Here is a 67,263-nt window from a genome sequence, read left to right on the forward strand (position 1 = left end):
GTTCTTTCCTCTTCATTTTCCCATCCAGAAGGCCAGCTTCATCCTAAGGCTGATTCTTACTGAATATGATCATAGGGTGTTGCATGGTGGGAATATGGGCTACATGTTTCCTCACTAACATATTCTAAGGAGAAATGTTTCCCCAGAAGCCCCAGAAACCTTTATCTCATGGTATCATTGACCTGAACTAAGCCACATGACATTCCTAAACTAACCCCTTATGCTGACTGGTCTTAGTGTAGTTCTAGTCACTAGCAAGGAGTATGGGACTACCATGATTGGTTTAGACTGCTCAGGGCACACCCCTAGAGTGAAGTCAGATATGTGGGGGATGGAAAAAAGAGAAACTGAGAATAATTCCTAAGTTTTTGCCTCAAGTAAATGGGTAGACACTGAAGTCATTTGGGAAATCTTGGAGGAAAAACAGGTTGGAGGTGGAGGTGAGAATCAAGAGCATTGCTCTGAATATGCTAGTTCTGAAACGCCTGTTACATCTCCAAACGAAGAGGCCATGTAAGCCATGGGATATACGAATTTGGCGCTCAAGGAAGGGGTCAGGGCCAGAATTATCATTTCGAGAATCATCAGCTTATACCTAGAACTTAAAACCATGGAATGGATGAAATCAACTAAAGAAAGAATATATAGAGAAAAAGAGGTGAGGATCCAAAGCCAAGGGCTGGGCACTCCAACATCTAAAGATAGAGCAGAGAAGCAGCCAGCAAGCAGGACCAAGAAGCAACAATTAGTAAGACAGGAAGAAAACCAAAATTACGTACTATCCTAGAAACCAAGTGTTTCTTGATATACAGAGAAATCAATTATGCCTAATGTCGGGAGGCTTCCTAAGAGAGGGACAAGAGGTGAGCACTGTATTAGCAACATGGAATCACTGGTGACTCAGACAAGTGCAGCTTCAGTGGAGTGATGGGGACACAGAAATCTATCAGAGTGGGTTGAGGAAAAAAGTGGGGAAGTGAAAACATGTACAACTCTTTTGAGAAGTTTTTCTGTGAAGGTCCCAGAGAAATGAGCAGTAACTAAAGGGGGAAATGGGGCCAAAGCAGGAGTTTTTAAAGAAGAAAGATCCTCGAACATATCTTTATGTTAATGGGAATGACCTAACAAGAGAAAGATGGAGGAGACAGAAAATAATTGCAAGAGCAAAGACCTTGAGAAGTCAAAAGGAGATAGGATTCAGTGAACAGGTGGAGGGGTTGGCCCTTTATAGTAGCAGGCCTATTTCATTCAGGAGGAAAGGCAGAGAATGGGCATAGAGGCAAGTCACATGGTTGACATGGTAAAGGAAAGATAAGGAATCCCCACCTGATCGTTTCTATTTCTGCCATGAAGTAGGTGGCAAGGTGATCAGTGAGAAATCAAAGGAGGGGCTTTAAAGAGAAATGAAGACGTGAAACGAAGAAATGAGAACAGCAATTTCAGGGAGTGGGAAATTAGACAAGAAAAGTATATGAGGGTTGCTCAGCAGTTAGAGGTGATGAAAAGATCTAAGATATGACCAAGGGAATGCATGACTAAGGTGGAGGGAAGTGTAAATTAAGCCTCAGAAAGGCTAGGAAATTGGCCACTGGTCACACAACTAATGAGCAGAAGAGCCAGGATTCACAGTGAGGCCTGAGTAACTCCACACCCTGTGCTCTTTCTGCTCTGCCAAGTCTTCAGGTACAATCACGCAACCTGGTACAAAGAAAAAGCTACAGGTAAAGGGCTTCTACCAAGAAAGGTTCATTCAGCTCCACAAACATGTGACAGCTTTGGGACCCTGATTTCCTCATGACCTACACAGAATCTGGGAGAATGCTTCAGTATTTCATCCATCCAGATGGCCAGTGATAGTGTTCAAGCTCTCCCTTTGGATTACCACTGACTTGTCTGGCCTATCTCTACTCCCTCCAAGCAACCTTCCAGACCGCTGAAAATTATCTTTGTGAAATTCATACTACGCCTTCCACTGCGTTAACACCCTAGCACCGTGCACAAGGCTTCTCTTCGTGACTCAGTCCTATTCCCCTGGGCACCCCACACATCTTGTGCTGTAGCCATTAGATTATTCACCATTTCACAACCGCGACAGCCCTACTGATGCTTCCATGCCATTGCACATGCTGGATCTCTCCTTGAAATGTCCTCTGCCCTGGTTCACATGACAGATTCCCATTTACCCAGTTTCAGTGTCCCTTCCCCAGTATAGCCTTCCTTCTCTGCCTCTCCTTCAGCCCCCTCCACTGTTCCCAGATACACTATTGGGGCTTTCACCATTTTGCATTATAATTCTATTTGCCTATTTCTCTCCTCACCCTCAACATCTTGGCACAGCATCTACCTGACACACAGTACGTGCTCAAATCTTATGTTGAATGCTGAATGAGAATTAATTTAGCTGTTCGAAGTTGAAGATGATGAAATAAGCTGAACTGTTTTTGGTGGGGCTCAGCATCTCATATCACGTTTATTATGTTCCCAAGGGAAGTCAGTACCTAGACGGTAGAGGGATATAGGATCCAGCTGTCTGCATCCACGGCTCCTTCCCCAGCCTGCTCTGAAACCCAACATTTCAAAGCTACCTTCAAAGTCAGAGGCTACTAAACAAGCTTACTACATAAGTGGTGGGCACAGTATGAATATGAAACATAAACATCCTGACAAGCCCTGTGGAGGAGGCTAGCTGAGAAAGTGACAGAAGGATGCTGGCTGGTGGCTGGCAGGTGTTTGTAGGAGGGCAGTGATGGCTCAGCCATCCAGGAACAACCCGTCTGATCTCTTTAGGGACACCTGGAGCTTGCCAGCTCCCACTACCCAAATTACAGTAAGTGCTGCACAGTGTTTGTTTCTGCTGTGGCAGTGAGAACCGCTCATTCTTCCACCTGCACACGCAGATGGTGCAGATGGGAGCGTGCTTCCACACGAGGATGTGCAATTATGCCCAGTTCCTCCAGCTGTAACAATTACCAGAACACCCGAGGGAAGGAAACAATCCCGGCAGATAGCTGTCTTCCATGCTGGCACACACCACTTAGTCCTCCCAAGAGCAGCTGCTGGATCTATGGCCTCTAGTCCCTTTCACAGTCCTTCCTGGAACCCATGTATTTGAAAAACATTTGGTGAGATCAGAACATAAGGCAGTCATTAAACAGGATATATTTAAGTAAGAAAATACCAAGGCTTTATTTTTTTTTTCTTATAAAGACAGCCCTGCTGTTGGCTAAGTGGAAAGATGTACACAATTCCCATGAGTAAACAAGATTTACCTGCTTCAGGCTGCATACCATAATGCCAAAGAAGTGACATGAAGGAGGCAGAGGTGTAATGCTCTCATCTTCATAGCAATAAAATGCAAAATAAAACAAAACTTAAATGGACTTAATTAATGCTGGGCATTCCCACAGGGAAAAGGCAAGAGGACTTTAAGTCGATCGGTAGTTGTACTGTGTACGACAAAAAAATTCCGTCAGGCTGAGCCACCTGGCTCTCCCCATCTGAGGTATACAGTCTGGAACCGACAAGGCTGAGAATCAGGAGCTTCCGCTTTACAGTCCACTGAGATATGAAGGGGGCAGAGTCTTGGAAGACCAGATGACCCGCTCTGGTGAGGCACCTACGTGCAGCAGTGTCGCATATGGAAGTTGACAACATACTCAGCGTTAGTCCTCTGCACAGAGATAGCAAAAGGCTCGAAAGGGTGGAAGGTGAAGGCAACAAGGCGTCGCACCGTGTGGTTGATGGGGCGGCCCAGTAAGCCTGCCTGAATCTCAAACTTGAGCAGACCAGAGTCCCGGGCATAGAACCTAAACAGAACAAGAGAGAAGGAGAGGATGGGACAGATACTGACCACCGTCTTGAAACCTGAACAGCAGGAAAATGTGCCAACTTGTTATTTAACCTCACTGATGACATCTCCTCTAACAGCAGCCCCAGGTTATTGGAACTGCAAAATCACCTTTGTCTGATCAGCTCATTTTACGGGCAGGGTGATTATGAACTTCCCTGTGCTGTCCTGAGTCACTGGGTCATTTCTCTTTCCCAAGATGACCCTTAGTTACAGCCTTAACTACAGCCTCCCCTTTTCCAGTAGCTACCTGCCCAAGATTGCCTAGGCCAGGACTGGAAATGAAATGTGAGCCACGTACATAATTTTAAATTTTCAGGTAGCCACATTAAACAAAGTAAAAGGTGAAAGGTGAAATTAATTTTAATAATATTTTATTTAACCCAATATTGGTATCTAAAATATCATCATTTTAACCTATAATCAATATAAAAGATACTAAAAAGATTTTTTTTTTGTACTAAGCCTTTGAAATCTGATGTGTGTTGACACTTGAGCACATCTCAACTTGGACTAGTCACATGTTAGTGATGTCAGTGCTCAACAGCTACATGAGGCTAGTAGCTACTATAGAACAGTACAGATCTAGGCCTATATTTGAGTTTTTCACTTTTAAGAATAAATTCCTTTAGAAGGTTCTTCTTTTTCACACACAAATACAAAATACTAAGTAGTTTTTACTTTTTCATCTAACACAGTAAGACTAAAGATGCTTCCATCCATCCCAGTACTTAAATGCCTTTTTCCCACATGCAAAATAAGTACCCTGTGAACTTGGGAACTAGAGATGATCAGCAGGGCTGGGGCTGAATTGGGGGAAGTTCTAGAAAATAAAGAGCTCTGAAATAAAGAGCTCTATAATTTCCCTTTTGGGAAGCAAATATATACTAGACGTAAAGATATTCATACCCCTTGACTCAACAATCCCATTTCTAAGAACTTATATCCTCAGAATTTAATTTAAATGCAGTAAATAGTGACCTGAATAAAGATGCCTACTACGGCATTAGCTCTAATGTAAAAATGCAGAGAGAATAATGCTCACTAATAGGCGAATAGTTAAATCAATTACGCTACACCTACTTGATGGAATAATATGCCACCATTAGGACTGTAACCGTGAGGACTATGTAACAACATGGAAAGATGTTTATTAAATAAAAGCCGGCTACAAAGTATTATGCCAACCATGACTACAACTGTGTAAACGTAAACATGCATACTGGCAAAGACTAGAATGGAATATACAGTAAGTGTTAGAGTAATGGCATTACCTCTTCAAATGACTTTTATATCCTTACATTTCTCATTTTAAATTAAAAATAAAGAACTACAAGAAAAATCTTTTAAGTCAGGGTCAATGGTATTTCCAGATTTGTTTAATCTTTTCAAATCAGAAAGGCAGGGAAGTAAAAAAGGAGAGTAATGTATCTCGTGCTTCGTGACAATATCAAATGAGGCCAATTATCTGCTTTTATGTGTGAAAAACATATTCACCTTACCCACATAGTCCCCAGCACACAAAGGGCTTATAATTTAAAGTGAGCTGTTTGAGCTCCTAAATCTAACTACCAGTTTACAGGAAATATGGGGGAATGAGAAAGACAGTAAATACGCCAGGGATGCAATGAGCAAAATCTAGAATGTGGTGAATACTACCAGATGAACAATCTGGTTTCTTCAACAATTTCACTGCAAAGAAAGTAAGAGGGAAGCAGAGCTCATAGAATAAAAAAGACTTAAGAGGATAGCAACCAAATACAACATACACACCTTGTTTAGATACTGATTGGAACAAGTTGTAAAAAGACTATGCACAAGACAATAGGGAAATGTGAAAACTCACCAGATATCGGTGATCTTAATATATTTTTGTTAATTTTCATAAGATGGAATAATGGTATTAAGGTTGTATGTTTTTAAGCCCTTACCTTTTAGAAATTCATACTGAAATATTTACAAGTGAAATGCTATGACACCTGGGAGGTGATGGTCCAGGGTGGCAGCTGGGAGGGGAGGAGTGGTGGTGGAAAGAGATGAAACGACACTGACCATGAGGTGATAACTGTTGAAGCAGGGTGATGGGTACAGGGAGGTTCATTATATTCCTCTATTTTAATATGTTTAAAAATTTCCATAATAAAAAAAAATTTTTAACTGGCTTTTGGAACCTGATTGCAATTTCTCAAAGGAAGTATTACAAATGGTGATTAAGTGTTCAGAGTATGTTACACAAGCCTATTTAATACACAATGAAGCTGGATTACGAAATACTATCTACCACTATTTCTATGCGAAAAAGACCTTCCACAATCCAGCTCAGGGCTCCAGGAACACACCTCCCTTGAAATAACTCCACTAATGGCAGTGGCGCCAGTTCCTCTCCCTAGTATCTATTACAGCACACAGAACCACCCAAGCTCCCGGCACAGACAAGCGGGTCTGTGAATTGGACATCCGTGAGGAAGGCATTGCTTACAGGAGGTTAGTTTCAAGGTTCTAGCAATAATACAGTAATCTGCATTCCAAAATTCTTCCAAGTGAGGAAGCATGCGTTTCTCCAAAACCTGCCTGTTCCCCAAACCGTCTCTGCTATCGTTTCTATTAGGTAACATGAGAGGATAAAATAATTTGAGCTGGCTAAAATTTAAGTCTCAATTATAAACACTATTAAGAAATGGTATTAGATTATTAAATTGCAAAGTATGGTTTCCTTCCCTGGATACCCTGAAAAGGGAACAACACTTATCTGAACTGGATGTTTTGATGAGAAGCAAAGAGCAGAACTAATTAATTTATGAGATTAGTGCCTGAATGATCAAAGTACCCACCACATTATAGAAATAGCCTACCCTCTGAATTCAACCCATGAGTACAAGTGGACAGAGTCACAGTGAAATGATGTTTAAGAAGAAGAGAAAGAGAAAGCAGGCCACCTCCTCAGGCAGTGTGCAGCTGAAGCAGGGATGGTGTACCTGATAGGGTGATCTCCACAAGTCTTGGGCCGCTCCATGACTGACACCCACTTGTCGTCGTAGCTGAAGAGAGACAAATCAAGGTAAGGGCTACCACTGTAAGACTGGGCGCTGATGGGGAGCTGACCCAGCAGCCGGCGTACTGCCTCCGTGTGCCCTCCATACTTGGCGTTTACAATAGTGTCTTTAAACCTAAAATAAAGCACCAGTGAGGAAGGCTGTGTTAGCGGCACACAAACTGCACTGGGTTTTAAATTGACAAACATATATCTAAGAACAACTCATTCTGAAAACAAAATCTAGATATTGAATTCTGACACATCACAAATCTGCCTAGCTACAAATATCCTCAAAAAGCAAAAAACAGAATGAGAAATTGGGAACATTAATTTACTTTAGAAAAGTTAGCAAATATTCTACAAAAGTTAAAAACAGTTTGACTAATCTATGACAACTATTTCTACTCAAACTTATTTCCCCCAAATAGCAGCCTTAGAGTGCATTAAAGAGGAGTTACACAGAGCAGAGAGTCCTGAACAGACACAGCCTCTGACTCTTCTTGGGATCAGTTATAAGCCAACTTACATCAAACCTTTTGATAAATTACTCATTCTTTGTTTAAATAAAGTTTGAGAGCTAGCTACCTATACTTCTGCCGAAACACCAGTATCTAGAAGAACAGTAACATGGATACAGAATCACCTATCTGACTTACCATTAATAATAACAATAGAGCAGTTATTTCTCACAATTATAATGAATACTAAATTTAATACCCTTTGACCAAGTATTTCTATTCTTCTGGAAATTTGCCCTAAGGAAGAAAAATCCCTGTGCATGTTCAATATAGCACTGTTTATGACAATGAAAAATTGAGAGAAAAATTTAAAACCTAATAGAAAACCATAATTTTCAAAGATTATATTGTAAAAGAGGAAATGTTTATCATAATGGTAAGTTGAAGAAGTAGGCTACAATCTGTATATATAGTATGATCAAAAACACACACACACAAATTTATGCCTTAAAAAAACAACTGGTGAAAAAAAAAAAAAAAAAACAACTGGTGGAAATACATCAAAATGGTAATACTTGTGTTTGCGTAATGACATTTTAGATTATTTTTTAACCTTCTTTTTCACTTTCCTATAGTTCCTTAGAAAATATGTCACCTGTTTATCAGCTTGACTTTTTTTTAATTTTCTATATTGAAGCATATCATATAGTTTAACAAACAAGGGAAAAATAATTTTTTTAGTCCAGGGGAGAAAATACGATATAACATCTCATCCCTGAAAACTAATGGAATAAAAAACTTGAATGTTCAGGACTTCCCTGGTGGCGCAGTGGTTAAGAATCCACCTGCCAATTCAGGGGACACGGGTTTGAGCCCTGGTCCGGGAAGATCCCGCATGCCGCAGAGCAACTAAGCCCACGTGCCACAACTACTGAGCCTGCACTCTAGAGCCACGAGCCACAACTACTGAACCCACATGCCACAACTACTGAAGCCCGCGTGCCTAAAGCCCGTGCTCCGCAACAAGAGAAGCCACTGCAATGAGAAGCCCATGCACTGCAACGAAGAGTAGCCCCTGTTCGCCGCAACTAGAGAAAGCCCACGTGCAGCAATGAAGACCCAACGCAGCAATAGATAAATAAATAAACAAACAAACAAACTTGAATGTTCGTAACTTTGATGAGACCAGAAAGACTGATTAGATGGGTTTTGATTTTTGTTTTCACTGCTAATCTGCAGTGCTGGATGGACATTAACACTTCTCAGTTCCCCCAGAAGAAAGCCTAGTGTCAACACTGCTCTTCCATTATTTCTCTTGACAGTAATTTTCACAGCCTCAGTGTAAATCATAAAATTAAGCCCTGGGCCACAAAGAACTTATTTCTTTCCCTTTCATTTGAGCTGATATCAAAGATCCTGGGCTCTTTGGTTTTCAGCCCTTTGTCAGTGAAGATCTAGTACTCCAACCCTGCCTGACTCACTGGCTTCAAAAGGTGGCTTTGAATGATGGGGCTGGCCCACAGCTTCATGATGACCATAAATCAAAGCCTCCGTGACAATCCACGGGCTGAAGCAGCTCTTATTCCCCGGCAGTGCCCATCACCTTTACTCTCCAGGCTCCCCAATGACTAAAAGATGAAGCAGTCATCCCTCTGATGTCTTCACCTGATTAACTCCTAGCTCACTGTCACTCTGTCCAACTACGCCTCTCTTAATTCACGATTTCAAAATTCTCAGAGATGATCCTTCCAACACCACGGCTTCCTAGTTCCTGGACTTCCTTTCTGCCTCAGCCACTCGTTCCAATGGTCATATCCTCAATCTCACTATAACCAATGACTGCACCCCCCTGTAATAGGGTGCAGCACCACAGACTCCAACTATCTTCTCTCCTACTTTTCCAGCTAACTCTCTCTACTCATCCCAGCTTCAACAGCCTTCAGCCCCAATGGGACCTAAATTCCATTGATTCTACCAACTTTTTGCCATCCTATTTCTTCATCATGACCTCTTTTACTTCCTTAGCCAGCTTAAATTTCACAATCATTAAAATCACAAAATTTATATCCATGAACTCACGTGGGCCCTTAATGCTGCAGGACACTCATGCTGCATTCCCACAGTCCAGCGAGTCTCCTACTCTCTTAGACGACTATTTCATCCCCCTCCTCCATGTTCATCCTCACGTAATGGCACTGCCTTCTTTGTAACTGACAAATAGAAGAAACGAGAATAAAACTTTTTAAAGCTCCCATCAGCACATCTGTACCTATTTAACCGTATGTGCTGCCCTAGAAGGCTAATCTATCCACCTGGGCACTAGGTTCTATCCTCTGACCTCATATACTTAACCAATTCTGCCCCCACCCCAACTTTTCCTAACCCATCAGTTTCCTCCTATGTACAGATCAGTCCCATTTGCAAACAAACATGCCATTTCCCCCTCCCATTTAAAAAATAATATCAATAAAAGAAAGTTAACACCACTTGCCCCTCCAGCTAACGCACCATTTTTCAGCTCTCCTTTACAGTAAAACTCCTCAAAACACTTTTTCCTACGGTCTCTTCTCCTCCCATTCTTTCTTAAACCCACCCCAAAGAGGCTTTCATGCCCACCATCTCACTGAAACGACTTTCATCAAGGTCTCCAGTGATCTCCACGTTGATGACTCTAATCGCTGATTATCAGTCCTTACTGTATTTGACCTGTCAGGAGGATGTGACACTCCTTCCTTGGAGAAACTACCAGACCTCTCCACTTACAGAACTTCTGATCTTCCCCCATAAACCTGCTCCACCCAAAAGCTTCACCATCAGAGTTTAACGGTAACACTCTCTTAGCAAGTTGACTGAGCCAAAAATGTTAGAATCATCTTTGACTTTGCTCTTTCACAGCCCATATCCCACCCTCTGCTAATCTTTTGGGCTCTATCTTCAAAATACACTGACAATACAATTACTTACCACCCCCAACGTTATCACCCTGATCCAAGCCACCATTATTCAACCAACAAATTATTACTGATAGCCTAGAATGGGCAAGGCACTCTTCTAGGTGCTTAGGATACTATAAATGAACACAAAAGAACTTAAATCCTAGCGTCAGGAAACAAAAGGTAGCAATTTTATTTATTGGATCATTGCAATGGTCTACTAACTTCTACCCTATCCCCCTATGGTCTATTCTTAAAACAGCACCCAGAGTGATCCTGTTAAAACACATGTGAGACCACATCACTCCTCTGCTCAAACACTACAAAATCTCATCTACAGTTAAAGTCAAAGCCTTAGAATGACCTTATGTGTCTGGTCCTGTCTCAGACAACATCTCTAACTACTCTGCCTCTTGCTTACTCCAGCCCGGTCACCCTGACCTCCCTGGTGTTCCTCAAATGCATGAGATAAACCTCTGGACCTTTAGATTTAATATTCCCTTTGCTTGATATATTCTTCCCCCTGCTATCCACATGGCTTGCTCCCTGACCTCCTTCAAAAGCTTTACTCAAATATCACCTTCTCGGTGAGGCTATGTTAACAACCCCACTAGAACAGAACTGACAATCTCTTCCTAATACCCTCAAACCCAACAGATATTCTAATAATTTTAACGTTTTATTGGATACATCCCTCTTGGAAACCTCCCTGCTCCTGCTTCCACCTAGTCCAACTGGTGGCCTGTCATCCTGGAACTTCCCTTTACCATCATCCTCAGAATTCTCTGTGCTTCTCTCCACTGTTAGACTCTATTCCCTGTACCATTCTTTCGTGGTTTACTGGGAAAAATACATATTCCAGAGGCTTCCAGAAAAGGAACATGCAAGGTAATTTTTTGAGACCTTACGTGTCTGAAAATATCTTTGTTACATCCTATTATTTGGATGTAGAATTGTAGTTTGGAAATCATTTTTTTCACAGAATTCTGAGGATATATAATTGTATTGGCTTCAAGCTTTCAGTATTAAGACTGATACCATTAATGACTTAATTTTTTATATATAAAATGTATGTGTTCTTTCTGAAAGTTTTTACAATTTTCTCTTTATCCCCAGTGTTCTAAAATTTCATGATGATATGCCTCAGTATGGATTTTTTATTTATTGACTGTACTGGGTACTTGATGGAGCCGTGATGTGCTAATAAGTTTAATAATTATTTCTCTGAAGGGAAAAAAGCCATGATTTGCAGCGGCTGCCGATTTCTGTGGTGTAAATCCTCCTGCTGTGGTCAATTTCAAGGTACCAAAGTGACATCACTGAATGCAGAGTTGTCAAGAGATGAGCAGTAGCACATCACTATATAATATTTTTACCAGATAAAATAGATACAAATAACCTCAAGAGTACGACAGTAAAATAATTATGAATTAATAATTAGAAAATAATTAATTTTTAATAATGGCTGTGATTAACAGCTTGCAGAAACTCCTGAAAGTTTAACAGTTGGCTTTCACAAGCCAGAATGAGCCAGCTCCAGCACACCACTGGATGGTCCTTGCCAATCTCGGGAGAGAGAGAGAGAGAGAGAGAGAGAGAAAGAGAGACAGTGTGTGTGTGTATGTGTGTGTATTCGCACGTCTTGCGGGATCTCAGTTCTCCAACTAGGGATTGAACCTGGGCCACGGCAGTGAAAGCCCAGAATCCTAACCACTAGGCCACCAGGGAACGCCCATGGAAATGTATATTTTTCAGTACTAGAAAACTGTTTAGGGTCTTCCCTGGTGGCGCAGTGGTTAAGAATCTGCCTGCCAATGCAGGGGACATGGGTTCAATCCCTGGTCCGGGAAGATCCCACATGCCGCGAACCAACTAAGCCCGTGCGCCACAGCTACTGAGCCTGCGCTCTAGAGCCTGCAAGCCACAATTACTGAGCCCGCCCGACTGGAGCCTGTGCTCTGCAACGAGAAGCCACCGCAACGAGAAGCCCTCGCACCACAATGAAGAGTAGCCCCCGCTCGCCGCAACTAGAGAAAGCCCACGCACAGCAGAGAAGACCCAACACAGCCAAAAATTAAAATATATAGATTTTTTTAAAAAAAGGAAAAAGAAAACTGTTTACATTATTTCTTCCCCTTCATTTTTCTACTGCTCCTTCTGAAATTAGCCAGATATTGGACTTCCTGGGAAAATCCTCTATATTTTTTTTAATCACTTCTCTCCAATTTTCCTACTCTTATCTTTTTATTCTACTTTCTTGGAGAGTTCCTAAACTATATCTAACAAAGTTCAAATTTCTAAAGCATCTCACTTAGCATTACTGTTCTAGGAATGTTCCTGTTTTTATAGTTTAAATTATTTCAGTGAATACCATGTTGTTTCTTTATTTTTTATACTGTTTGTTTTATTTGGTCTCTATCTTTTAAGATAAAGGCTTTGTTTAAGTGACTCATGATCCCTGATGTCCATTTTTTTCTTAAACATTTATTCTAACCTATAATAGAATCCATTTTGTTCTTGTAGCTTTATACCTCTTCTTTTTTTTTAAGATTTATTTATTATTTATTTATTTATTTTATTTATTTTTGGCTGCGTCGGGTCTTAGCTGCAGCATGTGGGATCTTTGTTGAGGCATGCGGGATCTTTAGTTGCAGTGCGCAGGCTTCTCTCTAGTTGTGGCATGCGGGTTTTCTCTTCTCTAGTTGTGCAGCGCAGGCTCCAGGGCACATAGGCTCTGTACTTGTGACGCATGGGTTCCAGAGCACATGGGCTCTGTAGTTTTGTGGCACGCGGGCTCTAGTTGAGGCGTGTGAGCTCAGTAGTTGTGGCACATGGGCTTAGCTGCCCTGTGGCATGTGGGATCTTAGTTCTCCGACCAGGGATCGACCCTGCATCCCCTGCATTGCAAGGCGGATTCTTTACCACTGGACCACCGGGGAAGTCCCTCTTCTTCCTTTACTGTCATTTTAGCGGGGTTTTGGGATGGAACAGAGATAAATGCACGTGTTCAACACACGTTTAACCAAAGTTATAAAAATTATGTCCTTAGTCATTCATTCAAAAAATATTTAAGTGCTTGACAGTGCACCACTGAAGATATAGCAATGAACTAAACAAAGACACAGTTTCTATCTTTCTGCAGCTAACATACAGTCTAGGAGGAATCATGGACAACACACAAGTAATTCCTCAGGTGCTAAGAAAGAGAAAAGAGAAGTTTAGGATGACACAATGAGTTACGACAGGCAGACTGACCCAAGGTTGGGTGGGCAGAAAGAATATGAGGTTTCCTGAAGTAAATGACTGTTGGCTTCACACCAACAAATTTTCTGAAGAAAAATTAAGCTTGTTAAGCCTAGTGGAACAGCTTACCGGCGCTGGATCTGCCTTGCAAAATTGTTGCTGGAAGCTGAGCAGGGAAACTGGACTTCACTATGCAGGGTAGCGTTACGGAAGAGATCACAGAAGTTCTCAAACAGCTCCAAAAGCTCATCTGATGTATTCTCAAACACAGCGATCACCTCTGTTGTCACCATATTGTACACCACAAAGAAAGATGCCTGCGGAAGAACAGACAGACCTAAGGAATAGCTGAGTATAATGCCTTGCCTAGCAAATATCATTTTGGTTGAAAAATCAAGCTGCCCAAGTAAAACAGGCAAACACCTCGACTCCGGCACTATGGCGGAAACATGGTGCCAAGAGGTCCTGGAAAAGGAGGAAGCCTCAGTGGACTTGATCAATCAAGGGCCTCAGTGTTGCCTGATTTCCCACTGTACCTGTGCTGCTGGAATTACTGTTGTTCAGCATATATGTATAAAAAGGCTTTCAATCTTTCATTTTAAGCTGTGTGCCTTCCAAGTGTTTATTCCCTACTTACTCCCCAACCCACTTTTTTTAAATGCTAGATTTAATTTTCCTTCCTGCTGAGAAAGTGATTTGTAGCCAGGAGCTGCCTGTTGGCAAATTATTTTCTCTTGTATACGTACAGTTGAAAGTTCAATTTAGGGGCATTTCTTTTTCTCTCTTAATATTTCTAACATGCAGAAAGACATCTTAAGTACACTGTGTCCACCTAGGCAAGTTGTAACCAAGCAGGGGACTGCTGCTGAACAAATGAAAAATCAGAGAAGTATTTTCCATTTCTTTCTTCATAAATGTTCTTTCAGCCAAGAGCATTTGTAACATACATTTGAGATTTGTAACAATTAATTTCAGAGGCGGAACCTGAAAACCATTCAAATGCCATAGGTGGCAGAGTTACTGCTTTCTCTGAATGAGCCCCTGGGTGACTGGCCCTCTTCTTTAAACCTCCAGTGTTCTGCTCAGCCTAACAAGGAAGCGCCGGGTACCTCTAGTTTTTATCACAGTGAATGTGGCAGTGTGAGTCAATCTGCAAGCTTCCAACAGGACTCTAGAAGTTTTCAGAACACTAGGATTAGTATTCCGCCTCTTATGATTGAATTTAAATCTCCATTACCAATTTCTGGAGACATCTGGCCCACCTGTTTTAATAGTAATTAGTCCTTCCCAAAGCTTATATTACATGACTTTTGCAGTCACCTGGAAATTAAATTTGGCTGTAAATTAAAGAGGCTGGAGAGTAACCTGAGAATAATACCCATAATATTAGCAAGGCTTTGTGTTTAGGTGCACTTTTTACTCATTAACCTTATTGGAACCTATCAAATTAAACTGGGAAAGGAGGGGGGAGGACAACTAGGGCAGAGAGATTGGGTTTAAAGTTACAAATTCTGTAAGCAAGGCATAGAGCCCTTGTAATGTTTCTGGCTACAACCTACTGTAGCTACCGGATATAAGTAGGTCATGTTTTAGCAAAGGAAAAAAGGATAATCTCAAATGCAGCAGTCACACAACATATTCCCTCCAAAATAAAAAGGTAATTATAGCTCAAACCTAAATACAAGATTGATTCATGTCCTTTCTATAAACCTGGACGCTTTGATCATATTAGGGCTTCACCAGGATCCATCATAATTAGTGAATATAGAATTACACAAACATTTACTAGCCTTCCCACCAGGCCAGACTGGGAAATACAGGACAGGAGGGTACAGAAGTCAAGGGCTTCACGGACAACCTCCCACGACTCATAACATGAACTAGATGTGCTCACCCATGATGGCTCAATGGGTGACTTCATCATTAATAGAGAAGAGAAAGAATTCAGAAAAAAATGATCTCTAACCATTTTACTCACCCCCCCCCCTTATTTTTTAGAATACACAAGGTATGATTCAGAAGAAAAATATCAGAAAACATTTTACCATGGATGGCTGGTAAGGTCTTAGGAGACAATTCCTTATACAGTCTCTGTTACGGGCAGAATCAGCTGCAGGTCAATGAGAGAAACCAGACTCAGCTGACTTCGTGGTTTACTGGTTTGTTCTGTTCTAAATTTCCAGACTAGTATCTAAAGAGACACTCTGGAAACAGGAGAATGGGGGGGACAAACATACAGAAAGGTAGGTCTCTCCCTTGGTCAACACTAAAGTAGGGAGCTTCTCAAAGGGAAATGCCCAAATTACCCTGAATTTCAGCATGGTATTTCAACCCAAAAGTCTTAGAGGTTTCCATGCTCTTAACACCACGTTATTCCTATTTGTGAAATGCCTCTCTCCCCTACCAACATCTTTCACCCAAACTGAAAAACCCTCAGAACCTGCAGTCTTGATGATTCACTTGGTAGATCAAAAATTTTGGCTTCCTTTTGATCTTTTCACTGCTCCACAACCTATGTTCCAGCACATGGGCAAGGTCAGAGTACAGTCGTAAAGCTTAATTCCGTCAAATGAACTTACCTATTACATTCTAAAGAAGATTTGGTGAGGAAGTATACTGACATCATTTAAGTAGGAAAGAAAGACTAGATTTTTAGAAGATTTTCTTTTTTGTATGGTGGGTTCATTCTCATTGCCAGAACTAAGCAGACCAATAAGTAAAATCTTATACAAAATCAAGGCAGTATCCATAGGGAGTCAAACCTTGACCTTGTAGCATCTGGGCTTCCATCTCAAGGGTACTGAAAATGCTCTGCAGAAGAATTAGGGTAATAATCACAGAGTTGACTACCTACATGTCAATGGCTTACGACATAGCTTCCATTTGTCCAAATGAGAAAAGTCATTTTGAGAAATGATTAGAAAAATCGAGCTGTTTTAAGTTTGAGCCCTAAGATAGCAAAAATTCAAGATTACAAAAAATGTGTTATTTCTGAGAGGCTGGCTATAGGCAAAGAGAGAAACCTTCCCATTGTGCCAAGGAGACTGGAGGGGTAAAGGGCAGCAGAGCACCTTATACCTGTGATGGATCTGTGACCCGCAGGGTTACGACATCCTCACTAGTATACTTGATAAACAGATGGTTTTCATCCAGAAGCTGCATTTTCCACATGCGCAGCTGCCGTAGTTGGTCAAAATACTGGAAGAAGCGCCTCTTCGCCATTGCACTACCATCCTGCTCTGCCCGGCGCCAAAGGTACACGAGCAGCCGGTGTTTCAGGGAGTTGATGAAGGGATCCCTGAAAGGATTGGCCATGCCTGTCTGACTGTCCCGCTGCACCTCAGGAAAAACAGCTGACACAGTGAGCAGGTCATCCTCATAGCAGAAGCGGCCAATGGTCCTCACATCAATGAAAGTGCCTTCAGGAGTCACCTGGAAGACATGGATGGTCTGCTGCTGCACTGACAAGATGGCCAGGATGTTCTTATACAAGTACAACCCTTGGTTGTGTGACAGGACCACTTTGTCACACTTGAAGGTACGTGTATCACATAAGCGGCCAGTATGAAGGTCAATGATATGGAGGGAGTAGTCCTCCAGGGGGGACCGGGGGTTGGGGGTCACAGACTCACTGTTCCGATATACCTCATAAAAAGGAGGGTGAGGCTCGTCTGGGAGATAGGCAGCTGAACCCACGATGACACAGCGGCAGTCATCAGTGAAGAGGCTGCACTCCCGGTTCAGGTGCTCGCCATTGGCCGCCACATTGGTAATGTGCAGCAGGACGAAAAAGCGTTCGAAGAGCCGGCCACGGATGTTGACTGACCGCTGGTCATTGCCATTGGACAGGATCTCCCCCTCATAGCCCTGCAGTAGGTCCTCGGCTGCCTGGCAGCCCTGGTACTCATAGATTTCGAGAGATGTCTGGTCTGAAGAGAAAGCAATGAAGTAGCGTCCATCAGGTGAGAATTTACGCAAGAAACAAGGCGGCTTTTCAACATTGACGACCGTGAAGTTGGGGAAGACATTCTGGTGGAACACTCGGACCTGGTGCCAGTGGGTGCCTGCCTTGCCTGAACTGATCCGCCGGCGTTCCAGGCGGTGAATGACATTTTGGTTTTGGATTCTTCGAGGTTTGATGGTGGAAACATGATGATCCATTATCACATCTCTGCATGGAAAAGTAAAGAAGTCAAGAAAATAAAACAAAATTTACCAAAACATAAACACACTTGACCTTTGAACAACGCAAGGGTTAGGCACAACAATCCCCTGCAGCTGAAAATCCAAGTATAACTTATAGTCAGCTCAGTATACATGGTTCCTTCCTATCCATGGTTCCTCCACATCCACGGATTCAACCAACCGGGGATGCCTAGTACTGCAGTATTCACTGATGAAAAACATCCATGTGTAAGTGGACCTGCACAATTCAAATCTATGTTGTTCAAGGGCCAACTGTGTATATACAAGTCAAATAGATTTCCTTCCATATATCCTGGACCTAGGAGCTCCCAAGATGACAGTGATCAGCATTTCTCCTTCCCAAGTTATAGTTAGAAAGTGGTCAGGACATTTTTGAGTCTAGAAACAGGTTTATGGGAAGGACCTATTCTATTCCCTAGGAATACCTTCAAAGCATGCTTAGCTGTTGGGAATGTTCAACAGAACAAACCTTAGAACTACATCAAATTTGTTCAGTGTAAACACCACATTCAATGTACATTCATTTAAAAAATATATTTATTGGGCTGTTAAGATGTCCATACTACCCAAAGCAATCTATAAACTCAATGCAAAATCCCAAAATCCCTATCAAAACCCCAAAATCATTTCTGGCAAAAACAGAAAAATTCATCCTAAACATTACATGTAATCTCAAGGGACTATGAAGAGCCAAAACAATTTTGTAAAAGAACAAAGTTAGAAGACTCAGACTCCCTGATTTCAAAAACTGTTACAAAGCCACAGTAATCAAAAAAGTGTGGTACTGGCATAAGACAGAAAAATATACCCAATGAACAGAATTAAGACCTGAGAAATAAACCCTCACATATATAAACCCGAGATTAGAAGTTCAGAGAACCCCAAACATGATAAACCCAAAGAAATCCATGCCCAGGGACTTCCCTGGTGGCGCAGTGGTTAAGAACCCACCTGCCAAAGCGGGGGCACGGGTTTGATCCCTGGTCCGGGAAGATCCCACATGCCACGGAGCAACTAAGCCCGTGCGCCACAGCTACTGAGCCTGCGCTCTAGAGCCCGCGAGCTACAACTACTGAAGCTGGTGCACCTAGAGCCCGTACTCCGCAACAAGAGAAGCCACCACAATGAGAAGCTCACGCACCGCAATGATGAGTAGCCCCCGCTCGCCGCAACTAGTGAAAGCCCATGCACAGCAATGAAGACCCAACACAGCCAAAAATAAATAATAAATAATTTATTTTTTTAAAAAATAAAGAAATCCATGCCCAGGCATACCATAGTCAAATTGTGAAAAACTAAAACACAAAGTAAAAATCTTGAAAGCAACCACGTAGATAACACATTACCTATAAGGGAACAACAATTCATTTATCTGTGGATGTCTCATGAGAAACTATGGAGACCAAACAGAAGCAAAGCAACATTTTTAAAGTGCTGAAACAGCTGTCTGTTTCATCATTCAAATCTCAGCCAAAATAGCAACTCTTCAGAGTTTTTGCCTGACTACCTTACCTAAAGTCATGACTTTTTCCATCCACATCAACCTACTGTTTTACTTTATTTTCTTCAGCCCTTATCACCTTCTGAAACCATTTGTTTACCTTTTTAGTATCTTTTTCCCCCATACAGGATAGCAGGGGCCTTGACTAATTCCTTGCTGAATCTCCAGCACCTAGGACAGTGCCTGAGGCACAGTAAATGCTAACAAACATGTTAAATGAATGAATGGAACAACATTTGACAAAGGTCTTAAAGGATAAAGAACTCACTAGGTAAAATAAAGGAGGAACATTTCAGAAAGAAGGTAGCTTAAAAAATATACTTAAAAAGAGTGTAGCATGGCACATTTGGGAAACACAATACCAAGTGGTTAGAACACAGGAAACACAGAGTGATAAGAGAAGCCTAGAAAAGTAGATTGGAGCCAGATTGGAAAATTCTTTGTATGCCATGTCATGCAAGTTATTACAGGTTTTAAGCAGAGGAGTGACTCTATCCAATCTATATTTTAGAAATAAAAACATACAGACAATGGGGAATTTGTTTATATTCTGTCTCCTAAAAGACATCTGAAATGCCTTATGTAAATATATATACTACCTAGTCAAGTTAAAAATGTGCATACCTTATGATTGAGCAAATCAAGTTTCTCAAACTGCTAGTCACAACTCACTGATGGAGGCCTGAAATCAATTTAGTGGATATACTAATTGACATTTCAAAATATGGAATAAAACAGAAAATACCAAACTGTATCACATTATTTTCAATACATACGTGAGTTACATGCACTGGGTGAGGATATAAAATATATTTCCTACTGATCTAGACTAGAGCAAAAGACTGCAAACAACTAACCTCAGACCAATCTAGCCTGCCTGCCTATTTTTATAAATAAAGTTTTATTGGAACACAGTCATACACACTCATTTACATCTTGCCTATGGCTGCTTTTGCCCTACAAAGGCCCAGTTCATTTATTAAAACCAAAGACCACACAGCCCACAAGCCTGAAATATTTACTACCTGGTCTTTTGCAGAAAAAGTCTGTCAACCCCTGATCTTGAGCACTGGTTCCCAACTGGGGCAATTTTGTAATATATGAAGATATTTTTGGTTGTCATAACTTGGGAGGGAGGAAGGGGTGCTTTGGGTGTCCATCAAACAGAAGACAGGGATGATGCCAAACATCCTACAGTAAACAGGACAGTCCCTCACAACCAGCCCAAAATGTCAACAGTGCTAAGGTGGAGAAATCCTGATGTAGAGAAATGTCTGCACATACGTAACAGGAGACATACACAAGGATGTCTGTAGCAGGACTGTTAGCAACAGCAAAAACTGACAACACTCCAAATGTCCATCAACAGTAGACTAGATAAATTCATCCAAGCATATTCATGCAGCAGAATCTTTTTTTTTTTTTAATGTTTTTGTTTGTTTGTTTTTTGGCCATGCCACGTGGCTTGCAGGATCTTAGTCCCCGCACCAGCGATAGAACCAAGGGATCAAACCCGGGCCCCAGCAGTGAAAGCGCTGAGTCCTAACCACTGGACTGCCAGGCAATTCCCCAAGCAGTGTAACCTTATGAAGTAATGAATTAATGTACTACAGTTATATGTAACAACACAGATGAATCTCACAGTGTTGAATGAAGAAAGCAAGCTACAGAATACATACAATGTGATTTCCTTTATATAAGCTTCAGACAATTTCTACTTTAAGAATACAAATATATATGGTATACAATTACAAAAAGCAAAGGAATCATAAACATAAAATTCAAAATAGTGGTTACCTCTGAGGAAGTAAGAAATGGGATGGGAGTTAGGGACACATTGGCACTTTTAAGTATGTATTTTTTTCCTTCAATCAGCATTCATTGTACTGTTATTCTTTTAAAATTACATATGTTTTTTAAGTAATATTTGTGCTTACTCAGAATTTTTTTAATTAGAAAATAATCATTGTGAAGGGAAAACAAAGGTAGGTCAATAAAATGAAGCCTGAAGTACACAAAAATGCATACCGTCAGGACCTGCAGAACTGCCAAGCTTCTAATTTGGCTCTGACTTTCTCAGTAGACAAGACAGAGGAAAATACAGTCAGTTACAGAACTTGCACTGCCAAGAAGATAAAAATTTAATAGCTGCTTGGAAGAAGCACAGCAATACCCATCACTGGATTTTAAAAGAAATCTCTCTCATGAGTTTTCTCAAAGGACCTTGGCATGATACAGTGAGCAATATCCTCCACTTCTGAACAATAAACACAATGCTGAGTTTCACACGGCTACTCCTTTTAACAGTGACATAGGTGATGTGCCCATTTTGATACAGTCCAAAAAACATACCAGTAAGGTTTAAGCATTTTAAAATACCAAGTACTGTACAAAACTGCCTCCCTCAATCCCTGCCCAGGACACCTCTGCCACTAGCACCCTGCAAACCTAAGATGCGGGCTGCAATCAGAGAGGGAGACCAGAAGGGGATGAGAGAGGCAGGTAAGGCCCATGAATGGAAGAAGCAGTAGGCATCACACACCATCTAGCAGACTAACCACATATAACTGAGTCAGATAAAGTAAACTAGCTGTTTGACTTAGAGCCATTGATCATTTTAAGCAAAGCAGATGCTTAATTCTAAAAAAAATTTGTATATATTTTGAACAGTCCCATCTTAAATTCTCCAATTTGTCTTTTTAAGGGAAAAGCCACCAGTACTGTGGTGGAGGGAGCAGAGGGGTGGGGTGGGTGGAGGTGAAGGCCTGCTGGCTTCAGCTCCAAATTGGACAGAAAATCCACACTTAATTTCCTAACCCTTGTCTCAGTGTGCTCTCTCTCTCTCTCCATATTTTACATCACACAATTATGGTTTTTAGAGAGATGATGGAATTCTTAGTCTCTTTCAACTTGTTATTCCAATTATAAAATACATGCTCATAAACTCAAACCATATAGAAAAAGTACATCATCAAAGTCCCTTCTAGTCAGAGTGGGAGTTATGAAAAACGTTAGAGTAATTTATATTTTTCCCAGAAGCCCTCGACCCGTTTCCCTAGTCCAGTAAATGGCATGGCCATTCACCTGCTAAAAGGAACCAGAAACCTGAGAGTCTCCCTTGATACCTCTTTCCCTCAGCCCCCATACCTGATCAGTCACCAAACTCTGGAGATTTTACCCCCTAAACAGTCCTCTAATGCTCCACCTTCTTTCTATCATGACCTGCCAGCACCCTTACCCAAAATTTTATAACTTCATGTCTATGTTATTGCAACCGCTTCCTAAGTGGTCTCCCTAAATCCACTCCTATCCACTTCCAATCCACTTACCAGAGCAATCTTTTCAAAATGCTTTTTTGATCACATCCTTTCCCCTACAGATTAAAACAAATATCTTTCCATTGCTCTTAATGATACGGGATCAAAATCCTTACCGTGCCAACCAGATGCCTCAAAGGCTCAGTGCTGCCTCTCCAGCCTCATCTTTTCCCATTTTACTCTAATCATTTCTTCAACAAGTGGCCTACCTCCTGCCTCTGAACCTGGGCACATGCTCTTCATCTCAATCTAAAAAAAGCTCTTCTCCTCACTCTGCCGAGTTAACTCCTATTTCAGGTTATCACCCTAATCATCACTTCCTGAGAGAAGCCTTCCTTAACCTTTCCCACCAGATAAAACACCAATACACCAGCCATACGTCTCCTTCTTAGCACTTACCACGCTTGCAACTTCATCTCTGCATTTTACTTATGTCTGTGGCACTAGATGGTGAACTCCTGACCGGTACACAAACATTATATCCTGTATGCCCATCACAGCATTTGACCCATCGAAAGCCTCCTTTCCTGAACGTTCTTTAGCAACTCAAATATCCACAGGGGCTGTTCACTCTGCCTAGCATGTATTTCCTCTGCCCCTTGGTATACTTCTCAAGCCGCAGCTCGAGTGTCCTCTCCTTCAGGAACTCTGCTCTGACCACCCTTGCCGAAAGAGATCTTTGTTGCTTTACCATTACTTTTTCTGTTCATCTTTTCCATAGTCATTGCCACAATTTGAATCTGTACTTTCAGCGGCATGGTTAGGTGCTTCATGTTCGACTCCCCCGTAAACTGTCCTCTCCAGGCAGGACATAACCATGGCTACTTCAGTCACCTTAGTTTTCAGAGAGCCTAGCACTAGGGCTGCCCCATTGCATGCATTCGTACGTTATCTATGGAACGAAAGAAGAAAGTCTGACTGAACTGGGCCACTAACTCGTGCGGTACTAAGCAAGACCTTCCTCCCTGCTAGGTCTGTTTCCCCGGGCAGGCAGGTGCACGTAACCCTCAATTCCTTCTGACGGTTTCCTAAACGGGAAGGGGATACCTAGGGGCGGGCACACACGCCCAAGGGGGCGCCCCCGGAAAGAAAAGCCCGGGGCGGGGCCTCAATGGGAAGAGAATTCAGAGGGAAGGCGGGGGCCGCAGGGCATCGGCGTCATGCGGGAAAGGGGCAGCCCCATGGCGGTAACTCGAAGAGGCCTCGGCGAGGGCCTGACGGGTTTGGAGGCTGGAACAAGGAAGGGAAGTCCTCACCTGTCCGGTCCGGGCTCAAAGGGCCGGGGCGAGGGACTCCCCGGCCTGCTCGGCGCGCGCCTCCCCCAGCCCCGCCCCCGCCATGCTGTGGGACCTGGTGCCCGCAGCTGCCGGCTCCCGCTTCCGCTAGCTACCAGAAGTGCGGTGCAGCGAGAAGGAAAGTGGAGAGAGCGCGGCACCCGGCCGGCCTGACCTGAGAGACGGTACAGCGCACCCTGCTGCCCGGAGGGGGATCGAAGCCCTAGAGGCCCAGGGGCTGCTAAGGAAAAATTTAACCAGGCGCCGTAACCGCGGCACCTGAGTGATCTCCTATGGCAGTGTCTCTGCACCCGCTGGACACACTTGCAAAAACATGAATAAAAATTAATTTTTCACCTCTTGATTAAATGCACCATTTCATCAGCTGAGAAACTATCCGTTTTCTGTTATCTCCTCCTAGACAGTGAGCTCTTTAAAGACCGAGGCTGTACTGATCTCTGAACGCTGTGCCTAATACATTTACTAGCACACAGTGGACTACAGTAAAAGCTTTTTGCATTAAATTAATCCTATAACTTTTACTTGACTTTTACTTACATTATCTCATTGTCTCTTACAACCTGGTTCCTCCCCCAAAGCCTCTGCTTTGTCCTATTTCTGGACATCCTGCCCCCAAATTTCCCTGCGTCAGCCTCCTTCAGATAATTCAGGTCTCAGAGCAAATGTCACTTCCTCAGAACCCTTGTCTGACCGCTCTCTGACCGCTCTCATTTCACCACCATCGTGCTATTTCTTCCTAGCACTCATCACTATCTGATATTACCCCATTTGTTTTGTTTTGTTTTGTTTTGTTTCTTTTTTCTGTTTCCCTTGCCCCCACTAGAATGTAAATTCCGTGAGAGCATGGGTTTCGTCCTCTTTTCTTTTCTACCCTCACCTAGACCAGGATTTGGCATCTTGCTGGTGCTCAAGGAAGGTTCAGTCCGTGAATGAATGGGTCTGCCCGTAGGGCTCACAGCATCTCTATGAGGAAGGAATGTTTATTGGCTTTTTTTTTTAAGTGAAATTTTATTAACTTAACTGTCTTGGTTGACGTTGTTATAACAAAATATCATAGACTGTTTATTGGCTTTTACAGATGAGGATACTGAGGCTCAAGGAGGATCCATGACTTGGAGATGAGGGTGGTTAAAAGGAAACACCGTGGGTTCTTGGTCCAGTCTTGACATTTCCAAGCTGAATGTACTGACTTCAGAGTCTCTATTTCTTCTTCTAGGAAACGAAGATATGGTATGCAGAGTATATCTCAAGTAGAGAAAAAAGAAGTAGAAGAAGAAGGAGAAGGAGAAGAAGAGGGAGAAGAAGAAAGGGAAGGAGAAGGAGAGGAGAAGAAGGAGGAGGAGGAGAAGAAGGAGAAGGAGAAGAAGAAGAAACTCTAAATTTCAGGTTGTCCCCAGCTTCGGGGCTGGGGTGACCCATGGAGCCAGCTCTGAGTGGGCTGCCGGCCTTCCCCTTCCCCATTCAGCTTGTCAGATGATGCCCCTAGTAAGGGGTCAGCCCAGCACCCTCTCACCGCCCCCCCGACAGCCCTCCCTGGCCACTCCTGCCCACCATGGGGGAGGCAGGACTTTCTCGAGCTCCTCTGATTTCTTCAAGGAAAACCTTTCCTGTCGAGTGGAGTGGTTTAGAACAAAAGCATTCTGGGACATTGAATTCATCATACTTTCCTCAACTTTTGTATGGGTTTGAAATTTTTCATAACATCAACAACAGCAAAAGCTGAAGCTACCCTGCAGCCTGCCTGGCACTCAAGTAACACTTACCCGATTAAGCTTACTCTCATGCTTGACCTACAAGAAGAGAGAGGAATGGAAGGAACTCCCTCTCCTGCAATGTAGACCTGTACTGCCCTGTCCCTGGCATGCCACTGCATGGGGATGACAGGTGAATGGGGGCCATGCCTTCCCTTCTCTGCTGACCATTGGCCTGTAAGTTTTCCCCAAGAGCTTATTACTTTAAAAAAAAAAAGGAGGGAGTTTTGCAGTAAAACTGGTTTAGTTTTGCAGTGAGACTGGTTCAGTTCAGCCTCCAATACTTCTTACCTACAAGTTACTTATCTGTACCCCAGTTTCCCCACCTGTAAAATGGGGATAACAATCGTAGTACCTGTATCATAGGGTCAGTGGAGAATAAAATTAGTTATTGCATGTAAAGCTCTTAGTACTGCCTGACACATAATTAGCACCCTTAAATGTTAACTCATTAATTTGGCTCTTACCATGCTGGACTACCTTGTCTTGGAATGTTATGGGTTTGTCTCATCAGTGAGGCTGTAAGCAAGCCCCTTGAGAATTAAGATTATGTTTCATACCCTCATGCTCCCACCTCAGACTGACAGATATAACTTTCCTGTGAATATCAGCTCCATTCTGGGATCCTGCCACTGGCTTATGTGGCCTCGGCAAGTCACTTTTCTCTGCCTGCTTTCCCATCTGTGAAATGGGTGTACGAGGGAGTTAAGGAGTGGGGAAACCACTGTGTTTGTGAAAGACCTGATTTTTACATGAATTTTTAAATCAAGTAAATAATATATGAGTACATTTACACAAACTTTTAATTACACAAATCATACAGGAACACTCTACTCTTGTAAAGCTACAAATAATATAGAAATAGAGTAAAAAGTGAAACTCCTCCACATCTTCAATCCCACCTCTCCCACTGTAGTAAGTGTATATCTATCCTTCCAGGCCTTTCTATGCATTATTGTTGTAAATGGATGAACATACAGAGATCTATATATAGGATTTTGCTTCACTTTTTTCTTTCCACATGAATGGACATTGCCTTAATATTGTTTTGTAACTTGCTCTTTTAGTAAACACATTTGTCATTATGTTTTGGAGTTTGTTCTATGTCAGCACATAGATGTCTAATTCATGCACACTATCCCACAGTATGAATGTCCCATGATTTAACTATACTCCTATTTATGGGCATTTAGGTTTCTGGCAGTTTTTACCTTTATAAGCTGCCTCAGTGAATAATCTATATATAACTTTGGACACAAGTATGACATATGGCATATATTTAACAGTAAAATTACTAGGTCAGAATTTAGGCATTTAAAAAGTTTTGATAGAGAATGCTAATTACAAAAAGGTTGTACCAATTTGCACTCTTATTTCTCCACATCCTTGCCCACACTGTATATCATCAATCTTTCTTGTTTTTGCCAGTTGCATTAGCAAAATATGATATTTTGTTGTTTTAACTTGAATTTTCCTGATTACTAATGAGGTTGACTAATTTTTTCAGATATTTATTAGCCATTTACAGTTTTACTATGAGTTGCCTTTGCATATCCTTTGCCCATTTTTCTACAGGGATATTTTTTCTTATTGACATGTAGGAGCTATTTATATATTCCGGATATTGATCTTTTGTTAAGACTGCAAACATTTTCTTCCTGTCTGAAACTTGTCTTTAATTTTTAACTTTATTTATAGTGATGTCTTGAAAATGCTCCGACCTTCCATTACTGTTCTTGCTATTTGTCGATTTAATGCAGAGTCTAACTTGGGGAGGGCATCACACTGTGCTTCCTGGAAAATCTGCTAGTGGCAATGGAGGCCTAAGGTTGTCTTTTCTCCCTGCCTTTTCTAGGAAGTGAATGTTGTTTCATTTTTCCAACTGTTATTGCTGTCAGAGTATGATGGGGTTAAAGAGGCATCCAGAGGCAAGACCATGACTGTTTGTGGGTCTTTGCAAGGACTTTGCCTTCAATTTGGAGTGAAATCAAGAGCCGCAGGAAGGCTTTGAGCAGAGGAGTAACATAAGCAGTCTCATGTTTCAGAAGGTTCACTCTGGCTTCCACAGGGAAAGGGGGCTATTAAGAGACAGTCAGGAGGCTACTGCAATAGTCTGGGCAAGAGATGTTGGTAGCCTGGACTGGTGTTATAGAGGTGGAGGTGGTGAGAAGTGGTCAGATTTGGAATATATTCAATATATGAAGATGGAGTAAAGAGGACTTGCCAATGGATTGGATAAGTGGTGTGAGAGAAAGAAAGAGAAGAGGCAAAAATATCCCAAGGTATTTGGCCTAAGTAACTGAACGCTTTTGTTCAGAAAGTAATAGAATATTTGGATTGGGGTACATTTGAAGTCAGCTCCATGAGGACAGGGATCATTTCTATTTTGCAGCTACTATTTTGCAGGTCTGTGCCTTAGGGGGGCCATCTTCAAGGATACCGGATGCCACTTTCTATTTCCACAGCTGTTCAGCCTGCCTCTCACAGATGTTCCAGCTTCTAATTCCCCACTGCTCCCTCCCATTGTCCTCTCACACTGGGAAGAACACTAAGTCCTGAGACCCCGCTGCATCCCCAGGCCCCTGCCTTTTTCTTCCCTCCTGGGAGTCTCCATACACACAGGGTCCCCAAGGGAGTGGGATGATGGAGTGATAGGGAGGGGGCCTGAAGGGCTTGAGAGCATCTCTCCCCTCACTCCAGTCCTTCTGTCGCCCTTCTGCCAAGGCTTTTAGCAACTCTGCTCGCTTTCTGCATTAGCCATGAGAGGAGGAGATGGGAACAAAAGCAGGACAAGAGGCTCTTGTTCTTTCTCGCCTTCTTGAAGAGGCTGGTGAGCTCCTTCTACCTCTATATTCAGTGGCAGACATTTCTTACCCTGAGTATCACATCACCACCACCCCCCCATCATCATCAGCATCATCATCACCATCAGCGTCATCATCAATCTTTAATAAACTAACTGAAATTGGGGACTTCCCTGATGGCTCAGTGGTTAAGAATCCACCTGCCAATGCACGGGACATGGGTTCGATCCCTGGTCCTGGAAGATCCCACATGCCGCGGAGCAACTAAGCCCGTGTGCCACAACTACTGAGCCTGCGCTCTAGAGCCCGCAAGCCACAACTACTGAAGCCCGCACACCTAGAGCCCGTGCTCCGCAGTAAGAGAAGCCACTGCAGTGAGAAGCCCGCGCACCACAGCGAAGAGTAGCCCCACCCGCCACAACTAGAGAAAGCCTGCGCGCAGCAACAAAGACCCAACGCAGCCAAATAAATAAATAAAAAATAATTGCAATTGTCGATGGGACTTCCCTCGTGGTCCAGTGGTTAAGACTGTGCTTCCACTGCAGGGGCCACGGTTCGATCCCTGGTCGGGGAACTGTGATCCCAGAGGCCGTGTGGCGTGGCCAAAAAAAAAATTTGAAATTGTCATTTAGTACATATTTACTGTACGCCAGACCCTATACCAGTCATTTCACTTAGGTGATCTCATTTACTCCCCTGGTTAACCCTGTGTGTTAGGTATTATCCCTACTTTACGGGTGCAGAAACCGAGACTAAGTTTCACTCGACCCTCCTGTGGAAACGCCACCCAATTCTTGCTTTACAAGGCTCGCTTCTTCATATGTCCTTTCTTGATATTTGCAAGAAGTGCTCAGTTTCTGCTTACGGTTCCTCAGCCTTCAGATTTCAAATCTAAGTTCTTACCAACTGTTTGAAGATGTACCTTCCCCCCGTGCTCTCGGCTGAATGCTCCCTGACCCACGAATAGGTTTGGGCTTTTTTTTTTTTTTTTAATCTTCAGTGAGGCTGCAGCCTTCGGTCTTTCTCAGGCATCTTCCCACTGCCTCTTGCACTTATGACTTAGTGCTCAGGCAACTGGATGAGTTTTGTTCTGCTCGGTTTGGGGTTGCGGGGGAGAATAACTTCCAGATTTGGGTCAAGAGGAACATGGCAGCTGCTGTTTGGAGCTTTCACTATTTTACCCATTTCTTACCAAAAATCAATCTCTCTCTCTCTCTCGTTCACATGGCAGAGAAGAAAAGTATGGGCTTCAGAATAGATTGATCTGGGTTTAAACAGGCTGTCCCTTGCTGTGTCTGGGCTGGGACTCTGGGGAGCAAGAATGGGGCTAAAATCTAGTTCTTACTGGCTCAGCCAAGCTCTGAGACCCTCAGACCTCGGCACAGGGCTGCATCAGCAGCTGGGAAAGGAGCGTCTTTTTCCCTCTGGTCCGCCCAGAGAACTTGCCTTTTTTGCAGTCAATCTGCTCAGAGGGGGAGCCTTGTCTTAATTCACAAAAAAGTGCCTTATGGTAGCAGCAACCATGGTTCAAATCTCATTTTTACCCTATGCCTGCAGTGTGACTTTAGACAAGCGACTTCACCCATCTGTTCTTGTTCAGCTGATCTTTCTAGAACACTGGCTCTGTGCCAGGTGCTGTTCTGGGTGTGGCAGGACCAAGGTGAATAAGTCATGCTTCTTGCTTCAGAGAAGCCTGCAGTTTAGTCGGAAAGACACTCACAAACAGCTAATTTCGATATGATATAGTGAGCACTCAATTGGAGGTCTGTGCAGGGTAGGTGGATGGACACCTAACCCAGGACTCCAAGGGTAGATGCTACAGAAGATGCTGAAGGAGCGGTGGGGATGGCATTCCAGGCGGTAGGGACCACAGGGGCAAAGGTATGAGATGCAAAATACCATAGTGTCTGCAGGCACCAAAGCGCAGTTGGGCGTTACTGAAGCAGAAAGGGTAAGGTAAGCAGGGATCGGGATCGGAGAGAGGGCTAAAGGCCCTGAGGCTCGCTTTTCTAATCTCTAAAACCGGGGTAACAGTATTACCTCCAACAGTAATACTAGATCCAGTTAGGTATTCAATCAAAAATCGCTTCCGTGACCAAGCAGATTTGAAACTTCCCAAAGGCGGTTACTTTGTCTTAAAATCATGGCTAGGGCTACACCTCACCTGGGCACTGTGCTGAGAATAAAGTCTGATTTAAATAAGAAGTTTTTGATTGTCTAGCGCCTAGCACATATTAGAGACCTAATGAATATTTGTTGAATGAGTGAATGAATGAATGAGTTAAGCCAAAGCTAAAGTCTAGTTCTCTCCTCCTTCTAGATGTACCTGAGATAGGGGGTTGGAGGAAGGTCTCTGGAGAGGCAGGAGGAATGGGAAACACATCAGCCCCTTCCCTTTCCTGCCACAGGGCCACCCTGTTCCACCTTCTCAGGGGCAGGACAGGGGAGGATGGCTGAGGTGTGAGTTTGGGGGTGGGGATGTGCAGGCAGAGCTACTGGAAAACAATTGCTCAAGTTACTTGCTGGAAATGAAAGAAAGAGGCTGGAGGGCCGAGGAGGCAAAGCCCAGGGAACATAAAAAATCTTAGCTGCAGGGAAAAGCACTCTTCTTCCCATGAAGGCAATGAAATTAGAGGTAATTGTGAGACACAGAGATTCGATAAAACCTAGGGAGGCTAGCAGGTAAGGGGGGCCAGGACTGGATTCGGAGATGGAACAGCTGGTCCTCCCCTCCAGCGCCTGGTAATCGCCCCTCTGTTGTGACGATTGAACAAACAGTCCTTCCTGGCCCCGCACCGGCGCTGTCCTGTAATGGGGGCAGCTGGGACAGGTGGAGAACATAGGTGGCCTGGCCACCCACAAGGCACGAGCCTCCCCCCCAGCCACCACCCCATGCCTGGGGTCTGGGAGCCCATGAATCGTGAGCTGGGGCCTGCTTGGGGGCAGAAGGCTAACAGGGGTGGCTAAGCCAGGACTGACCTTCCGTCAACTTGTAGACCACAGGCCACCGGAGGGGCTGGGAGGAGCCAGGGAGCAACCTGTGGGGGAGGAGCCGGCATCCCGTCCCTCCCTTTCCCTCTCTTGTCCTCCCTTTCACCCACTGAGGATCTGGGTGAGTAACACACACAGTAAAACTGAAAATGGGGTGCGGAAAGTGCTGGTTAGGGAAGCACCGGGCCATGAGGATACACACAACAGGCAACAGTTAGTCGTTAGTCCCGCTGTCCCTTAGTTAGGAAAGAAGTGATCTCTAACTAGGTCTGGTGCATGGCTGTCGGGGAGAAGGCAGCAGAAGGGTACAGTAGGTGAGAAAGCACAAGGCAAGAGATACCTTCTATTATTTTTATGATTTACATTTTTCACTGTATTTTCACAAACTGAAAACATTATAGGTAAGGTTGAGAAGAACGTAACCAGCTACCAAGAGGAGGCTGGTTAAACAAAGAATGGTGGAATATCAAGCAGTGATTAAAAGGTCTGGGATGAGTGTTGGCCAGAAAGAATACTCGTGACTGTCGTTAAGCGAGGAAAGCAGTATGTAGATGCTTTCCCCCATTTAAGGGGGAAAAGTTTACATGGATAATAAAAAGTTAGCAAGTTTATACACTTATCTGCTGACAATGGTTATTCCTGGGAGGCATAATGGGGAGAGATTCACTTTCTACTTTAAACACATCTTTGATTTTGATTTATACTGAGCATGTTTTGTTTTAATAATCAGCAAAATCAGTACAGATGTTTATACTTAAGGTATTTAAAGTAAAACACAAATAACAGCAAAAAAAAAGGTAGGTTGAGAAAAATGCTGGGATTTCAAGCTGCTTATAATCCCCCCTTTTACCCTCAGAACAATGCCATCTGTGGCCAGAGCATCTCAGAGAAGACAAATTATGTTTCCTTCATTCTACAGCCCAGAGACACTGCCTTCTGCTAAGCTCAATTCAGCTTGGAGGAGGGGATAAATCAGGAGTTTGGGATTAAAACATACACATTACTATATATAAAATAGATAATCAGCAAGGACCTACTGTATATCCTACAGGGAACTATACTCAATATCTTTTAATAACCTATAATGGAAAAGAATCTGGGGACTTCCCTGGTGGCACAGTGGTTAAGAATCCGCCTGCCATTGCAGGGGAAGATCCCACATGCCGCGGAGCAACTAAGCCTGTGCGCCACAACTACTGAGCCTGCGCTTTAGAGCCCGCAAGCCACACTACTGAAGCCTGTGCGCCTAGAGCCCATGCTCTGCAACAAGAGAAGCCACTGCAATGAGAAGCCCGCGCACTGCAACGAAGAGTAGCCCTTGCTCGCCACAACTAGAGAAAGCCTGCGCGCAGCAACGAAGACCCAACGCAGCCAAAAATAAATAAATACATAAATAAATAAATAAATTTATTAAAAAAAATAATCTGAATATATATATATATATATATGAATTACTTTGCTGTACACCTGAAAATAACACAACATTGTAAATAAACTATATTTCAATAAAATTTTTTTTAAAAATTCAGCTTGATGAGCTCTTTACATGAGCATCTTTCTGTACGGTGCCTGGCTAGGCACCGAGGGTGGGGGGCATGGGAAGGCAACAAGAAGAACAAGGTGAGCCCCTGTCCTCACTGTGACTAGAGTATAGGGCTAGGGGAGGAAATTCGGTTAGAAAGAAAAGCATGGAGGTCTTTGGAGGGTCTCCACTGCCTGGACTTGGTCTGCAGAGAGAAGGGAAAGGGGGTGACGGGATTAGCATTGATCCTTAAGAAGATCATTCAGGGAGCTGTGGGAGGACAGACAGGGAGGGTAGGGACAGGGACCTGAGTGATGGAAGAGGCTGAGCCATCCTTCCAGGTGATGAGAGCCCAGGCCAAGGGGTGTATCCAGGGAGCCCCCCTTATTGACCGGCGGGCTTCTCTTTAGGATTGCAGGCAGGGAACAAGCTGAATCACCCCCTCCCCAGTGCCCAAAAGAAGAGTGTCCTCTAGACCAGCAGTTCTCAACAATGGCTGCCCGATGAACACAACTGGGGAGCTTTAGAAATGCTGAGCCCTGGGTCCCATCCCCAAGTATTCTGATTTAACTGATCCGGGGATATTTCAGAGCTTTCAGGGGATTTTAAAGTGCAGGGGAGTTTGAGAGCCACTGTTCCAGAGCATCATCCAACACAGCAGGAGCCTCACGGGTCTGTCCCCAGACAAGTTCTCCCACCTCCTTCTGGAATAGATGCCAAGCAGCAGACCACTCTCTTTATCAGACTCTGGATTTGGAGGTTTTCTGGGGAAGTGACAACTGTGTCCTCAGCGGCATTGAGAACATTCAGCTACTTTTGCTCAGTATTACCCATAACTTTCTGCCTTCCAGAAATTTGTTCATCACTTAATCCACTGTTGATCCCTCTTCCTGTTTTCCTCATCATTATGCATCTATTTCCTTCTGTCCATCACTGCCTTCACCACGGGATTTAGAGGAGGCAGGAGGAAAGCACACGTGTGCAGGGAGCCACTCTGGCCTGGAGGCTCCTTTTGTCTTTTATGGGAGCAGACGTGCTGGGAAGGATTGTGGCCCTGGGGACATCCAGCCTCCCTGGTCCACAGTGGTTGAATACAGGAAAAGGACACCACTTTAAGTATATTCATAAAGAAGCTGGGTTCTGTTCCAAGATGCTGGGGTGTGCATTTGGAACTGGAAACGGACATTTGCAATCTATAACCAATAACCGCAGTAGCTGGATGTGAAGTTGGTCACCCCATCCATGGGTGAGGCCACCCAGAGTTGCTCTCTTCTTCCCTCCAACCCATTGACAAAACTAAAGGCTGGAAGCCCAGTCCCAGCTCAGGAGGGCAGAGCAGTTAGAGTATGACATCTGGTGATGCCCAAGCTTACCGGTGTGACCAGAGTAAGATCAGTCACCCTCTACTCCAACAGGAATCTCCTCACATAGCCAGCCAGGGAGGGATTTTTGCAGCCCATCCCCCTGCCAGTCCATAAATAGTGAGTTTGAGAGACAGCCAAAGTCATTCTAAGGACCTGGCCAGCAGCCTTTGCAGGGATCTCGTACAATGCGGACAGAGTGACAGCCAGCAGCTAAGGACCACTGGATGGCCTTCTGACCAAATGGGGTAGGTTGAAGAGATGGGAGGAGGGGAGGGAGGAGTGGGGACACTTTTGCCTGCCACCTTCACAAAACATTACTGTCTGCTGGGGCTGGGCCCCTCGGAGCATCTGATAAGGTTGTTAAGTCAGCTGGAACACCTGGCCCGCCATCTGGCACTTTCATCCTCCAGACAGGGCCACTCGGGCGTCCTTGCTCACCTTCTCGAGGCCAGTGGGCTGCAGGGGTCCCAAACACCTGCCAGGGAGAATGAGACCCCCAAAGCCCCAAGGACTGTAAGGCAGCATTCTGGGTTCTCAGGTAACACTTCAGGAATACTTCTTTAACTTCGTTAAGAGATGGGGTTTTTTAGCAGTGATGCGCCCTCTCTGAGGCTCCTGGTAGTTTAAACACAGGTTAATTCTGACCTTGCTGAGATAACAGAGCAGCGTGGTTACAGCGTCTGGAACAGGGAGAATTTAAACAAGGCTGCCTTCTCTCCATATCAGACTAAACGGGAGCTGCAGCTCAGGGACCATTAATCATCTCAAATGCTGGGCTTCAGGATCTTATCTGCTGTACAATCGCCTCATTCCCACCTCTCCTGGGCTCTGGAAACCATAGCATTTGGGGAGAAAACACAGTACCTATGTTAGCAAATCTTGTTAGGCTCTAGCTAGTGGCACATGACCCATTAATGTATATACTTAGCTGTTCCAATAGAGTTCTGATGTGTGTTAAGAAAAACACAATTGGAGCTGCTGGAAATATTCTGTATGCTGCTTGGGTGATGATTATACAGATGTATACATATGTAAAGTGTCATCCAGCTGTATGCCTAAATGCCCTTTATTCATGTACTCTCTCTATATTATCCCTCTACTTAAAAATTTAAAAGAAAAAAAGGAACGCACAACTGAATGATGCTAAACTCTTAGGTTTAACACCCCCACCCCACAGCCAAGGAGCCCAGGCTGTGCGTGCACAACTGGAGCCTCAGTGCTTGGATCTCTGCCTGCTGGTGAGGGGTGGGCGGTGGGGGTCAGGGTGGTCAGCAGCAGGGTGGAAAGAGGTGAAATTTGGGGGGGCATATCCGTATTTGCACCTTGACTCCGCTGTTTCATAAGTCACTCTGGACAAGTCACTTGGCCCCTCTGTGCCTCAGTTTCCTCACCTGTAAAGTGGGGATAACATTGCCTGCATTACCAGTTGTTGTGATGTTCAAAGACCATTAAATGGAAAGCACCTGGCACACGGCATATGCGCGCTCAATGGTAGCGCTAGTCACAGTGTAACAGCTGGTCCCTCAGGAGCCTGCTTCTCCCGCTTACCTGTTCTGAGGTTGACACACCCAACATCTGAAAGGAATTTTTTTTTTTTTTTTTTGGCTGTGTTGGGTCTTCATTGCTGTGCGCGGGCTCTCTCTAGTTGCAGCGAGTGGGGCTACTCTTGTTGCGGTGCGCGGGCTTCTGATTGTGGTGGCTTCTCTTGTTGCAGAGCACGGGCTCTAGGCACGCGGGCTCGGTAGTTGTGGCACGTGGGCTCAGTAGTTGTGACTTGAGGGCTTAGTTGCTCCACAGTATGTGGGATCTTCCCGGACCAGGGCTCAAACCCATGTCCCCCGCACCGACAGGCAGATTCTTAACCACTACGCCACCAGGGAAGTCCTGAAAGGAACTTTGATGTCAGTTGGCACCAACTTCTTTGTCTCCACCTCCTCTCATGCACTCCATGACTTTCCGGTCCCTATTCCAACTGTAGAAGTCCTGCTTATAACCCTTGACCCATCCCCTGCTCATACTGCCACCTGCTCCATCAAGAATGGGTTAATCTTTTCTACTGTCCATCCGAGAGACCACCCAAACTCCACTGCTGTGCTCAGTGTCCCCAGCAGCAGCCCTGGCCACATGAGCTGTGGCTCCAACCCTACCTGTGGCTTCAAGAGACCTTGGGCTGGGATTCCCGTGGTGGATGAGGAGGAGGTCAACAGCATACCCAGCACTTGCCAATGGAGACCAGAGGGTGCCCGGTTCTTAGGACCCAGGGTGTGGGTGGGACAGAATCAGTGCCCACACACTGAGCTACTTGTAGCCACTCAGGAGTGCAGACCTCTCCAAAGTGAGGTGTCGTGGATGTGCATGGACACATCGAGGGCATCACGGTCCATCTGTGCACATCCGTCCCCAGCAAGCATGCCTATGCTGCAGGGGAGTCATTGCCTCCCCAAGACTAACCTCTTCCTCTACAAACCACGTGATTTTCAAAACCACTCCCCCATAATGGACTCACATTTGTTTCCCTTTCATGCCCCCTAGAACCAGACTAATCCCTTTTTGCACTCTCAGATTCCAGATATTTAAAGACAACCATGTCTCCAATTCTCGAAAGGAATCTCCAGATTAAACATGCCCTATTCCTTCAACAGTAGCTCAGACATGAACCTTGTTATGAACCCCCTTGCTATGCCCTGCCCAGGTTCCATCATGGAGGCAGTAAGGGGTAAAATTAAGAAATGATGCCTATTTTCACTCCAGCTCCCAAGTGCCCATCACAGACCCTCCTGTGTGCTCTTTACACCCTTTTTACCATCCTGCACCGCCCCCCCTCCCCAGCCTCCTCTATGATTGATTCCCGGTTCACACTAATTAGGCCTTGCTCGGACTGTGACAGGAACGAGTGCTTTACCATTTTCTTTAAGGGAACCATGTGATAGGCCGACCGGCTGTGGTTGCCAGGCAACCTTGATGCTCCTACCGAAAGACAAACTCGAGAGTGACAGGGCCAGAGAGCCTAGTTAGCAGCTATTGAACATGAGCCTCTGCTCCACTGAGAGGTGCAAGAAGGGCCTGGCTGGCATTGGCTCCCGTTGCTCCAGCTGTCTTTTTATATGGAGTGTGTGTGTGTGTGCGTGTGTGTGTGTGTGTGTGTGTGTGTGTGTGTGTGTGTTGGGGGTTTATATGCAAAGGGAGCTGGGAAAGAATAAAGGAGTGTTAGTCTTTAAGATGGAATCACAATAAAGGATACCATGGCAGGATAATTTATGAAATATCACACTTTATCTGTGTACGCTTTAATTTTCCTTCCTGCCTCCTCAATTCTAGTAACTGAGCAGGACTTATAATTACTTAATCAGAACAGGACAGAAAGCAGAAACAGCCGATAGGCAAAGGCCTTTCCCCTCTGGTAAAATATTAACCCACAGAACAAGGGATAATGTGATGAGTCTCAGAAGGGGCGGGGGGGGGGGGGTGGGGGGGCGGGTGGTAGTGTCTGTCCCTGGGAAGACCCAGCAGGGTCCTGTTTGGTTTCAATTTCAGGTGAGTCTGGGCACCTGAGATCCCAACCGCACCGAAGGGTTCCTTAACCCACGTGTAGCTCAGCACCTCCTGATGAGAAGTAACCACATGGGCGGCCGGCAATGCATGGCTTCAGGGAAACCCGTGTGAGCTGGAGAGCCGCAGAGCGGCCACTTCAATGCCTTAGCATCCCCGATGACCCAGAACCTTTGCACAACCCTGATGGTGGGAGGCGAAACAATGACTTAGATTGCATTTCCCTCACACTGAGGCCAGATGGGGACTCAGCAGAGTGGGTTTGATGTAGAGCAATTAAAGCTTTTTAGGTGGGCAACTTGGTGGTATCACACCCAGGAATTTCACTTGTAATAAGAGGTCACATTCATTGTACCTTTAACACATGCCAGGCAATGCTCTAAGGACTCTCCTAGTTACACTCTCACCAGCAATACATGAGACTATGTATGTGTCCCACACACTTGCCATCAGAGAACGTTACTAATCTTTAAAAGTTTTGCCGATCTATTTGCCCACCCATTACTGGGAAAATGGCATCTCATTGTTGTTGGTTTTGTTTTTTTTTTGAATTTTTGAATTTTATTTTATTTATTTTTTTATATAGCAGGTTCTTATTAGTTATCCATTTTATACATATTAGTGTATATATGTCAATCCCAATCTTTAATATATGTTAACACGGAGTAGTGATCTTTCACTTCTATTTCTGTATTGTTTTCATTTTAACAGCGAGGATGCATTCGTGTGCTAACTTGTGTGTAAAATTAAAGTAAATAAAAATCATGATTCCTTATGCACTTACAAGCATGACTTTGAAATACATAGTGCAAAAATGGATAGAAAAATAAAGTGAAGTCAATAAATCCACATGGTGGAAGGTTTTGACTGTATTTATCAGATACTAGGTAAAAATAAGAGATTTGATAACATAATTAAATTTGATCATGTATAAATGTATTATACATGTATGTATGTACATAGGTACACACAAAATTCAATAAAAAGACACACAATACACAGCATATAGGGAACAGTCTCAAAAAATTGACTCTGCCTTAGGCTACAAAGGAAAACTGGACAAATTCTAAAAATCAAAAATCATAAAGAGTACACAATCTCTGAACACAATGAAATAATATTCAAGATTAAGAATTCTAAAGGGATAACCAAAATATTAATCTGCCTAGAAAAATTATTTAAATATTCTCCTAAATAATTCTTAGGTTAAGAAAAAAGAAAAAAAATCAAATTATAATTTATTTAGAAATGAAATACAACCAATTGGTTTGAAGATTTAAATGTAAACAAAAACTAGACAAACTATGGGTAATTAAAAAAATAATCTTGGCATAGGAAAGGTCTTTCTAAATATGACACAAACTTCAGATACCCCAAAAGACTAATATATTCAGCCACTGTAGAATTAAAAAAAAAATTCTATGTGGCAAAAGCCACCATAGGCAAAAGCAAATGATAAACTGGGAAAAAATATTTGCAACCTATATCGCAGACAAAGGAATAGTTTCCTTATATGTAAAGGTCTCCTATAAACTGTTAAGAATAAAAACTGACATAAATCTAGTATACCTCAATTAAAAAAAAAAAAGAATAAAGACTAACAGCCCAAGAGAAATATGGCCAAAAGATATGTACCAAGAGTTCACAGAAAAGGGAATTTAAGAAATGACTCTTAGGGACTTCCCTGGTGGCACAGTGGTTAAGAATCTGCCTGCCAATGCAGGGGACACGTGTTTGAGCCCTGGCCCGGGAAGATCCCACGTGCCATGGAGCCACTAAGCCCGTGTGCCACAACTACTGGAGCCCGCGCACCTAGAGCCCATGCTCTGCAACAAGAGAAGCCACTGCCATGAGAAGCCCGTGAACCGCATTGAAGAGTAGCCCGCCCTCGCCACAAGTAGAGAAAGCCCACACTCAGCAACGAAGATCCAACGCAGCCAAAAATAAATAAAATTTTTTTAAAAAAGAAATGACTCTTAAACCATGTGATGTGGTATTTCATTCCACTTACAATAAAATTAATTGCAAAATCAGACTACATCAAGATATTGAGTTAAAGAAGAAGACATACTGGATAATTACATTTATATAAAATTCAAAAACAGGCAAAACTAATCAAAGATGTTAAAAATTAGGGTAGTGGATTCTTGAGGTGTATGGAGCCAGGGATTTGAAAGGGCTCGTGAAATTCTACTTGTTGATCTGGATGCTATTTTGCAGATGAATTCACTTTGTGAAAATTGGTGGAGCTGATTTGTACACATTTCTGCATGTATGTTAAATGTCAATAAAATTTATTTTAAAATACCACATTGATATAATTTTTCACCTGTGAGGTTGGCAAAGATCAAATCATTTGATCTCTGTGTTAATAAGAGTGTGGAAAAGGGAACTCCCTCATATATTGCTAACAGGAGTGCAAATTGATAGCACCTAGATAGGGAGATGACTTATTATTAGTATCTGTGGAAATTATTAATGCACATGCCCTCTACCTAGCATTTCCACCTCCAGAAATTTACCTTACAAATAATACTTGCACCTATATGAAGATATAATGCATTGCCATGTCATTGAGAGATCAAAAGATCGAAAGCTACCAAAACATCCATCATTAGGGGATTAATTAAATAGTTCTTATAATGGAAAACTTACAATGAAATGCTCTGCCACCATTAGCTCTAATGAGGAGACACCTTATGTACTAAGATGGAATGATCTCTGAGGTGTATATTAGGTAAAAATATAAATTAAGGTGCAGAACTCTATGGAAGGTATACTACCATGTGGGTAAAAAATGGGGGAAGGATATAAACAGTGCTCATATATACATAAATATCCCTGGACGGATAGTCAAGGAACTGATAACATTTGTTGCCTTCAGAGAGCATTTGATGGCTGAGGAACAGGAACAGGATGGAGATTTTTCTTGATATACATAGAAAAAGGCCTGGACAAACACCATTGAACAGACATTCCCTCTGGGTTGGAAGTGGTTCTGAGTGGCAACGATAAAGGGGAACTTTTAAAGTTATACTCTGTAAACTGAATATATTCATGCATTAAAAGTATAATTTTTAAAAGGTTGTTTTAAGAAATAATGTGCCTGCAGTAATATTTGTTGCAGACAAGATAGAGGCTAAAATCAGAGGACAAAAGTTTGAGGAGAAACAGATATTAGCATCATCTCAAAGGATCGCTCTAAAGATATTTATCAATTACAAAGGGAAAAATAACTTGATAGTGGAGAAACCTGGCAGACACCACTTTAATGAAGTGATCAAGGTTAACATCGCCAGTAATAAGATAACACCACCTTGTACCCCCTGATATGACACACTGAGAAGAACACAGTATCTCTCCTGTCTTGATAGTCACAGAAGGAGTCCTCACTTCTTTTTGTAAGCCAACTAGGAGGGTGTGTGTGTGTGTTTGACATAAATTGCAAACCTTCAGTTCACCCCTGCATCTCCTGGAGTCAGAAACTCACAAAGGTCATTGAGCCACCAAGCTTGGAGTAACAAGACATTTTTTTACCAAGAGGAAATGTTATTTTAGAATGAAATCCTAGCCAAGGCTGCCAGGGGCTATGGAACACAAACCGATAAAACAAGGTCCTTGGAGCACTTAACAAGATTTCTACCCGATGATAGGAAAACAATGATCTTATTGAGATTTCCCCCGGAAACTGGTTTCTCCGAATCCAGCTGAAAGGCTGAGATCATTTTAGTAATAATCGTGAGGATCAGCTGCAGTCAGTCAGCCAGCGCTGGCATCCCCTGTGCATGTTAGTTAACTCATCAATTTCCTTCCCAAGGGCAGGAGAAGATGAGCGGCTCGGAGGCAAGTCTTATAGACCTTCCTGTCGCAAGAATGCTAAGAACTCACTGGCATCCTCTCTCAAATGATTTGCCTCCTAGACGAGCTAACTGATCACTTCTACACGCTGCTTTCGGTTGCCGCCTCTGGCATTTTCCACTAACAGGCTCCCCTGATGGATAGCCCAGGAGACTGCCAAAGGAGTGATTTATGCTCACCGTTAAACCCAGGACCTTCTCACCCACCTCCCTGGGCAAAACGCCTTTATCGGCACTACTTAGAACACCCTGGGGAAACATGAAGGGGAAATTGAGTACCATCTCTTCATCTATAACCTAATTCAAAATTAGTGTGTGCTCTAGTTGTAAATCTCAGATTAAGCTGTTCTTAGCTCATTATGTTTTCGCCATTTCATTTCATGTGATAACACTAGTATCAGCATTAAGCAGAATTTATAGTTTTCAAAGTGCTCTCTTGTAAGTGTATTTGATGCTCAGTAAAATGCTATTAGAGAGAAAAAGAAGGGTCACCAGTCCTATCTGAGTAAAGAGAACTTGTGACACAGAGGTTAAAGGGCTCCCCAAGGTCAAATATCAATTTCTACCATCAAACAACCTTGTGCAAGGATTGTGTCTACTTGTAAAAATAAATTATTAAATATTTCAAAGATATGTAAAATATAGAAAATATAAAAGCCACGTTATCTATCTCCCAGTTTTAACAGCTGTTAACGTATTTCCTTCAGACCCTTTTAAAGAAGAAATAAAATGATACTGATACAGTTATCACCACCCCACTTCCCCACTTCCTCTCTTTCTTGCTAGAGGTCATTGCTGTCCTAAAGTGTTGGTGAAGATATGGGGAAACAGGAATTCTTAGACAGACTATTATAACCAGACTATTATTAACCAGACTATTATTAGTATGGTTAATTTTCCAAATTGATGGGTGTGATTGATTGTTATAATTGTTTTAACTTCATTGCCTTCATGACTAGTCAATTTGGGCATCTATCCTAAGTTCATTGGCCATCTGAGGGTCCTTTTCTGTGAATTGCCTGGTTATACCCTTTACTCAATTTTCCATATTTTTGTCTTTTTGAATTGATGTATACAAGTTCTTCAGGGATTCTAGATATTAATTCTTTGTTGATGATATGCTTTCCAAATATCTTTTCCCAGTTTCTAGCTTGATTTTAGCTTAGTTTATGTCGTTTGCCTCCACTGAAGTTTTAAAGTTTAATGTTATTGAATTTATCTTTTTATTTGTGCTTTTTGTATCTTGTTTAAGAAATCATTCACTGTTCTAAGGGCATTCTCCTGTACGTTTTCCTTTTTTTTTTCTATAAGTTTTTCACATTTTTGTTTTTAATCCTAAATGTAAATTATTTTTGGACATGATATGAGGTTAGAAACAAATTTTATTTTATTTTCCTTATAAATGTTTTCATATAAATGTTTCAATTGTCAAACACCCATAGAACAGTTTCTTGTATTATCCTTGGGTCTGTTTCTGGGCTCTCTAGTCAAGTCTGTCAGCATATTTTAACTTCTCTATGGCTATTCCATCCAGTACTAATTACTGGATGGAATAGCTTTATGATAAACTTTGATATTTCATAGGGAAGTCTCCCTCCTTAATCCTCATAATTCTCTTCAGTATTCTTGGCTTTTTGTCTTCATATAAATTTTAAAATCAGTTTGTTAAGTTCACACAAGAAATCCCCTTTTTATTAGAACTGTCATAAATTTATAAACTAACTTAGGAAAATTAGCATTGTAATGTTATTGTCATAATTCACAAATATGCCATGTCTCTCCATTTATTTAGGTCTTCTTTTATGACTTTCAATAAAATTTTAGAATAGGGACTTCCCTGGCGGTCCAGTGGTTGGGACTCCACGCTTCCACTGCAGGGGGCAAGGGTTTGATCCCTGGTCAGGGAACTAAGATCCCGCATGCCGTGCAGCACGGCCAAACAATTAAAAAATAAAATAAAATAAAATTTTAGGATATCCTCAATAAGTAACACATCATTATTAGATTTATTCCTAGGTACCTAAGAATTTTTCTTGTTATTCTGAATAACTTCATTTATTAAATTATCTTTTTGAGTAAGGTGTTGCTCAGGAATGCTATTGATTTTTTTTTAATTGAGAAATAGTTCACACACCATAAAATTCACCCCTTTAGGATGTACAATTCAGCGGTTTTTAGTATATTCACAAGGTTTTGCAATTCCAGAATATTTTCGTCACCACAAAAAGAAACACTGTACCATTAGCTGTCACTCCCCATTTCCCACTCCCCCTTAGTCCCTGGCAGCCACTAATCTGTTTTTTGTCTCTATGGACTTACCTCCTCTGGAAATAAGTTCATATTAATGTAATCATACAGTATGTGGCCTTTTGCATCTGGCTTCTTTCACTTAGCATAGTGTTTTCCGGATCTGTCCATGCTGTAGCATGTATCAGGACTTTAAATAATATTCCACTATTTGGATAGACCACATGTATTTATTCATTTAGCAGTTGATGGACATTTGGGTTGCTTCCACTTTTTCGCTGTTTGAATAATGCTGCTATGAACATTTTGTTTACAAGTTTTTATGTGAACATGTTTTCAATTATCTTGTGTAAGTACCTAAACGTGGAAATGTTGGGTCATGTGGTAACTCTAGTTAACATTTTGAAGAACTGCCAAAATGTTTTCTAAAGCAGCTACACCATTTTACACTCCCACTAACAATGTATGAGGGTTCCAAAATCTCCACATCCTTGCTCGCTCTTGTTCTCAAACGCTTTTAAAATTATAGCAATCCTAGTGGGTATATCTCATTGTGGCTTTGATTTGCATTTCCCTAATGGCTAATGATGTTGAATATCTTTTTGTGTGCTTGTTGGACATTTATATATCTTCTTTGGAGAGCTGTATATTCAAATCTTCCACCCATTTTTTAATTGAGTTGTGTTTTTATTATTGAGTTATAAAAGTTCTTTAAGGATCCTAGACCCTTACCACATATATGATCTGCAAATATTTTCCTCCATTCTGTGGGTTATCTTTCCATTTCTTGGTAGTGTCCTTTGCAACACAAACGTTTTTAATTTTGATTAAGTTCAATTTATCTATTTTTCCTTTGGTTGTTTGAGCTTTAAGTGTCATATTTTAGAAACCTTTGCCTAAGCCATATGGGTATAAGTTCACAGACTTATACCAATGTTTTGTAGTTTTAGCTCTTACATTTTTGTCTTTGATCCATTTTGAGCAAATTTTTGTATACTGTGTGAGGTTACAAGTTCAAAATCACACTTTTGCATATGGATATCCAGTTGTCCCACTACCATTTATTAAAGAGACTCTTCTTTTCACCATTGAATTATCTTGGCACTGTTGTTGAAAATCAATCGACCATAGACGTATGGATTTATTTCTGGACCTCAACTTTATTCCATTGATCTATGTTTATCCTTATGCCAGTACCATGTAGTCTTAATTAGAGTAGTTTTGCAGTAAGATTTGAAATTGTGAAGTGTGAGTCCTCCAACTCTGTTCTTCTTTTTCAAGAGTGTTTTGGTTATTCTGGGTCCCTTGAATTCCAATGTGAATTTTAGGAACAGCATGTCAATTTCTGCAAATACAGCAACAAAAAAGAGCAGCTGGAATTTTGATACGGATTGTGTTGCATCTGTAGATCAATTTATGTATATTGTCATTTTAACAATATTAAGTCTTCCAATACATGAATATGGGATATTTTCCCACTGATTTAGATGTTTATATTTCTTGCAGCAATGATTTCTAGTTTTTGAGGTACAAGTCTCACACATCTTTCATTAAATGTATTCCTCGCATTCTATTACTTTTGATGCTATTGCAAGTGGAATTGCTTCCTTAAATTTACTTTTGGATTGTTCATTGCTAGAAATAGAACTGATTTTGTATATTACTAGCCTGCAAACTTGCTGAGTTTGTTTATTAGTTTTAATTGATTTTTGAGGATTCCTTAATAATTTTTCATATAAAAGACCATGTTATCTGCAAATAGAGAAGTTTACTTCTCCCTTTCTAATCCTTTTATTTCTTTGTCTTGCTGAATAGCCCTGGATGGAACTTCCAGTACAATATAGAATATAAGTGGTGAGACCTTACATCTTCATCTTGTTCCTGATCTAAGGAGGAAAACTCTGTCTTTCACCATTAAGTGTGATGTTAGCTATGAGGTGTTTTGTTTTAAGACATCTTTTATCAGTTTGAGGAAGTTCCTTTCCGCTCCTAGCATGTTGGGAGTTTCTATGATGAAAGGGTGTAGAATTTTGTCAAAAGCTTTTTCTTGTCTATTGAATTGATCTTGTGGGGTTTTTTCCCCATTATTCTATTGATATGGGGTGTTACAGTGATTGATTTCTAGATTTTAAATCAATCTTGCATTCCTGGAATAAATCCCTCTTGGTCATGGTGTATAATTCTTTTAATATGCTTCTGGATTTGGTTTTCTAGTATTTTCTTGAGGATTTTTACATCTGTATTCATAAGGACTGTTTATCTGTAGTTTTCTTTTCTTATGATGTCTCTATCTGGTTTGATATGGGGATAATACTGGCCTCAGAGAATGAGTCTGGAAATGTTCCCTCCTCTTCTATTTTTTGGAAGAGTTTGCGAAGGATTGGTGTTAATTCTTCTTGAAACATTTGGTAGAATTCAACAGTGAAGCCACCTGGTCCTGGGCTTTTCTTTGCGAGAAGTTTTTTGATTTCTGATTTGACGTCTTCACTTGTTAGGGTCTGTTCAGATTTTCTATTTCTTCTTGAGACAATTTTAATAATTTGTGTATCCCAAGGAATTTGCCCATATCATTTATGTTACCTAATTTGTTGGCATACGTTGTTCATAGTATTCTCTTACAACGTTTTTTCTTTCTGTAAGGTTAGCAGTAATGTTTCCTCTTTCACTCCTGATTTTAGTAATTTGAATCTTCTCTCTCATCTTCTTGGTCAAGCTACCTAGAGAATTGTTAATTTCTATGATCTTTTAAAATAACCACTTTCAGTTTCATTGATTTTTCTGAATTATGCTACTGATTTTTGATACTGGTATTTTATCAAATGATCTTAGTTCATAGCATTTGTCTGTAGACTCTCTTACATTTTCTACATAGATGATCCTATATTCTGAAATGAGGACAATTTGGTACCTTCATGGTCCAATCCAGTACCATGTTGATTACAAGCAGTCACATTCCTGACTTCAAAGAGAATGGTTCTTATAGTTCAATATTAAATGTGATGTTAGCTGTGAGTAGATACCCTTTATTAAGGAGTAGCAATTTCCTTTCATTCCAGGTTGGCTAAAAGGTTTCATCTTAAATCAATATTGAATTTTATCAAATGCTTCTAGATTTATTCAGTTGCTTATAATATTTTTTCTTTTAATCTATTAAAAATTAATTAATTTACATAGATTTTTCCAAATGTTAAAAATTCTCAGATTTCCCTGGTGGTGCAGTGGTTAAGAATCCGCCTGCCATGGGACTTCCCTGGTGGCGCAGTGGTTGAGAATCTGCCTGCCAATGCAGGGCACACGGGTTCAAGCCCTGGTCTGGGAAGATCCCACATGCCGCGGAGCAACTAGGCCCGTGAGCCACAATTACTGAGCCTGCGCGTCTGGAGCCTGTGCTCCGCAACAAGAGAGGCCATGATAGTGAGAGGCCTGCGCACCGCGATGAAGAGTGGCCCCCCACTTGCCGCAACTAGAGAAAGCCCTCGCACAGAAACGAAGACCCAACACAGCCATAAATAAATAAATAAATAAATAAATAAATAAATAAATAAATAAACCCAAAGTTTAAAAAAAAAAAGAATCCGCCTGCCAATGCAGGGGACACAGGTTCCATCCCTGGTCCAGGAGGATCCCACATGCTGTGGAGAACTGAGCCCATGTGCCACAACTACTGAGCCTGTGCTCTAGAGCCCGTAAGCCACAACTACTGGAGCCTGCATGCCACAACTACTGAAGCCCGTGCACCTGGAGCCCGTGCTCCACGACAAGAGAAGCCACCGCAATGAGAAGCCCGCGCACCGCGACAAAGAGTAGCCCCCGCTCGACGCAACTAGAGAAAGCCTGCGTACAGCAACGAAGACCCAACGTAGCCAAAAAAAATAAATTAATTAATTTTTAAAAATTCTTACACTCCTTGAATAAACTTTACTTGCTTATTATATGAATTTGGCTCACTAAGAATTTATTTTGGGTTTTCTACACCTATGTATATAAATAAGATGGGCCTATATATTTATTTCCCATATTTCTTGTGGTTTGTTGCTGTTGTTGTTTTTCTTCCCTTCCTTCCTCCCTCCCTCCCTCCCTCCCTTCCTTCTTTTTCTAGTAAGCGTGGTTATGTAATACAGAGTTATTCTGTTCCTCAACGCTATGGTAGAATTTGCATATAAAACCATCTGAACCTGATAGTTCGTGTGTTTTAGGGCAGAGCCTGGTGGATTTTTGTTAAAGATTCATCACTTCAATGATATCTTCCTGGCCAATTACTTAATCATTAAAATCATTGTCATGCCCCATTTAATGCTTTCTTCTTTAAATTCTACGTTAAGTATGGACACAAAGGGGGTAAGTGGCAGGGTGGGGTGGGGGGGTGGGGGGGGTGGGATGAATTGGGAGATTGGGATTGACATGTATACACTAATATGTATAAAATAGATAACTAATAAGAACCTGCTGTATATTGGCTTCCCTGGTGGCGCAGTGGTTGAGAATCTGCCTGCCAATGCAGGGGACATGGGTTCGAGCCCTGGTCTGGGAAGATCCCACATGCCGCGGAGCAACAAGGCCCGTGAGCCACAACTACTGAGCCTGCGCGTCTGGAGCCTGTGCTCCGCAACTAGAGAGGCCGCGATAGTGACAGGCCCGCGCACCGCAATGAAGAGTGGCCCCCGCTCGCCGCAACTGGAGAAAGCCCTCGCACAGAAACGAAGACCCAACACAGCCAAAAATAAATAAAGTAAAATAAATTAATTAAAAAAAAAATACCTAGCTCCATCATTTAAAAAAAAAAAAAAGAACCTGCTGTATAAAAAATAAATAAAATAAAATCCCAAAAATAAATAAATAAATTCTACGTCAATTGTTACAGCAGGTTTGTTTTGGTTAGTATTGTCCAAATATACTTTTCTTAACTCTTGACATTCAAAGTTTCTATATCCATGTGATTATGTATGTGTCTTAAAATTTGGTTATAGCTGGATTTTTTTAAAGCTATCTGAAAATTTCTGTCTCTTAACTGGAAGATATAGTACACGGACATATTGTGATTAGAAATATTAAAATTATTTCTACCATCTTATTTATTGTTTTCTATTCACCTTGGTTTTTTTCTTCTTCTTTTCGTTTTCTTTCTAACTTTCCACTTGATCAATCTAGTTTTCTTCATTCCTTCTTTTCCCTCTACTAGTTTGGAAGTTACTTATAATTTCTATAATTTAAAGTATTTTCTTAATACATTAACATCTATACCTGATGTAGTACGATATGAAGTTAATAAATATAAAATGTACTGAAATAAAACAAGAAATTTGAACTCTTAAACTCTATAACCACCCTCCCATTTTTCATGTGGTCTGTATGATACTCATTCTTCAGAATTTCTTGAGAGTTAGTCTCATATTTTTGTTCCACCCCTTCCAAATTACAAATTATTACTGCTGTATTTTTATAGGCAGCTATAATGTTGGATTTACCAACATACTTTCTAATTTATATTGTAATTATTACTACTTTCATCTCGTTCCTTCTTTTGACACTCATTATTTTCATTATCAAAGCCCATCCTTTTGTGGCTCTTGCAGTGAAAAAGACTTAAACTCTATAGTTTTAGGTTCTTTAAAATAGTCTTTATTTCAACTTTACTCTTGAATAATTGTTTAGTTGGGTACTGAATTCTGGATGACATTTATTTTTCTGCAGCACTTTGAAAATGTCATTTTTGACCTTAATTATAGCTAGTTAAAAATAATAATAATTCATATATTGTTGAGACTTCCCTGGTGGCACAGTGGTTAAGAATCTGCCTGCCAATGCAGGGGACACAGCTTCAAGCCCTGGTCCAGGAATATCCCACGTGCCACGGAGCAACCAAGCCCGTGAGCCACGACTACTGAGCCTGCACTCTAGAGCCCGCGAGCCACTACTGAGCCCCCGTGCCACAGCTACTGAAGCCTGAACGCCTAGAGCCCGCGCTCCACAACGAGAGAAACCACCACAGTGGGAAGCCCGCGCACCGCAGCCCACTTGCCGCAACTAGAGAAAGCTCACGCACAGTAATGAAGACCCAATGCAACCAAAAATAAATATATAAATAAATTTATTTTAAAAATTCATATATTTTTGTTTATTAATAACGTCTTTCATCTTTAATTACCCTTATGATTTTATTTTTGTGTTTGATGTTCTGTAGTTTCACAATTAGGTGTCTGGGTATAAATTTATTTTTATTTATTCTTCTCAGAACTTGTGGATTTCTTTAACTTGAAGAGTCATTTTTTTTGGTTTTTTAATCAGTTCTGGAGCATTCTTAGCTATTGTCCCTTCTAATATTGCCTCTCCCTCCCTCTCTATTTTCTCCTCCTGGAATAGCTAATAGAAATACCTTAGGCCTTCTCATTCATTCATTCTTTTTTTTTTTTTTAATTTATTTATTTTTATTTATTTATGGCTGTGCTGGGTCTTCGTTTCTGTGTGAGGGCTTTCTCTAGTTGCGGCGAGCGGGGGCCACTCTTCATCTTCATTGCGGTGCGCGGGCCTCTCACTATCATGGCCTCTCTTGTTGCGGAGCACAGGCTCCAGACGCGCAGGCTCAGTAATTGTGGCTCACGGGCCTAGTTGCTCCGCGACATGTGGGATCTTCCCAGACCGGGGCTCGAACCCGTGTGCCCTGCATTGGCAGGCGGATTCTCAACCACTGCGCCACCAGGGAAGCCCCTCATTTATTCATTCTTGCCCCTTAATATTTCTTTCCTATTTTTTATCAATTTATTTCTCTGCTAAATTCAAGATAATTTCTTAGCACTATCATTCAGTTCACTAATTTTCTCTCCAGCTCAAAGTAATCTGCTGTTTTACCTACCCACTAAGTTCCATTTCTTCAAATTCTCTGTTTCTCTCTAATCTACTTGTTCATTTTAAAAATGATCCCCCCTCCCCCCCAAAAAAAGATTGCCCACTCTTTCATCATGGTTTCTATTCCTCCTTTTTAAGAACTTTTTTATTTTTTAATAGATCTTTATTAAGGCTGTGCCAGGTCTTAGTTGCATCATGCGGGATCTTTAGTTGTGGTATGTGGGCTTCTTAGTTGTGGCATATGCGTGCAGGATCTAGTTCCCTGACCAGAGAGTGAATCTGGGCCGCCTGCATTGGGAGCATGGAGTCTTACCCACTGGACTACCAGGGAAGTCCCAAGACCTTAAAATTTTTTTTTAAAATTAATTAATTTATTTATTTATTTTTGGCTGTGTTGGGTCTTCGTTTCTGTGCGAGGGCTTTCTCTAGTTGTGGCAAGCGGGGGCCGCTCTTCATCGTGGTGCACGGGCCTGTCACTATCGCGGCCTCTCTTGTTGCGGAGCACAGGCTCCAGACGTGCAGGCTCAGTAGTTGTGGCTCACGGGCCTAGTTGCTCCGCGGCATGTGGGATCTTCCCAGACCAGGGCTCGAACCCGTGTCCCCTGCATTAGCAGGCAGATTCTCAACCACTGTGTCACCAGGGAAGCCCTAAAAATTTTAAGTATATTAATTTTTAGGTTTTACTGATTGTCCCACTATCTTTGAATTTGATGACTGGCTTATTACACTTAGGATAGTGTTCTCAAGGTTTATCCATGTTGTAGCGTATGTCAGAATTTTCTTCCTTTTTAAGGCTGAATAATATTCCATTGATGTATATGCCACATTTTGTTTATCCATTCATCTATTGATGGATACTTGGGTTGCTTCCACCTCTTGGCTTTTATGAATAATGCTGCTATAAACATGGGTGTATAAATATATAATCACCTCCTTTTCAACTTAAAAAAAAATCTCCTGGTCTTGCACAGTTTTCCACACGTGGGGAAAATGATGAATTTTCCATTCCTTACAATGTATTTGTATTGTATTATCCAATAATAACCCTGTGTCACTTTTAGAATTGCCCAGATTAGCTGAACCATCAAATTTATAACATATATTTACTTATATAATTTATACCTTTTATATATTTATAATTCTCCATTACTGGATTTTAATTTCCCAGAGGTAAGTATAGTCTAAATTTTAGAACTGCCTTTCAAAGAACTAGTGTTCATTGTCCATATTATACTTTATCTTTAAAGAACAGTCATCTCTCATCTTTAGATATGATGTCATCCCACCAGGTATTGGGCTAATCCTTGAAATTAAAATTTAAAACTCTTTCGGTAATCTAGAAAGGGTTGAGAAATGCAACTCATTTGGGATGAAAGCTGAGAGATCCTTAGTTCGCTGTGATACCCACCGTGTGTATAGCAGGTGAGATAACTGTGTTTGCTGTACTTGTTCTCTGATTCCACATTTGAGATGTGCGTTTGCTGTCATGGGACAGGTGCCTTCTTAGCCACCCATAGCAAGTGAGTCTCTCAGCAGCTGTAATTTAATTTCATTAGATTACGAGATCGAAAAGCTTCATTCTGAAATGTTAACCCACCTGGAAACTCAGTAACACCTTCAGAATGCCTGACCTTCCCATAATCTTTTTTTTTTTTTTTTTTTTTTTTTGCCTCACTGTGCAGCATGCAGAACTTCTCAGACCGGGGATGGAACCCGCGCCCCCTGCAGTGTAAGTGCAGAGTCTTAACCCCTGGGCCGCCACGGAATTCCTCCCATAATCTTTTGACATCTGGTCTAAGTTTTCCAAATTCCAAGAAATAAATGGATGAGGATATTGAGGAATCTAGCAGTACCCAGGGTTATCTTTATTTGGTTATTGGTGATGGAAGTTGAAGTCAGCTAAGCTGCCAATCTGCCCTCCAGTTAAATTTTAATCTAAAGAAGAATTTTTATCCATAGAGAAGACGTCTATTTCCTGTGAAGAGGGAGTGTCTAAAAGTCAAATTCCGGATGGAGCCATCACTTATCAGCTGTGTGGTTTCTAGCAAGTTACTTAAACAGATGTTAAACAAAGCTAGAGAGAAGAATACCCAATCTAACGGGGTTGTTGTGATAATTAAATACGGTAATATTTAAGTGTTTATTTTTTTATTAGTAGCTGTTATAAATTTATGTAAAATATTGGATGTGAGAGCCCTAAAAAATGTGAAGTACTATTAAAAATGTACGGAAAATGTAATTATCATCATCATCATCATTGTTACTTCAGGTTTGGAAGGACGCATGGTCAGGAAGTATATATTAGGAACAGAACCAAGCTTATTGGGAAGGAGGATGAGGCCAACCAGCTCGGCTGATGATGCATCTGAGTCTACTAGCAACCAAATGTCTAGTATCAGCTCTTTACTGATAAGGTCAAACCATCTCGTGGTCACTGAATACCCCAGGCAAGGTCTGAAGTAACCTACATAGAGTCTAAGACACAGTCTCCACATTTGTCCCAGTTAAGCCCGTCTGGAAGAGTGCTAGAGAAGTAATAGATCCCTAATAAATTTCACCTACTCTTATATTTGTATCATATTACATGTTAATTATAGAAACTGCATAGTCACATTTCAGATAATTTGGAAAACATGATAAAAAGAAAAAAATTAAAAAATAATAATTTAATAAATAAATAAAATTAGATAAAAAAGAAAAAAAGCCACCTGCAATCTCTTCACTTTAGCAGAAACTTTATCACACTTTGATGTACTCTGTCATGTATTTTCTGAATGCATGAAGCCATGAGTTTAATCATAACGGTAAAGGCGATTCTGCATTCTACTCATTTCCTTCCTTAAAATTATATCATGAGTGTTTTCTTTGCTTATGTTTCGACATTAACATAGGTTTTTAGAGTTGGTAGAACATTCCACCCATTCAATAGACAACGCACCAGCCTCCCATTGTTGGATATCTATGTCACTGCCATTTTAAAAAAAGTATGTAATGCTATAATGGACAATGTTATGCATTTAGATTTTCCTGTAATTAAGATTATTTTATTAGAATAGATCCACAGAAAAATTTCTGGCCCAAAGGGAGTGAATATGTTTATGGATCTTCATACAAGTTGCAAAATTACATTCCCATGAATTTAACCAACTTAAAATCTCCACAAGTTATTAGTGCTTATTTCACCATACCCTCTCCAGCATTGGGAAGTAGACATTTTAATTTTTTGTTAACATCATACGTGAAAAATGGTATCCCACATTGTCAAAATTTACATTTCTAGAAGCCCCAGCCCTGATCCGGCAGCAGGTCTAAATGAGGACTGTCAGTTGTCAGTTTGCAGCTGCAGCCTCAGAATGATTTTCGGGGTGTTGGCGGCCTCCACCATGGAGGCTCTGCTGGTGTTTGGAGCCTGAACCTAGCTCCACAGGCCTGGACGGCTCCGCTGCCCAAGGACCACTAACCAGCCGTGTGGCTGACAAGGTCTTGGTGCTCTGGTCGGGTGTCAGGCCTGTGCCTCTGAGGTGGGAGAGCCGAGTTCAGGACACTCGTCCACCAGAGACCCTACGGCTCCACGTAATATCAAACGGCAAAAGCTCTCCCAGAGATCTCCATCTCAATGCTAAGACCCAGCTCCACTCAACGACCAGCAAGCTACAGTGCTGGACACCCTATGCCAAACAACTAGCAAGATAGGAACACAACCCTACCCATTAGCAGAGAGGCTGCCTAAGATCATAATAAGGTCACAGACACCCCAAAACACACCACTGGACGCGGTCCTGCCCAGCAGAAAGACAAGATCCAGCTTCATCCACCAGAACACAGGCACCAGTCCCCTCCACCAGGAAACCTACACCACACACTGAACCAACCTTAGCCACAGGGGGCAGACACCAAAAACAACGGTAACTACGAACCTGCAGCCTGCGAAAATGAGACCCTAAACACAGTAAGCTAAGAAAAATGAGAAGACAGAGAAACACACAGCAGATGAGGGAGCAAGGTAAAAACCCACCAGACCAAACAAATGAAGAGGAAATAGGCAGTTTCCCCGAAAAAGAAATCAGAGTAATGATAGTAGAGATGATCCAAAATCTTGGAAATAGAATGGAGAAAACGCAAGAAACATTTAACAAGGACCTAGAAGAACTAAAGAGCAAACAAACAATGATGAACAGCACAATAAGTGAAATTAAAAATTCTCTAGAAGGGATCAATAGCAGAGTAACTGGGGCAGAAGAAGTGACCTGGAAGATAAAATAGTGGAAATAACTACCACAGAGCAAAATAAAGAAAAAAGAATGAAAAGAATTGACGACAGTCTCAGAGACCTCTGGGACAACCTTAAATGCACCAACATTCAAATTATAGGGGTCCCAGAAGAAGAAGAGATAAAGAAAGGGACTGAGAAGATATTTGAAGAGATTATAATTGAAAACTTCCCTAATATGGGAAAGGAAATAGTCAATCAAGTCCAGGAAGCACAGAGAGTCCCATACAGGATAAACAAGGAGAAACACGCCAAGACACATATTAATCAAACTATCAAAAATTAAATACAAAGAAAAACATATTAAAAGCAGCAAGGGAAAAACAACAAATAACAACAAGGGAATCCCCATAAGGTTAACAGCTGATCTTTCAGCAGAAACTCTGCAAGCCAGAAGGGAGTAGCAGGACATAGTTACACATGTGTACTTGCCACTTGAGAGCATGTGTGTGTGCACACATACACACACAACACTGAAAGGTTACTATTTTAGGTGCAAATAAATTGAATAAATTTGGGGTCAAGGAAAAAAAATTTACATTTCTATATTAAATAAAGCAGAAATTTTTCCCAAATGTTGGTATATTCATTGTTTTTCTACTTTTGTAAATTGTCTGTTTAATCCTCTTAACCACTGAATAAATAATTTTGATGATTCATATAAGGGAGACAATTGGGTCTTTCCAGCAGAAAGAGCACTGATAACTCAAGGTGAATTAAGCAGTTTGACCTCTGCTTCTTCATCTATAAAACGGGCAGTTTCTAGAATCAAGAGAGATACACCATGTGAAATGCTTGGTGAACTCTCAAGCATTTTAGAAAGGTAATGAATAGAGAATTAATATTATTACTCTCAATTCATTGACAGCCTAGAGTTCTAAGATTCACAAAGAGAATGGCGCTAAGAAAAATATGCTGGGTGAAGGGGCAAAATCAGGCCAAATGACGAGATGTTGGAGGGCACCATGTACTACCTAGAAACCTAACAGGTTCCCACCAAGAGACAGATGCAGACTCTCTTCCCAGACCTAATTTTCCTGAATAAGCTAAAAGTAATCCATATTGGGCAAGATTTCGAGTTGATCTAGTACAAAGTTACCTTGGCCTTCAACTAAGATTTCCAGACACTTGGATAGGAGAGCAAGTACATATAAATAGAAACTTTCTCCTTAGGGGGAATTCTACTGCTAAGGGGGAGAAAAGATAATCGCCCTTCCCAACTGTTGCATATATTCAAAATGCACATTTAATGACTGTCCCAGTAAGTGTGGCTGTATAAGTGTGAATACCTGAGACACAACTATTGATATATGGCTCTGTTGTTGATGGTGGTGGGTTTTGCTGGTTTGTTTGTATGTTGATTGTGTTCACGAGAATTTTTTTTTTTTACAGCTACATTTAAACTGCCAGTCAGAAAATGTAAAACATTGTTATGTTTAGGTGGTGAGTGATTAATGTTTTTTTCTTCTCCTTATTTTTCTGTATTTTTATTAATGAGATATTTTAGTCCTTAGATTTAGAAATGTAAAGAATGTTCTGTATGAGTAAATATCTGGGTGATCAATGAAAAACATGATTTTTTAAAATGTTTCCAAATACCTGCATAGTTTGAAATGTGAAAATGGAAGGGGGGGGGAAAACAGCCTTATTAGCAGGAAATATGCTGCTCTGTGTGGTCTGGTTGTGGGTAGCACAGATGTCTGTGTGTCAGTCAAAGGTCTGGACCTGCAGGGCACCAGCCAGCCAGTAGTGAAGCAAAAATTTCAGCTTGAGTGAAGCCATTATCAGTTCTTGTCAAACACAGGGGGGCAGAAAACTCACATGACTGCAGGGCCTGACAGATGACAGTAATGAAGTGAGCAGGTGAGGTGGGGACAAAAATATTTCACTTTCCTCTCTACTACTAAAAAAAAAAAGATAAGGTTGGTTATAGATGGCCTTGGTGACCCTGACAAAAAGGAGAGGTGGGCCTAGGTTGGACGGGACCCCAGCCTTTCCTATAGGGTCAGTGTTTTTTGGCGTGCACAATGCCAGCTCCCATGTTCAAGAGACACAGAAATCCCAGATTTCTGCGCAAACATTTTCGATCTTGAAGACAAGTACTTCAAATTTTTTAAATTCTATAAGAGCCCAGTAAACACTTTTGTGCCCCATCTGGCACCCTCGACCACCGGTTCGCGAACCCTAGATCCATGGTTTTTTCTCCGTTGGTTTGGCTGTTTTCTGAAGCAAAAGGGTAAGGTTGGAGTCTCGGTTTACCCGCGTATACAGGCGAGGATTGGGGCAGGTGGTTCTGTGCCGGCGCTGCCTGGGTGCGCTCGCGCAGGGATGCGCGTGCCTGAAGAGTTGGTGAGAAGGGTGAGCGTTTGCATACTTGAATTCAGGGAGAACTAGTCTGCGTGTGGTCAGGCGACCTGGGTCTGATCTGCCAAGGCGCGGCGATTTGGGGGAAGTGGGGCTATAGGAATTGTCCCTGTGGAAATGAAGCTTTCTGCGGGATCGCCCTTTGGGAGTATCCTTGGAGTTCGACGGCCCCTCTCCTGCCCTGCTCAGCTGGGGCAGTGGGACAAGGACCAGGACAGACAGGTGGACCCGGGTCTAGCTCTAGTGCCTGTACCGTGAGGCTAAAGCTGGCTTGGGCACTTATGCGGGACCCTCCTCCAGCATTCAAGCCCGGAGGGGCTCGGGATTCCGGAGCCCAACCGCTCCGGAGGAGACAGGAAAGGCGGTGAGCTCCTGGCCCGCCGCCCTCCACGAGCTGTTGCTATGGCCACAGGGGACTTTTGATGTGAAGTGCGGTGACCCCCCTCCACTTCCCTTCTCTGCCTGCCTTCTGGATGACGTCATGGACGTCCGCGGCCCTGACAGGCCACCTGTGGGTTGGTCTCGCTTTAAAGCAGCTCTTCTTCACCGGCCCCCGCAGCCGCAGCGACTTGTGTCATCACCGAGAGGACCATGCCGGGACTCTGGACCTGCCTCTCTCCCTGGCGGAGCGGCCACTGCTCCGGACAGCACTGATTACCCGAGAGAGGCAAGTATTCAAGGGATGCTTCACAAATTATCTTCCCCAAAGCCCAACCGCCTCTCCGCCCCTCCCCCTTGTCCCTGATCTGCAGCTCTTGGGGGGAGAAGGGACGAGCCAGCGGCGGGGTGGTGGCTGAGGGGCTTTCTTACAGAAAGAAGTGGAGAGCAGCGGTCTTTCTCCCTGACCGTGGACACCCATGCCAGGTAAAGTCCCGACCAGGGTCCCCCGTCCGATTCTCTGTCCCAGGTCGAGGGCTCGGGATTGGAAGAACAGCCGACTGGAACTGAGTCAGGTTCGCGAGGCTGAGTCTGGGGCTGCTTCGGAAGGCCGCAGGAGGGGGCAGTCGGGCTTGGCATCTGCTAAAGGTGCCGAGCCCGCCGCCAAATTCACGAAGAGGAGGGAAGACGGTGAGGGCGCCTGGAAAGCGGGAAGCTGCTCGTAAGCCCGGCACCCGAGCGCTCCTGACGCGGTGCTCGACCAGCTCGAGTTGTGGGGACATCTAGTTCTCGGACCCACTCTCGGGGCGACGCCGAAACCCGGTTTGCCGTTTGCCTGGCTCGGTCCGGCACCCCGTCGGAGATGGGCAGCACCACAGCCTCTGGAGTGGGCGCTCGCCGGCCCCAGCCTCCCCAAGCCCAGCGCCGCCGCCTGGTCTCCAGCGCTGCTCGCCCTTCAGATTCCGGATGCAGCGGACCTGTTGCGTGCAGAAAAGCGGCGGGGTGAGGTGCTCCAGGCCTCTCCTCCCTGCCTTGCCCACCACGGCCCGCCGCAAGATCTGAGCGCCGGGAGTCCCGGGACTTTGCCTGCGGACTCCCAGAGAGTCCAGTGCTGAAAGAGAAAATGGGAGGACTGCCGGGAGGCAACTGGGTAGCCATCCCACTGCAAAGGGCTCTTCGTACCCGCTGCGATTGCGGCAAATAATCCCACTAACCCGGGGAGGGAAACGGAGAGGCTCGGGGGATTGAGCCCGGGAGGGAGTCGGGTCCGCTGAAAAAGCGCATCTGGTGCAGACACGTCCGAGTCTCGCCTTTGACCCCGGCGGACGGAGCGCCTGCACTTCAGCTCCCTGCCTCGGGGTTAGAACCGAGCTGCTCAAGGTCCCCAGAGCCCCTCCACGGCGAGTCTGAAGCTCCAGCTTCAGCACCAGACGCTGGACAGCGCTCCGCCGAATTGCGCCCAAGGGTGGGTTCCCGCGGGCTACTCCGCTTCCTAGCTCGTCGCAGCTCGCAGTCTCTCAGATCCCACTCGGAGAGGCAAGGAGGTGAGACAGGGTTCACCGAGGAAGAGGTGGGGGGGGGGGATACTCATCTTCCCCGTTTCTCCAGGAGCTTAGGAATCGGATTCTAGGAGGGCATTCTATCTCCCCTCCGCTAAGAGCAGTTGGAATAACTTGGTGCTAAGTGCAGGCAGGATGCCGAAGAGAAAACAGGCGCGCCTGTAAGTGGTGAGCTTAGTTACGCACAAGCGGGAGAGTGGTTCTACCGGGAACCCCAGGCACTGGTGTACTGTGAAAGGTCGTCACATCCAAGTCATGTTCTCTCTATCGCTTCCCCCGACCCCGACCCCCGCCCTGCCTCTCTCCCCACAATCTCCATACGCCTTAACGCCGGTGAATGAAGGGAAAAGCGTGGGATGTGGGAGAAGATATTGAGGTCGAGGTAAAAAGCACATTTTATCAGGGTTGCCATAGCTCGGTGTAGACGAAATCTGTCCTAATTGAACATCAAGGTCTGCATCTTTAGCCAAAGGCGCCCAATGTGCCCTTTGTATGAGGAGCTGAATGCCTGTTCTGCCAGGAAGGAAAAAAGCCGCAGAGGGGAAGACGTTATCACAAAAGGGCTAACAGAGGTGGGGGAGGAGGAGAAGGGGACAGGACCCCGGCACTAGAGTGTGGTTACCAGGCAACCAGCCCCAGCCTCCTGTTGCCTTGGTTACAGTGAGTGGAAGGGCTTTGGCCATTGATTATCCGTGAGCACCTTTATTCTTAAAAATATCTGCTGGGGAGCCCCAGCTTTCCCCCGTGTGGATGTGAGTCAACAACCGCCCCCGCAAAATCCCTGGGGGTTAAGAGGAAATCCTGGAAGGCAAATTTTTCCTTTGAAGTCAAGGTGCCTGGCGAAGCAGCTACCTTTCCACCACCGCAGTCCTTCCCACCCTCTCTCTTGCTCCCTTCAGAGAGGTGAGCATATCCTACTCTGTCCTTTCTCTGGGATTTACAATTAGGGCTTTTATTTTTTCCATGTGGTCCTTTAGACGCAAGGGCTTCCCCCCACCCCACCCCGCATGCTTTGCTTTTCCCCCTTTAAATGAGAAAGACACATTTGCTCCTCATGAATGAACTGGAGGGAGAGAGGCTTTCTCCTGGGTTTGGCAGTGGTTCCTCCCTCCCTCAGCACCTCTCTCATGATGGAAGGGGTGAATTCTAGATCATCACCTCTTTTCACCTCTTCCCGCAGACCACACAGAAAGCACAGATAGGTAGAAACGGGACTCCCTTAGCAAAAGCCACTAGCATCACCAGCCTCAGATTCCTCAAAATTCTCTTTTCTTCCTCTTCAGCTCTGCCTTCATAATTAGGGAATGCAGCACTTGAAGCTTCTAATACTCTGATCTTTTTCGTTTCCCTGGATTGACATTGATTCCACTTTTCACCTGTCAGACTTGTCTGCCTGCATTCATCTGTAGTATCTGGATAGAAAATCATTTTACCCATAATTTTCCAAAGGCAGCTGTAACATTCTCAGAATGATTTAAGGGGAAATCACTAGTAAGTTAATAGAACAACCTGTGTTCTGTGCACTACTTCAACTAGAACACTTCTTAAGAGCCATGAACTTTCTCTTTTCACAACAAAACCTTGTTTTAAACTGAGCTATCACTTGACAACCCAGGAATGGAGGAAATCTCTATTCCAGGCAGTAACTATCATATCTTTATCTTTGTTGCCCTGCATCACAAACACACATATCTTTCCTTTTCACCTTTTTCTTCACTCATTGCTAATGTAAAATTTTTAAAAATCATTATAATTTCAGACTAAGTTGAAGGCCAAAATTATCCTCCATGGGCTGGCTAGATATAGTTTTGGGGACATTTGCATTAAAATGCTTCTCCTTCACATGTTACTATAGAAACTTCTTTTTAGTCCAGACTAGACAGCTGGTCTGCTTTTTGTACTTTTCTTCCCAAAGAAGTGCCTTCCTTTATGAATTCTCTGGAGCAGCTATCATTGATCACATCAATAATGTCCCATAGAAACAGTGGTTTCTTTTTTCTTTTTTTAAAATTATTCCCTTTCTGCTCATTTTCTTTATGGACAAAGGTTTTACTTTCCTTTCAAGAAGAGAACTGAGATCTTATTGGCCAGAAAGGAAGACGCATTCTTTCATTGGTTGGTGTGTATTGCCTTGTCAACCAATCAGAGGATGCCATTTATCCTTTTCTGACTAGCTAAGTGAGCAGAGTACCCAGAATGATTGAATCTGCCTTAGTACCATCCAGTAGCAAAGGATGGAACTCAGAGTTCTGAGACCCAGGATCTGCTATTTGCTTTGACTAATCCAGATTGCATTTGACTTGCAATGATGAATTTACTACCCAGTTATTTGTAGCTTACTTGAACACAGCTGGATTACACGTTATTCTATGATTCTTTTTTTTCATTTTAAAATATATTATGATCATCTTTCCAAGTCAGTGCAGATTATTGGTATCAGTACACCAGTGGTCCAGGGATCTTTCTGATTTCCCTTAGAAGTGTAGAATTGGTCCCCACCCTTAGGGATTTGGTGAAAATCTGGGAGGTTAAGGATGGGAAGTCAGAAGAGAGAAGAGCTTTGTTACTTATGATGAACAGATATCTCAGCTTTTGGATTCATTCTGTCCAACTTTGGTGTCCCTGCTAGTTTTATTTTTTGTTTTTCTATTTTAATTCTTCACAGCTGCTCTTCTGGCCTGTATTTTCAGTGACAAATAGAAAAGCTGGATGGATGGAGACAATGACCCTCTAATTAGGTGTAAGAGAAGACATAACTTCCCAGGAAGGCTGTGGCAGGTAGGTGGTGGAGATCCCTGGAACTGGAGATTACCCCCGTCTGTCATGGCACTGGAGTTGGGCAGGTCTATTTTTTTCTTTCTCCCTCCGCCAAACGGTCCTATTTAGGGATGCTGGCATTAGTCACCACGTCTCTAAAAGGAAGGGGGCATCAAAGTTCCTTGCCTTGCAAGACAGAAACCGTCTGACAACAGCCTGAGAAATCTTAACGTAAGTACAGACCCCCTTGGTTGATCTTTTCTTGTTCTTGGCTGGAGGGCATGCTGGGAATGGACAGATGCTTGACCATGATGGTGCTATCAAGAGCCACCTCCTTTAGTGACCCAGTTTGTGCCAGGGTTTGAGTGGGACCATGACCAGAGTATAAGCCCTTCAACATTAGGGGCTATGTCATGTACACCTTTGACTCCCTGGAGCTTAGTCATGCTTAAAGTAGGGGCCCAGCAAATATTTGAACTGAATCCTACAGGCTAGTGTTAGGACAAGTCCCTCAACTTCCTTTTTATGACAGTGGCAACTCTAGCCCTGCACCCTCCCCCACCCATCTCTTCCAAAAGCTTCGTATTCCCTAGCTGTCTTCACAAAAGATAAATGAAGGCTCAGTTAATTGTTTCCATGGTTACATGGAAGTGGCCACACTGAGGATCCCTATCACCCCTTACTGTCTGAAGGAAAAAGAGAGGAGGGGTTTGGGGATCTTTGTCACAGAGGAAGCCATGGAAACAAGCGTTGCTAAGGGGATGGCTCTAAATTCAGAGGAAAGAAACTAGAAGTGGGGAGAGGGAGTTGGTGGGCTCAAGGGCAGGTCATTTTTCAAGGTACATTTCTCTGAGGCTAGAGCAGCCTCTTTCACTTCTTGCATCTTCCCCCAACCCAGACAGAGCCCAGAGTTAAAAAATTTTAGAAAACTGGGGCCACTGTCAGGCTCAAGTTCATCTTTATTGGTCCTGCAAGGGAAAAGCCAATGAAAATGGAGTTATTGTGTTCACACCTCATGATTATACTCATTTCTGAACTTTGCCTCTTTGCCAATCAGTTTTGTATACTATGAGCCAGGTGCTGTGCCGGGCACTGGAAAATAATCATCAGCAAAACAGTCCCTGCTCTCATGGGGAGCTGATAGCAGGACAGCCACTTGGTGGCTCTAGGGCCAGGGTTGCTCACATGGGCTGGATTGGACAGTCCTGCATGGCAGTGTCCAGAGGGCTGTCAGGAGCCTCTCCAAACTCTTTTTGTAATACCTATTAGCTTATCTATTACCACCTGAAGTTTACCTGAGAGCTCACTGAGAAAGGCCTGTTTTTCCTGGGAACAACTAGGGCTCTAGCCCCTCCGGTGAACACCTTGCACCTTGGTTAGGCTTGCCCTCTGATATTAGCACTCAGGCCCTTGTCTCTGAAACTATACACCAAGGATGATGAACTAGTCCTCTCTCAACAGTGCCAAAGAGACACGGGGTTGTTTTTGTTTTTTTTTTTAATTTTTTGGCTTCAGCACGCAGTGTGCAGGATCTTAGTTCCCTGACCAGGGATTGAACCCACACCCCCTGCAATGGAAGTGCGGAGTCTTAACCACCGAACCGCCAGGGAAGTCCCTATTATTATTATCATTATCATTTTACAAAAAATTAAAGGCAACAAGCCCCTCTTTCTTCCTTGATGGGTTAGCTGGGGGGTGGGAGTCCTCAGCTCCCTGCAGCTTGGAGTTGGAGAGTTAGCACCTCGCTGGGGAGTGGAGAGATGGGAGGGGTCTTAACCTCCTGGGGAGGTATACCCCTCTCTTACATCCAGCTGAGAGCTGGAAGGGGCTGGGCCTCCGAGCTCGGTTCTGCCCGTCTTCTCCATGTCCCCCCCTAACCTTCAGTTTCTCTGGGCCAGCCCTTCCCCACTCCGGGTGCACAGAACAAGCCCAAGGATGGCAGGCTGGGCTACAGAGGCAGAGTTGTAATTAAAAAGAGAAAGAATCAAAAGCAGCACCAAAAGGGAAGGGTAATTACCCTTCAGCTGCTGCAGAAATACAATTAGGGCCGTGCTCTCTTAGCCGCCAGGATATTGTGGCTTTTGCTAATTATGAAGCGGATATGCCCTGGCAGCACAATTAGAGGCCGGCCAGGCGCCGGGGGCCTGGCCTCTCCTCCATCAGTGCCCAGGCCTGGGGAAATTCAGCCCGGAGCCCAGTGCCGGGACTGGCTGGGTGGAGGCGGGGGCGCAGGACCAGGACTCCACCCTCCCCCGGCCCACACCCGGTGTCCCTTTTCCTCTCCTGCCTATTCTGCTAGGCCCAGCCCCCATCCCCACTTCACTCGGAGCCGTGGCTCAGTGAGCACTGGGTGCATTGTCACCCTGGGCCTTGACCGTGGACTAGGGCGGAGATGGGAAGGGGGAGGCTGGTAGAGAGGGGTCACCGTGACCTGGAGCTCTTCGCTTTTCCCTTCTCCCTGATAATACAGCGCTTTGTGATTCCCGGAAAAAGGTAGAGAAATGAGCCGCCCGCTGTCTCCCTTTAAAAATAAGATCCCCCTATTATTAAAGGAAATACGTTCATTAGAGAAAATGGAACACTCCAAAAAAAAGAAAATAAGAAAACAATCCCCCACCCCCCCATCCCCATCCGAGGCTCCGGAGAATTCTGGGGTGGGGGAGGGGTGGCGGGCTGGTGGGAGGAGGTGACCTTGGGGGTGGAGGCGGGGACACAAGCTGGCCCGGTGGGAGTGTCGGGCTGGCTGACCGCGTGGTGGGTCCGAAGTCACCCAACGCCTGGCCGGAGCGGCGGGTGCGGCCGTGGACTAGCCAGCCCCATCTGGAAGACTAGTGATTTTGTTGTTGTCTCCCTGCGCTCAACAACAAGTCCCAGTCTGCCGCATGGTGCCGGCCGCCGCAGCGGCAGGGGGGCGGGGCCGGGGGCGGGGCGCTGGGGCTGGGGGCGGGCCGCGCCCTTTGTGGCTCTCCCTCTGTGTGTTCGTTCTGTGCCTTCTCTGTCTCCTAGAAAGCACCTCTGGAAATTACCCTGAGCACCCCCTTGGGCAGCACACCTCAGGCGGACTCTTCCAGAAACAAGGACAGACTATAGTGTGTGTGTGAGTGTGTGTGTGTGTGTGTGTGTGTGTGTGGCGGGGAAGCATGAGGGTGGGAGGGATGGACAGGGTCTCAGTCCTCCGGGAGCGGCGAGCTGCTTCCACACCACTGACAAGGGCAGGGAGAGAGAATCCCCCCGCAGGGGCCCAGGCGTCTGGTTATCTCTGGCAGGAGAGAGCCAGAGCGTGTGCAGGCCCAAAGGGGCATGTGCTCATGACCAGGGTGCCTGCGATGTTGGTGCCCTGGCAGCCACCTGGAGGTCACGCCTGACCCTGGCCGGCCCGGACCTCACCTTGCCTACCCCAGGGAGGAGAGAGTGGACTTGTGCATATAGAACTTCTTCTTGGCCCCAGAATCTGCCTCCGTGCTGCTGGGCCCAGAGGTGTCACCAAGGGAAAACTGAGGTGAGAAAGCCCAGTCCCCCAGCTGAGCCTGGAAACCAGTCCCACACCACGGCAGAAGCAGTGATCATACAAACCACTTCCCATCCTTTGTCCATGCCTCCGTGTGGGGGACACCTTGCCCTCAGATGGTCACCAAGTTCCAATGGTGAGACTCTCAGTGGGACAAATTTTTCAAGCAGCAAACTCAAATGCCCTCCCCAGTCCTTTCTAAGTATATTCCCACCCTCCTCCTCCACCCTGGAGAAGGAGGCACTCCTGGGGCCCTTGGGCCATAGAAGGGAAGTGTTGGTCAGCAGCCTCAGGAGGCAAAAAAAAGACTGGGAAAGTGTTTGTTTGTTTTAGAACACTAACATATCTTACCAATTTAAATTGGGTTGGGAGTTGTACTCCTTTAGGGGAACCCTAAAAATGCAACCATGGTTGAGCTCACCCTGCCTCTGCCACTTGCCAGCTGTGTGACCTTAGGCAAGACACAACCTCTCTGAACCAATCAGCCCTTCACTTCCACCCAGAGGCTGCTGCTGTCAGTGTCTCAGCTCCTCCAAACTGGCTCTCTCCTTCTCCATTTCCTGCCTCTTAAATTCTCTTTACTCCAATCCTGCCTGAAACCAGTGGGCAGCCAGTCCTGTTAGAAATCTCATTCACACTTGAGAAGGCTGCAAATTGGTGTCACTCAGCAGGTGCCTGCCCTTCACTGGAGGAAAGGGGCCTGGATTGGGTGGAAGGGGGCAGAGGTGGAGAACACGGGAGGAGGGGAGTCAAATCTCTCCCAGGCAGTCCTCAGTATCCAGGGCTGCTATAGAGACAGAAAGGAGAGAGATCCTGCCTCAGTGAAACAAGCATCTGGGGAGGGTAGTGGGGTGCACTCCTGATTGGAGAGATGGACAAGAGTGCCCCTGTTGATATGTAGCAAGGTGCAAAACAGAGGGAGCAAGGCACTCCCTGGGGGGTGGGGAGGGAGTCCTGGCTTCAAAGTCAGACACACCCCAGTTCCAATCCTGGCTGCACCACTTACTAGCTGTGTGACTTTGAGGCAGTCACTTAACATCTCTGAGCCTCAGATTCTTTAATTGTAAAATGGAATTGATCACGACTACCTTGCTAGATTATATGTTAATTAAGAGAAGTGCCAATAATATATAATGGCATATGTAAATACTCAACAGTAGTCTCTTTTGCCTCCTCTTTCATAGTTTTTCTTTTCCAGCATCTGGGGTACCCACAAGTCCCCTTCCCTGAAGTAGCAACAAATGAGAACCACCATCTCTCTATTAGTCTCCCACATCGCATGGAAGTTTTATCCCATTTAAACGTTTATCCTTCCCCTCCCCAGATCAGTATCTTGTCCACTTCAGGAGGCTCAATATATATTTAAAGAATGATTATAGACCAAGGGTCCCCGCCCTCACCCCCCTCCTTTTCTTCCCTCCCCGCACTTCTCCGTTTTAAAAATGCAGAAACCAAGACTTAGGTTGTATGATTTACCTCTAAGTCACTCAGCAAAATAGACAGCTTACTACTTCTTAAGGTAACTTTCTAGGAGTCTCAGAACACAAAATGGTTGGTGATCCAAGGGTCAGGCATCTGGAGTCCCCTTACCTCAACTGCATCGCCCGGGTTTAGGCAGCCAGCAGCCAGCAGCCAGATCTAAGCGCGCGTTTCCAGGGATGAGCA

General features: G+C 43.5%; 1 protein-coding gene across 4 annotated transcripts; it reads right to left on the reverse strand.

Annotated features, from left to right (window-relative positions):
- Window positions 1–3,157: 3,157 nt before the first annotated feature.
- DET1 (DET1 partner of COP1 E3 ubiquitin ligase) lies at window positions 3,158–23,928 on the reverse strand. 4 transcript variants are annotated; one of them, XM_068537648.1, is made up of 5 exons: window positions 23,890–23,928; window positions 16,594–17,686; window positions 13,645–13,832; window positions 6,823–7,014; window positions 3,158–3,806 (listed from the first exon to the last, which is right to left on the reverse strand). In XM_068537648.1, exons 2-5 carry the CDS (start codon window positions 17,674–17,676, stop codon window positions 3,617–3,619), a joined length of 1,653 nt encoding a protein of 550 aa, XP_068393749.1. In that variant the 5' UTR covers window positions 17,677–17,686; window positions 23,890–23,928; the 3' UTR covers window positions 3,158–3,616. The 4 variants fall into 4 exon arrangements, with proteins under 4 accessions (XP_068393749.1, XP_068393758.1, XP_068393755.1 ...); XM_068537657.1 differs by having other exon boundaries at window positions 23,796–23,917; XM_068537654.1 differs by lacking the exon at window positions 23,890–23,928 and adding an exon at window positions 23,796–23,880 and having other exon boundaries at window positions 6,823–6,885.
- Between the last annotated feature and the right edge of the window lie 43,335 nt (window positions 23,929–67,263).

This window comes from Eschrichtius robustus, chromosome 1 (genome assembly GCF_028021215.1).
Source record: "Eschrichtius robustus isolate mEscRob2 chromosome 1, mEscRob2.pri, whole genome shotgun sequence".
Lineage (NCBI taxonomy): Eukaryota > Metazoa > Chordata > Mammalia > Artiodactyla > Eschrichtiidae > Eschrichtius > Eschrichtius robustus.

Coding starts and splice junctions, on each gene's coding strand:
- DET1 (XM_068537648.1), bottom strand. CDS start 17,676: ATGGATCATCATGTTTCCACCATCAAACCTCGAAGAATCCAAAACCAA. Junction 13,833..16,593: donor GGGTCACAGATCCATCACAG/GTATAAGGTGCT, acceptor GTTCTTCCGCAG/GCATCTTTCTTTGTGGTGTA. Junction 3,807..6,822: donor TGTGGAGATCACCCTATCAG/GTACACCATCCC, acceptor TGTTCTGTTTAG/GTTCTATGCCCGGGACTCTG.